Raw genomic sequence first — 72089 nt, 5'->3', positions numbered from 1 at the left:
CAACACCTCAAACCTCATACATGCACTGTCAAAAATGTCTGAAACACATTACCTTTATAGTCTAAACACCTTTAGACTTTAAAAGTTAACGTATTCTGGCTGACTGTATTCAGATTTATGTCTAACAAGCCTTACAAATATCACATTTTATCAGTTATAGCACATCATGTTTTGTATTATTTGTAAATTCTGTTGTTGTAACAGGCTAAAAGACCTTGTAGATTATGATCTGCAAAACTCGAATTAATGGCTGACCCAGGTGTATAACTGATTGTACTGCATCTTGTTACAAGTCAGCTTGGGGCAACTGAAATTAGCCAAAATCAGTAGCCAAACAAAAGAATAATCAGAGATGCTCTTTCAGAGGTAATTAATCAAATTCTTGTAAGTGAACTCTGGTTTGTGAGTCTTGCAGAATAGTAAATGAAGCCCCTGCTGGAACCTGCTGAGTCTCTTCAAGGATGAGCTTTCATTTGCAGCATTAGTGAGAACCAGTGCAGTGCTAATACTGGGGCAGGGTCTCCCTTTGCTCTCAAACAGCCACAGCGCTTTATGATTTGGATTCTTCAAGATTTTTCATTAATTCCTTTGAGATTCTGCTGATATGATCAGATGACATCAGATAATTGTCAGCTATGTATTCCTGCTATAAATTTCCTGTTGCCAGAGAAGTTCTGTTTTATTTAAACGGCAGAGACCACTGAAGTCCACTGAGCTCACTATTAGGCTCATATTTCAGACAACTTCTGTTTTCTGACATGCTGCGTTATCAAACTTCAATTATTCATTCGAGTCTTTAAACAAAGACTGACTGACAATAAGTGGGCCAAGAAAACGATCCCCACCCTATCATGCCTTAGCCTCAGATGTGCTGCATATACTGTTAAGCAGACATTACTACACACAGAATGCTGCTGTTGAAAGAGAGAAATGCACCACTTCACACTTCCAGCATAAAAGAGTAACATAGGCTATAGTAGTCAGTGAGTACCAAATGCCCTTAACCTTCTTTATATTGGTTGAGATAAAAGTAAAATTAGAGTAATGAAAAGGGTAAAAGGTATCAAAGCACCAAACAATCTTGTTATCAGTTAGTTTTCTTGAAGCTTAAACTAACTATCTTTTAGCTAACATAACTGTAGTAACTTGTTAAACGTTAAACAATGTTAAACTGACTTTTTCTCCTAACACAATGTTCATTTTATGTTGTTTTACCTCTTCCTTTACAAAAGCAAATACTTTAACAAGGACAAAAACACACCCAATACGTGAGCCTTTCTCACAGACAGTAAATTTAGTAACTGATGATACTTCGACTGTTTCACTCCTGTTGATCTCTCTGAGCTAACGTCAGCATTTGTTTTATCCAAACCATAGATATCTCCATTAGACACAATCCCTACAGGGCTGTTAAAAAAAAATCCTACCTTTGATTTTAATTATTATCAGCTCATCATTATTAGTAGGCTACAAACCACAGGCTTTTAAGGCTGCTGTATTCAAACCATTACACAAAAAGCCCTTACTTTACCCAACTGTCTTAGCTAATTATAGACTAATGTCCAACATTTCATCATCTGAAGAGTTTCAGTCAACATTCAATTCAATTTTATTTATATAGCACCAAATCAACAGTTGCATCAAGGTACATATGGTAAGGTATGACCCTACAATAAAGAGAGAGAGAAAACAGAAAAGTCAGATGATCCCTTATGAGCAAGGACTTTGGTGACAGTGGGAAGAAAAAACTCCCTTTTAACAGAAAGAAACCTCTGGCAGAACCAGGCTCAGGCTCGTTTCTGTTATGTGAGGAATATTGCTGGGCTTTTGCAATGCCCTATCACTAGGCTCTCCCCAAAGCTCCCTGAAAAGCCTTCATTTGCTACAAAATACAGCAGTGAGAGTACATGAGATCATGTTTCTTCCCATATTGGCTTCTCTTCTTTGACTCCTTGTTATTATGCCAATAATGCACTTCACTCTCAAACTGCTGCTTACTGGTGCTTCCTAGAGTCTCCAAAAGTAGAATAGGAGGCAGAGCCTTTGGATATTAAGCTCCTCTTCTGTAAAACCAGCAGCATGGGTTTGGGAAACAGACACTGTCTCTACTTTAAAAATGAGGCTTCAGACTTTTCTTTTTGAAAACGTTTATAGGCAGGGCTGGATCAGGTCACCCCAAACCATGATGGAATGAGTATTTCTCTTCCACTTGCTTCTGTTTACTCAACATGCAATTGTCATTAATGTCTGTCTCTCTCTTTCACACTTTGGCATTTGACCCAATTTGTTGTCGATTTTCTTTATGCTCTCCTTTTCTCTCTTTACTTTCCCTTTACCTCCAACCTGATCCTGATTCTGTCACGTTTCTTTCTTTTAAACGGGAGACCTTCCTTCGCAGTGTCACCAGGTTCTTGGAAGTTGTTGTGAAATCGTGTTATATAAATAAAATTGAGGTGAACAGCATACTCAATGTTTGTATGGCTGTTGTTACAGAATCAGAAGCTTATTATTCATACAATAAATAAAAGGGTGCACTTTACACCATTAGTGTATTTATAAAATAGACAGCTGTGACAGACAATTTGATTTATTTTACTGTGGACAATTCTTACTTGTATTAAATGCAAAAGAACTCAGACACACTAACAGACCTGTGTAATAGAATTACGCTTGAAACACACCCTGAGACAGACAGAAAGATGTATAAGGAATAAGAGGAGAAATGAAGGCATGCACTGCTGGCAGACTGAGCATAAGAACTATCTCAGAAAGAGAAAACTCATAAGAATCTGAAGACAACAACAATAAAAAAATAATAATCCCCAAACAGCCAAAGACTGCAGACTCAAAGTCTGCTTCCAGACTCAGCCTCCTGTCTAACCCACTGTAGTCAGCATAAAGATGTATGAATTCAGTTCTCTATGGATGTCTGCTTTGTTTCTGGAAGGAGAGAAGAAAGTGGAGAGACTCCAAATTTTGCCTCAGGACACATCTGGACTGTGGAGTTCAATGTAACGCTAATTGGCCTTATTTTTTCCTCTTCTATATGACACAAATTTTGGAACTCACCACGCTCAAAGGGGGAGCTGTTGCTTAAAGCTCAGCATATGCTGACTTCCTGATCAGCAGATCATCATGCAGCAGTGTAGGCCAGTTATAGTCTGCTGAGAGACAGCTTGTCACATCACAGCTCATGGGAGCTAAAAGACCTCATTTGCAACCAGTCTGTCAGGAGTTCAAGCACTTAACCTGATGGAGACGGTTCAGCAGCTTGACTTTCCTAACCTCTTTTTCTGTCACCTATTCAAAGCTGCAGGCCTGGCAATTTCATTTGTAGCTGTCTCTTACAATAATAGTAATTGTTTTAATCTCAAGGGCTCACTGTTTCGTCTAGTGATTGTCATTTGCACGGTAATAAAGCAGACCAGCATTCAGCTAAATTATTCAGTTTTTTCTCAAATGATTGTTAGTATCATATTGAAGGTTCAGGAGGGTCATTATAATGTAGAACATGAGATCCACGTCATCGGTAAACCCACATGAGATTTTGAATATAAATGCAAGACCATTACTTCCACAATTGCTAACCTAATCCTTAGACAACTGCAGCATTGTTCAGATTTTTGAAAAAATGTATTAAATGAAGTAAAGGAAAATGTATCGGTAAGTGGAGGGTAAGACATAGAAAAGATCATTCAGGCACAGTGGCTAGAGCTGAAGTGATGGTGCCTCTAAAATAATGAATAAAATGCGGTCACGGAAAATGTGATATTAGTCACTGAACCGTCATAATTAGCAACAATAAAAACTACGACACATTAAGAGTTCCATCCATGTATAAATATTGTGACAGTATGAAAATGATAAGTGGATCTTGATAAGAATCTGTGCATGAGCTGTAATGCTTTAATATGTCCCACACCCCCCATCACCACCACTTGTGCACATGCATGGACATGTGTATACGTGTGCATGATCCTCTGTACAAGGCACTATTGACAGTGCATGTGAAAGGTGTCAGTGGAAACAGGTGGTAAGGTCCTCACAGGATGTCATAATGGACCTCGGATGAAAGCTGTGGGCCAGTATGGGTAATAGGTGCTAAAACAATATTGTCTTTAAAGGTTTGACATCAAAAACATCCTCCCTTGTCAACTATTGCATCACCTCTGTAGCAAATGTTGACGAGGAGATTGCAATAACAGCTGTTTGGTCTTTTGTGTTATAAAGGTTTGAAAAGCCATGGGAAATATAGCAGGTCAGTATGGAGTTGGTGAGGTGTTAAAAATGGGTTTGTTGACGGTGCCTGTAAGGTGAGATGTTAAAGGAAAGGCCTTTAACCTATAATAAAATAATAATAACAAATATTAAAATACAAACTATTTTAATATTTAACTTTCTCTTTGAAACAAACATGTTTGTTCTAAAGATGAATCACATGCATACTTACAGTGGGCTATGCTTAAATTAGCCAAAACCAGCTTATTTTTAATTAAACTATTTTTGCAACTCATCTCCCCCCAGATGAAAGTTGTAGGAAAAAGTAGCTGAGCAGTATGGTTGATGAGGTCTTAAAAAAAGTCTCAAAAAGATGACATCAGAAACACCCCCACCTTCTAACTATTGTTTTACCTCTATAACAAATGTTGATGAGGAGATTGCACCAACAGTTGTTTAGTCTCATCAGTGTTTCATCCAGCTCACCAAAAAACAAGAGCCAAATGACAAATACTTATTTTTATGGTTTTGAGACCAGATTTCAGAATGGTAAGATTAATTTTGTGCGTGCAATGGATTTGGAGGGGAACAAGTTTTCCTTCAACAGGTTAAAATGTGCGAGTATATTTGTGCATCACTACAGGCATCCGAAATTTCACGGGTACACATACATCGCTAACCATTACGTGTTTTGACCAGAGATGGATAGATTCATTCAGCTTTTTGCCCAAGGATGTTGCCAAAGCGGCTGTTGCACTTGGCTTTGACGACACAGAGAACGGGCTAATGAATATTATGTAGGTTCGTATCCAGACCTGCACTTTTATGACTATGATAGAATGAGCGGTTGGTCACACGGGTATCGTTTGAGCTTAATAAGGTTTTTGAGAGGCTACAAAATAGTTTGTAACTATGAAGTATGGCACTTTCCCAACAAGAAACACACACTGTTTGAAAATTACGTCAAAAGGTTTTTACAGTGTAAGCAGGAGGAATCAGGTTATCCAGAAAATGTGAAACCTCCTGAGGACCAGCAGAAGTAAATTGATGAGTATAATGAGAATGCGGGCATAAGACTAGACCCTGCAAAGATGTATGTGAATACAGCGGTCTGGAGTTATAACAGACTACTGGTCACTGTGGGGGTGGGTCAGCATGAGAACCAACAGGCCCTCATGTGAGATGACTGACTCATTGACTCAGCCAGATTCACACAGCTAATGTTTAGCGACGAGTATGATGTGAGACTGTTTTGTTTCATTCAGTGCATTAAACTCCAAATCGGTTAACCACGATTAGCAGACAGAGTAAGTACACTCACTTGTAGCCAGTGTTGGGTGGTTACTTTAAATTAGTAACTTAGTTACATTACTAGTTACTTCTATCAAAAGTAACTCAGTTACTTCAAGTTACTCGTTACTTTCAAAGTAACTAATTACTAGAGAAAGTAACTTTGGTTTTACTCAGAATTCTCTTGTTAATGTGTTGCTTCCCTAACTGGATACCCAGCCAGACTGCCAGTCTTCTAGCTTGCTTACTTGCCACAAGTGCACTGTGCCACCTACCAACAGAAAGGAAAAAATAATGTGCACATTTCCACGAGAGAAATCCCACGCCTGGACCATCGTCGACTGCCGCCTTGATTCTAGCCTACGTCACAGCATCACGTGCGCTTTTTACATCCAACACGAAAACTGCAGTCGTGGTGCTTTCGATTGTACTCAGAACTCGGAAATTCTGCCTTCCGAGTAGGAAGATGTAGGTAACTCCAGACTGCAGATGAGCTGCATACAGGGCTGGACTGTAGGAAAAACCATAAAGCCTTTGAATGAAAACGCTGTTGTGACAGTGATGTACACTGTCTTGTTGGTATATATATGTATCAATCTATCAATTGTTTGTTGTAAGATTCAGATAATTATTTAATAAAAGCTAGACATTTTAAATGAGAATAAGAAAGAAAAGTATTTCTTTGTGACCCCCTTTCCCTGTTAATGCCCTGCCTGGCCCCCTGGCAACACTTTGCTAGACCCGCCCCTGCACAGTTACCAGCTGTCAGCTACTTAGAAAAGGATCCTGGTGTTATTTGTCTCTCAGAAACAGTTCATAACTTCCCTTCAACTCATTCATGTCACCTAAAAGGTAAAGCTGTTTCTCCATCACCTGTTCAGCTCTGATGATTCAGTAAGGACATCTCCTGGTTTCATCTTCATGTTTCCCTCTCACCACATATCCAAACGGATATCATGACCAGCAGCTTTTACAGCTGTGGCTCCTGCAAACATCATCTGATACTAGAAATTAAAATTAAAGAAATTCTAACAACAGCTGCTCAAGCTTAAACGTGCTGCTGTTGTTTAGCGCGACATCTGCTGGTTTCCTCTTTCTGGCACAAAGTGGAAGATAAACAAACAAGAGAGAAAAGCCGATCAGCTGATCATTGATCAGTTTCATGATTGAAGTAGCAACAGGAGAGGGAGGGGGAGAGAATGAGAGAAGAAGAAACAGCTGTGCAGCGTAAAGACGCAGAATAACTCCAGCTTTGTGTCTTTTTCCATTCTAGCTGAAGTACGGGACAAACTGTGTTCCTTTTTACCTCAATATGAAACGCATAATATTTTCTCTGAATGCGGGACGATTCTGTTTTTTACGGGACGGTTGGCAACTCTACTAACTAACCTTATGAATAAAATAAAGTTCACTATCAGTAACATCATAGCACCCACCTAGCTGTATAGAAACTCCGTCATGCTAGCTAGCACGCAGTACGAGTTATTGTAACTGACTGTAAAAAGTCAGCACAACGAAAATAAACTACACCTAAACTTGGTTTATATCTGACCCAGATAGACTGCAGGTCATAACTTCTTACCTGAAATTCAGTTCACCTGACACTCGGACCGGCGGCTGCCTCGGGTCTCTCCTCCTCCTGCCTCCCCTTTCCCTCATCCACCTGCTGCCCTTCACCACTTGCTAATGTTACTGAATCTGTGGAAGCTCCCCGATAGCCACCACACGAAGTAACGAATAACGAGCCTATCTAAATCCCAGTAACAATTAACGCGTTCCTGATTTTGGCATAATAACTAGTTACCGTGCTCGTTACCACAATAATAACGTAGTTACTGTAACGCGTTACTTAATAACGCTTTAGTCCCTACACTGCTTGTAGCCAACCAGAAAACAGACACACATGTGGTTGCTGTATCTGATACCATCTAGCATGATAGTGCAGTAGTTAGCGGGCCTAGTAATTGTGGAAAGACACAATATTCATAACACTGCTTACATCCACCCCTCCTGGGAGGCTTTATATAATCAGCTTCTTTAGTTAAGAGATATCAACTTTGTAAATGGTATACCTGAATCTCTGTGTGACGACATTATTCTACCTCCAGACAAGAACAATTTGCACATTATAGATGATTAAATGAATGATGCTGCCAATAATAATAGAAGTATGAAATGTTTTCACTAAATATGCACATCACTGGAATTTAAATTGTATTTATTTAGCTTGATAATTGTTTATTTAGGAGAAAAACAGTTGAACACTATCTAATTTTGTTTAATAACCCAGCGATAAATATAAAATCTAACTTTTAAGGAAGACAAATGCAAATAGTTTATAGAAGCATTGATTCACGATGTAAGCACCCCTCACTGTGTGACATTTTAAGAGTTGTAGTGTGGCATGTATTTCTAAAACCCCTTGCAGATTTAAATGTACCTTTGTCTGCCCTCCCTAACGCACAGGTAGATACAGCCAGTTCTTATCCAGTTAAGGGTTGAGGGGGGCTGGAGCCTATCCCAGCTGTCTAGGGGGAGAGGCAGGGTGCCCTGGACAGGCTGCATGTCTGTCGCAGGGCTAACACATAGAGACAGACAACCATTCGCACTCACATTCACACCTATGGGCATTTAAGATTCGCAAATTAACTTAACCCTACTAACTGCCTGTCTTTGGACTATGGGAAGAAGCAGGAGTACCCGGAAAGAACCCTCGCAAACACAGGGAGAACATGCAAACTCCTTACAGAAAGTCCCTGGCCTGATGGTGGAATTGAACTCAGGACCTTGCTGTGAAGCTAACCAGTGCACCACCCAGCTGCCCAATTCATTATCTCAACACAGTTGTCTTTGTAGAAAAACTCAAGAATCACAAACACACAGCTGTGTTGCAGTTGGCTTGGATAATTGACTTCACAGCCATAACAGATCACTTTATGATACTTCGTCAAAGCCTCCACCAGCAGGTGGAGAGTGACCAGTTTAATGTTGTTTATCATTTCTTCACACAGATCCAGTAGATCTGATGCATCCTGTGAGTCACAGGGGGGTGGTGGAGATGGAGAAGGAGACTATCAGACTATCAGTCTAGGGGAGACTCTGGGGCTCCCTCAATGCAAAGTGTGTTGTATGTAAAAAGAAAAAAAGAAAAGAAAAAAAGACCACTGTATTGTTATTGTCTTATCCCCACACCAGCTACCTAACACTCATTTTTATTTTTTATTTTTTATTTTTCGTAGACAGATTATGTGGTGACTTTCAGCCTACACACGTCAGAAGGGAGACCAATCGAATCAGACATGAAATCATCAAAAACAAGACGTTTTCTAATGCTTTCATAAGCAGCGTTGAACCTGTTTTTCTTGATGGCAACCTCACTAGACAGGCGTTGCAGTGATCTCCATTCGCCCACTGTATAAAAAACAATGCTTCAAGGGTGAGGAGTTACAGGTTTAACCTCCAGTTTTCAGCATCACTTGTCGCATTAAACGTTCCCTGTCTTTGCATAGGCTGAGAAAAATAAAGTATCAGTCTCTCCCATGTTGCTTTTTGTGCGGTGGTCCGCAGAGGTTTGCATCTGTAGACATACTTCAGCGTCAGCAGTGGTGGTGAAGTTGTGGAAGGTGGTCATGGCTGGCAATGGTGTCCACTGTAAGTGTGGTTAGAAATGGTGTTCCAGCACAACAGTAAAACATTGCTCGTATATATATACCCATCACGAAAAACCCTGCCCACTAGGAGGAGTTGTTAACCCTCAGAAGGTGGTACCATATATGCACCAGCAAAGGTGCCTTGTACAGAGGATCATGCACATGTACACAGACGTCCATGCACGTGCACAGTTGGTGGGGAGGGGTGGAAAAGTGCTTAGTATCTACTACTCACTGGGAGCAAGAATAAATTATCGAGGCAGTGCTCACATACAGCGCATTATTCAGTCTGAAGCTAATGAGTGAACCAAAATCTGTCTGTTAATTAATTTTTCAAACACAGGGAAACACTGCAGTCCTTCCTGATGTGTACACATGTACGCTCAATGTACCATGGACTTTAAATGTCTTTGTTTTGTTTTTAACAGAAAAAACACTTCCTGCTGCTCGATAGATGATTCTATTTGTTTGCACAAATTGAGAAGTACGTCTACACAATTACAATAAAAAATTAAATTGTATATTTAAAAAACCAGAACACTAAATATAAAGGTGCAGGCTTTAATCTTAATTTAAACATATTGCAGTATTCCCGATCACAACCTTTCATTATAAATGACATATCACTGCTGGGCATCACTTACAGTCTAATTTCTTGGCACTATCACACATATGCTGGACAATATGCAGTTTTTTATTTATTCATTTATTTTTGGACTGAGTTTCCAATTTGTGGCTAACAGATTACATAGTCCTTCCTCCTGCAGCTCTTCCATTTATTTATTTATTTTTTTCAGTTTTTCATAGCAACTTTGACTCCAAACTTTTTTAAAATCTTGAACCTTAGTGAGTGTCACAGTGAAAACAGTATTCAGCACCCCCTCTGCAGCCTGATTGCCACTTTTTATTTATTCACTTATTTTTAAACGAAACTCTTATGGAAATACTTCGGAAAGCTGCCTCTTTTTTGGCATCCTAGTCAGATCTCAGACAGATTATTATAGGTTCACCAGTTGGACCAGTTGAAACTTCTCTCTCTCTCTCCACTTCACATCCTGGTAAATATATTTCCTTATATAACTGAAGGTGTAGCTGTGTATCGATGGTTTACGGGCATGAATCCATGGATTTAGAATTAGATTTACAGAAATACAAGGTAGTAAGAACAAAGTTTGCTGTTTCTTATAATACAACTTTTAATTAGTACTAGTATTCATTTTAAAGACTTGTGTTTAAATATTACAAGACAGCAAGGCCTTAATGTATTCTTATGGATGGCCAGAGGGACTTCTAAATGTATTCATGAAGTTTGAAAATATTGATAAATCACTGATTTGTGCATGAAATATTCCGCTGCAAGATTTAGGTACAGATATGTGCACAGGCACTATTAATGAATGAGGGACCTTGTCATGTCATTGTCAGGGTTGGAGTTTCTGGAATGCAACATTCTCATTAATTTACTGCATTGATTTCAATGTAGTTCTGTCATGTAATGCTGTGTGGCAGGCATAGTTAAGACCCAAACACAAGACTTAGACACAAAATGGATAAACTAAAGGAGGCAGCTTTATTAGCCGTAACACTCTTTACCACAATACAAGAATACAAAAACTAAGAAACTGGAAACTAGGAGATAACTAGGAGGGAAACGAGGAGTACAAGGAAATACAGAAAACAGGGACGACGCAACGAGTAGAGGAAGAGAGAGGACTTGAATATGCACAGGATATGGAGAGGATGGGAAACAGGAGGGAACACAGCTGGAACAATACAGACTAATGTGAAAGGGAAAGCAAAACTGACAATAAGAGACTGTCAAAATAAAACAGGAAGTACGATAAGGCAAAGACTAAGACACATGGACTTGACACTTGGACTGTGGGAGAAACAGACATGGAAACAAGACAGAAAGGGAACACCGAACACCAAGACAAGAGTTAAACAAACCTGAAGACAAGGCTGAAGACCAGAAGCACAAAGCAAGCAATCTATCTTTTGTTATTTTCTGATGGGGTTTCTTACATCCTTATTTTTGTTCCTGAAGCTTGAGGCCTTTAGTTGTTATTATTTTGAAGTCTTAGTTTTACAGTCTAGTATTTGTAGACTTTGTTATTTCAGTTCCTTGAGTTGTTCTTTTCGTTGTGTTTTGGTGTTTTATTTTAATTTCCCTTGTGTCGTTTCTTCTGGGGGTTTTCTGCTCTCGATGTTAGTGAGTCTTTCATTGTTCAGCTTGTGTGTTTCCTTGTGTTTTATTTTTGCATTTTAGCAAAACTTTTAGATGTTTTTAGCCTAAGTTAGAATTTCAGTTTAGGTTTCTGTTATTTTTCTTTTTTGCATCGATTAATTTAGATTTGCTTTTTGGTATTAAGTTTTTGTCTAGTGTATGCGGTCGCAATCCTTTTCCGTCTGTATCATTCTCCAGTAACTTCTCTCCTGTTCATTCATTCATGGTCCTGCATTTCTGTGTTTCAGGTAGAGTTGGATGTCTCGAGACCGGTCTTGGTCTCGAGACCGGTCTCGAGACCACTTTTACGTGGTCTTGGTCTCGTCTTGGTCTCGACGGACTTTTGTCTTGTCTCGGTCTTGGTCTCGCTGTTTCGATCTTCCGTTCTCAAATCGACATAGTGTTCCGGAGATTTGGAGTCAACCATTAGCGGAGCGGGGGGGTGGCTTACTGGGCTTAAGCCCGGGCCATTTTTTCAGAAGCATGGGGCACCGTTGTAAATTCCCCCTAATTTTGGTATGATCCGAGCTCAGGTACTAGGCGACTGAGCACAGCACGCAAGTGAGCGAGGGGGGAGAAGCTGCTGCCTGCGAGTTTGCTGCAGTGTTGCCAACTTAGCGACTTTGTCGCTATATTTAGCGAGTTTTCAGACCCCCTAGCGACTTTTTTTCTTAAAAAAGTCGCTAAAAAAGACGTGAAAGCGCGTATCGCTTTTACTCTCAACAAGCAGCGGGTGCTGTAACACAGTCAGTTCTTCTTTTACTCTTTTACTCTTATGCTGTTTTGTGGATCACAAGGTTTAAAACTACTTATAAACACACACACACAAAGTAACTCCACCAGAGTGCCTATTTCGATCACTTTTGCCGGTCCAAGCCCGGGTAAAGGAGCAGGGTTGGAATTGTGACATTAAAAAAACAATAATTGCTAAAAGAAATTTAATTTGTAGTTCTAAATAAACTCTAAATGCATTTAGGACGTTTTACTCACTTTATGTCTCTTCCACGATGTTATTTCTCTCTCCAACAACATAGGTTACAATTATATTAGCATGACCAATTATGCAAATTAGGTGATGACGTCATTTAGCGACTTCTAGCGACTTTTAGGACAACCAATAGCGATTTTCCTTACTGAGGAGTTGGCAACACTGGTTTGCTGCAGACAGAGGAGAGCTTAAGTTTGACCAGGTACCAAAGCAAATCATTCGTACTGAACTAATAATGTAAATATGACGGTGTATCACAAAAGATTGATATCAAACTGATCAGTTGGTTATGTTACTTGCTCTTCGAGTGAATCAACAAATGGATAAATAAAAGCCGAACAACAATGCTGATTTTTAGAGAGTCTTAGCCTACATTTCATATTTTCAGTTGTTACCCTCCACGGCTAAACAAACTCTCTAAATCGGTTTCAATTGTGTACTGATGAACACAACAATGGACATAAGAAGCTTCTTTCAAAGAAAAACTCAGGTAGATGTTATTTTATATATTATGCTTTGTATGTTGTTCAGTATATCTATGCAAAACGAGAAATTTCAATACACAGCAGTATATTCACAGATGAAACAAGATATTTACATACACTTTAGGTAGAAAACATAAAAACTATTTTTACTGTTAAACATTAATTTAGAGTAAACTTTTGTTTTAGATAAATAAATGTTGAAATATCTTTGAATTAGTTTAATGACAGAATAAAGAGAGACAGAGCTGTCTATTTTATCCCTTTCATCAAATTTAGGAGAACATATACACTAAGTTTATTGTTAATTAATAAGAAAAACTCCAGACATTCCATTCTGAGCTTAAGAAGCTTCTGATAGGTTAGTAGAGTCCATGTGAGTAAATTGGTGGCACAGCTGTGGATGCATATAAGGCAAAACACAGAGCCTGTTTCTGTGACATGTGAAAATCAAGAGATGTCAACCAAAACACCAGGAACAGAATTGTGGAGCTCCATAAGTGTGGCTCAATTTTGAATACAATTTGGTGCCATTTGCAATTAAGAAATACATATAGTTTTCTCTTTACTCTTAAAGTTAACAAATATGTTTTTATATTTATCAATCTAAAAAATAAACATTTAGTCTGATTTGATGTTACAATTAAAAAGTGTTTGTGTTTTTATCTGAAGAGTATGTAAATATCTGGTTTCAACTGTATATTTGATGATGTTGGTGTTTGGCTTGATTGTCAGCACAAAGAGGGAGAGAGAGAACAGAGAGGGAGAGAGAGGAGCAGAGAGGAGATGGAGAATGAGGACAGAACAGAGATCGAACAAGAGCAGGTGAGACACACATGTTAGTCAAATGGTTGTTTGCCAAAACTCATCAGAACATGTATCTAGTACCTGTTTCTTTTTAGATACCATTTGTTACTTTTCAAATTCTATATTTATTAAGTTATGCAGGCTTGTTTGCACAACAAGGCTAAATAATTATATAAACTTTTCAGAATCTAAATAGTGTACTTTGGTAGAATTAAAAAAAAATAAGTGTAGTGCAGGTCTGTGATGATTTTCAGTGCTACTATCATCTAGTTCTGATTCTGGTTCCGTCTTGGTTAAGTCCTAAGTAGTCCTGATTTTGAACTGTTGTAGTCCTGTTTTAATTCGGATCAGTTCTGGGTCTGGTTGAATTGGGATTTAGTCCCTGTGTCTTGATACAGGCCCGACTTTGTTCTGCCTTGCTGCTTAATTAAAAACTAGTTTAAGGTGTCCTGCATATGTGATATTTATTTTTTTTCCTATATGAAGTCATTCTTTTTTGAACAAAACTCAAAACAGAGCCTAATAATCTTTCAGTCATTTCTACCCTCACTTAATTTCCTTTCGCTGCTCAGCTCTCACACAGTGGCTCAGTTATGCTCCAATCCCTCCATATTGTTGCCAATCACATGCGAGGATATAGGATAATATCATTATGTGAAAAACAGAGAGGGTGAGAGACACGACAGTCAAGTGGAGCGTGCGTCTGTCCTCTCAGTAAGTGAGTGAGACAGTAGACAGCGGTGAGGAGGGCTGTGCGAAAGCAAAAACACATAAATATGCCTGACGCCTGTAAACGAAGCAGCATCTGGCTGCAGTTTAAAGACTTTTTTTGTCTCGGTCTTGGTTTTGGTCTTGGTCTCGTCTCGACTCGGTCTCGGTCTTGGTCTCGTCTCTACTTGGTCTTGGTCTTGGTCTTGTCTTGGTCTCGATACCCTCTGGTCTTGGTTTTGGTCTTGGTCTCGTCTCGACTCGGTCTCGGTCTTGGTCTCGTCTCAACTTGGTCTTGGTCTTGGTCTTTGTCTTGGTCTCGATACCCTCTGGTCTTGGTCTTGTCTTGGTCTCGGATTAGGCGGTCTTGACTACAAGTCTAGTTTCAGGTATGACATTGTTCTTTCTGTTTTTATTGTAATAGTTGTGGTCAAGGACACTCCTGGGTCATGTACTATGAAGTGAGTTCAACATACCCAGGGCATTTACCCTAACACTGGTGATCAGGTTAAGCAGTCACATGAAGCTTATGAACTCGCTAAGTTAACCCGGGATTTTCACATGAAAGCGGTGGCACTGGAAACAACTATTGTACCGGCAGCTGAGCGGCTCATTTTACAAAAGAAGATAAAAGCATAATATTATAAAAATATGAAAAGGTTACACACATAACACAGAATGAAAATAACACAGCAGCTGCAGATAAGTCAGTGGTGTGAAAGGAAAAGCTCTGTACAACAGTTTAGTGTAAATGTGTGTGCTTTAAAAACATTTTAGTCAGTGAGGATAGAAAAGGACTACTATATTAATTATATTAAACTCTAGCCTATTTGAACACAGGAACGAAAAGCAGTAAAAATGCCAATTGTGTAAGTTAACACACTTATCAATATAACAACGCTATCACTTAGACACTTAGAAACATCTCATGAATTATAATTATGTATTCCATTAAATTAATGTTAAAATTTGCATAAGACAATTTTAGTTTTTATTCTTTCAGCTTCAGCCTCAATTGTGTTTAATGGTCCGAGAGCAAGTAAAGGATAAATGCAAAAACAGAATTCAAATGTTTGCTTGTTCTACTTGTGATTGATACAAAGTCCACAAGTACAGTGCAATGGTCCTATTTTAGGATCATTAGTTCTCATAGAACAATTAAATTGCTTTAAAAATGTTGTCAGAGAACTGAAAAAAAATTACTTCTAAGATTAATTATTATTATTACTGATGCTCATCAGGGAAACATAAAGACATTAGACACTACTGAAAAACTTGAGGCTCTTCTTCTCTCTGCGTATAGAGGTGCATAGGATCTTGCAGGAATAGTGACACTGTAGCCAGTAGGCAGAGATTTCATGCCTGTTGATCTTTAATCTAGAACAGGTTCAAGGTATAAAGTGATGTACTGCAGTAAGAAGTGAAGCACCTTCAAAAAACCAGAATTAACCCTGAAGTTAGCTGTGTAAGAAGAAACAATGCTTTGTTATACAGGCCTCTGTTTTTCAGGTGTGAACCCACTTTCTCTTTGTCTCCTTGATGAGCTGTGAGTGTATGGGTTGAATAACTCTGAAGAGAGTGTGGCTGTCATGACTTTAGATGATGAACCTCATTACACTTAAGAGCAACAGGTAACCCACTCACTGACGGCTGGTTGAACTATTCAATTGGTAGTTTGCTCAGGCCACTTGGTGTCTTGTGTTTTGTTTAACTTCATGTTGCGTCATGTCTTCATTGCCACCTGTTTCTTGATACGCCGCTGTTTCCACTCCCCTACCTGGTTAAATCCCTCACCATGTTCACTAACTTAGTATAGTATATGTGTTGAAAACAGCTGTTCTGTCGAAAAGTTACACCAACTACACATTTGTAAATTGATTTTATGCTACAATTTCTATACAAATGAGAAATTATTCTGATGTAGAGAATATTTACATACTGGAATAACGTTAAGTACACTGGCATTATGTCAAGACAAGCAAGGTGAAAGTACTCATGAAATATACAAAGGTAAATCTATTTTTCTCTCATCTCAGACAGCACTGTCATAAAGCGCCTCGCCTGTTTTCAACCATTCTTTATTGTGAGAATTTGTCTCCCTTCAGAAGATAACCTGAAGCTGAATGTCCTTAAAACAAAAGAACTCATAATGGACTTCAGGAAGCAGAGACAGGTCACTCCTTTCTCATTAGAATGGGTGGAATCTGTCTCCACTTTCAGGTTTCTGGGCACTCACATCTCCGCCCCCTCACCTGGACCCACAACACCAACACCCTGAATAAGAAGGCCCAGCATAACCTGGACCTGCTAGTCCAGCTATTGCTGGCCTTCAACCGCTCCTCAGTGGAGATCGTGCCTGGGTGTTTGGTACGCAGAGGCCCTCAGTGTTTTTCTGGTGGTTTGCGCATGCACATTGCACATGTGGATGGCAGCTCTGATCATCTCAAATAAAACAGACAAGCTGAACAGATGCAGGCTCAGCAGCTTTCAACTTTAGTAATATTTTTATATATAGCTAATTATAATTATTTTCACTTTTGAAACTTGCACAATTTCCTAATAATACAATGTTAACAGGGTGTTTTAATGGTGTTTTATGTTTGTGTGTATGTTGGTATTCTTTAAAAGTCACCACACCACCGTTTCGATATGAGTTCAGTAATGCAACAACATGTATTGCAGCTTTTACTTTTGACACTGAAAAGAATTTTAAAGTGTTTAAATGGTAGAATGAAAATTAAACTAGTTAAGAGAAGTGAGACTGCACCAAAAGTGAGCCAATGATGAGACAGTTTTTTCTGCAAAAGTCCTGTTTCAACAGGCAGTGACATTCACATTTAACAATGTATGCAGAGACACCAGAGACCCTGCTGCCTAACAAAATCACCCAGGAACAGATCTACTGTGACATGCAAATGAATATGTAAATGGAAAATTTTCGAGCCTCTCATCCACTCAGCTGAATTAAATATCTAGTCCCAGAGAATGATGAGTGACTTTTCTGACACGGACCCAGGACCTTCTCTGAAGAAATGCAACAGCGAAAAAAGCTTTGTTCCTGAAGAATTATATGCTTTGTTTGCTTAAGGTTTAATACATCAAATCTCGTCATTAATCAAGGTTTTGTTGGGGTGGGAGATGCTTAATGAAATATTAATAGCTGAAATAGCATGAACACAGTTAAACTTGCAGGATGTCATCATGAAGTGTTTGAACAGGAGGCTGTCAAAATCCAGGGAACTGATTATCAATATAAATTCATGTTATGGTATGTTTGCCATTTCATTGACATAACAGAGGGTGTGAAACTTAAAGGCCCGTAAGATATCTCATTCCTGCAGCTCATGTAAACATTATTGGGCTGCTCCATGGTGAGACTTTAGTTATTATGTAACTTTATGTACTGTAACAGACAAAAAGTCCTGTCACATGGAATACCTGAGCTGACTCAGAAATGTCTTTTTATTTGTTTAAAGATGCCACAAGACACCACCTGCACTTCAGGATTCAGTGGTTTCTTGTGAGGCAGTCAGTAATCACTAAAACAGATTGCACTTTTCTTTTACAGCACAAAAGGACAGAAAGGACAAGAGACAAAGGATCTTCCAATCTCAGTCACATTGTCCTTCTGAGTCATAGCCTGACTCTAGTCAGAGTAGAACTGCGGTAACAACAGGAACAGTCTACAGCTTTATATTAAGAAAAGAAACAAAATGTTGAGACACATTTCCATCATACTGCTTTTGCAGTAAAGGAAGTATATATGGATTTAAATAGACTTGTTGTAAAACCTCAGAAAAGATGAAACGTATTTGCAACAAGGATGAGTAAAATACTTACATGTGTGAAGGATAACAATCATATTACTATTTGGTTCACTTTGACAAAGCACCCTAGCACCTAGCATTCTCTAGATTAAATCCTTTTATGGTGAAGTGAGGTAGCAAGATGGTTCCAATGGTTAGCCTTCACCAAAACCAAGGTGCTGAGCCCTACTTCTGAAAAACAACCCATGCCATACCGCCTCTTCAATGAAACTTGGTACAGTGCAGTCAGAGAAGTACCATTCTCCTGGCAACCACCAGACCCAGACTCGTCCATTGGATTGTGAGATGGAGACAGAAGTAGGACAATACTCAGTGATTTTACATGGCCTACCACTTTGTGGCTTAGTTGCTGTCATTCCCAATTGCTTCGACTTTGTTATAATACCAGCTAACGGTTGACTGAGGAATATTTAGTACCGAGGAAATTTTACAACTCGATTTGTTGCACAGGTGGCAAGCTATCGTGGTACCAGATGGGTGAGGAAATGCATTTGACATATTTGTCACACTTAAACCATTCATTCTCCATACATTCTCACATGAGAAATAAAGTTATTCTTTCAGAGTCCAGTTTATGAGTCTGGAAAGGCTTCAGGAAACTGAGTGAAAATAATTATCCACATATGAAGAAAACTTGGGAGAGTAGTGAACCTTCCCAGGAATGGTTGGCCTACCAGAATTCCACCAAGAGTGCATTGAACCCTGAACAACATTGAAAAAACCACAGGCTTCAATCGTCTCAGTTAAGGCCAGAGTTCATGATCCAACAATAAGAAAGATTTTGTAAAAATGGCATCCATGAGAGTGTTCCAAGGCAAAAACCATTGCTGACCAAAAAGAACACAAAAGTTTATCTCACTTTTCCCCAAAAAACATCTTCATGATCCTGGGAAAAGATTCTGTGGGCTGACGAGACAAAAGTTTAACTTTTTGGAAATTTTGAGTCCCATTACATCTGGCATAAAACTAACACTGCGTTTCATAAAAAGACAATCATACCAACAGTCAAACATGGTGGTGGTAGTGTGATGGTCTGGAGCTGCTTCAGGATCTGGATGACTTGGCATAACTGATGGAACCATGAATTCTGCTCTCCAACACAAAATCCTGAAGGAGAATATCAGGCCATCAATTTCTGCCCTGAAGCTCAAACGCAATGAATGGAAACACACCAGCAAATCTAACTCTGAGTGATTAAAATGGCATACTTTACCATGACGTTTGTTGGGTGGGTTGACATACAGTCACAGCTGTACAGGGCATACAGTGGGGGGCTGAGAACGCAGCTCTGCGGGCATCTGGCGCTGAGTGACAGTCTTTGATCCAGAAGCAGGTGACAGGGGGGATCTGAAGGTGGTCCAGTTTGGTAGTGAGGATGTCTGGAATTATAATGTTGAACGCTGAGCTGTAGTCCACAAAGAGCATCATCACATAGCTCTTCCTGTCCTCCAGATGGCTCAGCACTCTGTGAAGGGTGACAGTGATGGAAATCCTCGGTGGACCGATTTGCTCTGTAAGCAAACTGATAGCCGTCGAGATTCTCTGCTGAGAAACTATCCACTCAAAACACTTACTGATTACAGACGTGAGGGCTACGGGTCTATAGTCAGTGAGGCTGTCTATTCCAGTCTATTTGGGGATAGGAATGACGGTGGAGGCCTTCAGACAGGTGGGAACAGTGGCATGAGTAAGGGAGACGTTGAACAGCACTGGTGAGGATTCCTGCCAGTTGGTCTGCGCAGGCTTTGACCACAACCCCTGGGATGCCGTTGGGAGGTGTGGTCAACACATTTTTTTTTTTTAAATTAAAGTTTTGGTGTGGCCTAGTCAAAGTCCGAAGATAAATTGGATTGAGACGCTTTGACATGACCTTAAACAGACCATCATGCCTCCAAACCCTCCAATGTGACTAAATTAAAACAATTCTGGAAAGTGGGCCAAAAATCCTCCAGAGCAATGTAAAACACTGATAGCCAGATACAGTATATTATTGTAAGGACTCATATTCAAAAGCAGTGTTTCGCTACAGGTTTCAGGTTGACTTAGATATTTCAGAAGAATGATGTGCAACCACAAGACACTGAGATAGATTTACTCTTGATTAGTGGAAGCTACCAATCAGGAGTAATATGCAAAGAAAAAAAAAATATCAGTGTTTGGGTTATATTATAGCATGTTGCGTCTATCTGTGTGTGTGCGTGTGTGTGCATACACCTTTCCACACCTATCTCTCCTTATGTTCCTGCACTAATTTTATGGCTTGTAATGCTAACTATAGTGTATTGTGTGTGAATGTAATTTTGAGTAGCTATGGTGTCTGTATTGGGGAAATTAAATCTGTCTCTCATAATCCATCTACAAAAGTTGTAAATGAAAGAATCTCACGAATGTCATGCCATGCATGGAAATGATGATATGAGTGGTCACAATTTGTATTTCAACTGAGGTACGACAGTGCAGTGGACCTGCATTGTGAATTGGATCAGCTTTCACTGGTATCATTTACAGACTTTGCAAATTTACACAATCTATATATGCAGGTGATAAAGATGAAAAATGTGTCTGTGTTAGACCTACACTGGTGTGTCTACCGCATGCCCTGTGAATCTGATAGCATAGTAACCATATATATATATATATGCTCCTCTTTACATCACCACAGTCAAAACAATCAATACGTCCTTGAAATGCAGACTTACATCTCTGATTCAAGGGATTTACTAAAATAAACTATTGCATTAATCATTTAGGAATTATAGGCATTTTTGCACGTACTATAGTCCTCCATTTCCAGAGCCTCAAAAGTAATTGTACTGAAAAGTACAATTGAGTATATAAACTGACAAATAATAAATTAAGCAGATAAAAGTTCTGGGGTCAATTCCAAATGTTAAACTTGCATTTGGTAGCTTCTCACTGAAAGTTTCAACTTAAGGTCCAAGGATATGTCAGTGCAAGTGAAGGAGGCGATCGTTAGGCTGATAAATACAAATCAACTCAAAATAAAGTGAGATAGCAAATACAGAACAAAGAGGGATAGCAAATATAAAATAAAGAGAGACAGCAAAAACTTTATGAGTTGCCAAATATACAATTTTGAATATGCTTAAAAAGAAGGAATGCATTGGCCAACTCAGCAACCCCAAAAAGGCCAGGCGAAGAAAAGTAAAGTTAACAACTGCAAAATCTTTTCTTGGTTGAAGAAAAAAACAAACAAAAAAAGAACCTCCCCAAACAAACAAGCTCCTTTACAGAACCCAAGTCACATCAAGAAAACTCAAAAGGAGAAATATGTATCTTTGTCAGAATCTGCAATCAGATGATGCTTTCATGAATTTAAAATCGGAGGGTTTTTGTAGTTGTGCTCAAAAACAAAAAGGTCAGTTGATCTAACTGGAAAACATCTAAAAGAGTGTGGCCAGTCCAGGAAAAAAAATCTTTGGATACATGAAAGAGAAATGTACTGTAAAGAGAAGGAAAGAAACCACTCGTGATCAGATACCACATGTCAAAAAACATGGTGATGGAAATACTATCACATAAGTGTTTATGTATTCCAGTGGAACCAGACCATTAAAGTATGCTTTGAGTCCTTGTAAGTTTGCACTGTGTCTCAGTTTTGTGGCATTTAGCTGAAGCTGTACACTTCAAAATTCCTGCTTCTACTTCTATCCGCCATCACATCAATAAATCTAAAGCATCCCAAGAGTTTCTAAGGCAAAAAAGAGAGATTCTTCATTGGTCAAGTTAGTCATCTGATCTCACCTCAGTAAAGTATCCTTTTCAGTTACTGAAGAGAAAAATGAAGGCAGAAAGATCCACAGAAAGGCATCTGCAGTAAAGAGTGTGCAGAGCATTTGAAAGGAGGAAACACTGCTTTTGATGATGTCTATGGGTTCTACACTTCAGGCAGAATATATGGCAAAAAAAAATCAGTTATTATATTTATAAATATATATTTTTGTCCAAATATTCATGAGCAACTGAAAATATATGTACTTTATATAAAAAACAAAACAAAGAGTAGTAATATCTAAGCAGTTAATACCATCATTTAGTTAAACCTCTTGATTTAAAGCTTAAAGTCTGCACTTCAATTCCATATTGGTTGTTGGATTTTAAACCTTTTCTGGTTGTGCACAGAGACAAAATTACAAAACAAGTTTTAATTGTCCAAAAACGTACAAACTTAAGTGTACCTGCACTGCTGCACTCCCATCTCCTCGCCTAACTTTTCTGACATACATATATCTGCATAAGACATTTCAGTCTCCTGAATGTTCTTTTTGCACGAGTAAATGTGGTCTCATAAGATTTCCACAACAGATGCCTCTCACATTTAATTTCTACAATCTGGCTTCAGTTCATCATCTTACCATCTGCATCATCAATTCCCCCAGTCTCCATAATGTTCACATGCATGGGTCAGAATGTCAGTACAGGTGAGCACATTCTGACATTTAAAAAGAAGATCCCAATCTTTTTCTTCAAGTTTACATGTACCTCTTTATTGTTACAGTTTATGGTTATGTAGTTAATAATAAATGCCTCATTTATAACATATAGTTATAAACTAGGCCTTTAGGGGTTGCTGGTTAGGTTTTGTTCTTAACTGTGTGTATAGTTTAGTGGTAAAAAGGTTTTGGCTGTTATTTTGAATACCAGGCGATACAAAATAACAGTTAAAGTGTTTTATCGCTGAACATTTTGAATAAGAAAAACTGAGTGATTAAATTTAGGAATAAAAAATTGTCCATGATGGCAAGAGCAACATATTCAAAATTAAAATAACCATTAAAATCAACAGAGAAACTGCACAGTTGCTATTGTGCTGATGAAATCTGCCTACAAATATCCACACAGAAAAGAGGAGACCTACTAAAATAATAAAAACCACATGCGTGACTGCTCTACTACAGAATGTATCCACATGTTATTTTGCTTATTCACATGTTAAATGACAAACTGAGAACAATACAGGCCAGCTATCATGACTAGTGAACATGAAAGAGAGACATGACATCATGGGATCATGACTTGCTAATCGCTAAGCTGAATAAGCTGTGGAACAGTTCAGCCTCAGTTCTCACTTTACTCTCCATTAGCTGAGCATGCATTTGCTTGCAAGCCGATTACATTGATGTATTCTACTTGGAACCCATCATGACACTTCCTACATTTTATATCATTAAATGTTGTTGAAACCTTTTCACATAACCGGTTATGTTAAACCTAAATACACATTTCACTAAAAGCCCTGCCAGGGAACAGGACTGAAGCAGGCTGTGTGCCACTGTGAGTTTCTGAATATACACACACTTGGACCTACTTCTCATGTTATGCTCACTTTGGAGGATGGAAGGTCCCCAGACTAGGACACAAGGTTTTCCAGCACCTGGGTGTGTCACTCTGCCTGGGCTTGCAGTGCCTCCAGCTGCCTCAGATTAACCACCACCTGCCATCAGCCATGCACTAGCATGGCTGATGGCTAACATAACCACATGGCCTGACTAAGGCAAGGGAGCACCACCGCGCACATCCCCTTGCATACATGGCCAATAGAATTGGATCATAATTTGGTCCAGAGTGTTATCAAATCTCAATTGGCCAGTCATTGGATAGAATGAGGCACCTCTGTGCAGCTTTTTCAGCACCAACAATTGGGTGTTTTCCTCTTCCATGCAATGTCACAACTCACTGAATAAAGTCTGTCTCATTGCAAAACAGGGGTATCATTACCCGGCATTAGGGTGTCATCACTACTCCAGTAGAAAATCTTCCATGGAGAGTATTACAGGTTCCCCCTACTCAGCAGCAATGTCAGACAGCCTTGTATGTCCCTGTCATGAACACACCGCCAAACACTGTCCCACCAGTTTATTAAATTCTGGAGAATCTGTCCCCAGAATAAGAAAGTGTGCAGGACAGGGGCTAACCACAGGCTTGACCATATGTGTTTTACCCTTGTGTTTAATTTCCCCTGGCACTCTGTGATATTTATGAATGTCACAATGTACACACTTATTTGTTCACCAGTGATTCCCAAATTGTGGGCTGGGGCCCTCTGGTGGGCTGACTGCACTGAGGTGGGCTGCAGTACTTAAATATGTAAGTGCAGTCACATATTCATATAAATGTATTTATCGGTATTAAGGGTGAATTAAAACTGGCAATAGCAGGTGGTTAGTTTGGGACATTACTCAATACTCCAGAATTTTCTGCTCTTTTTTAAAGGTGGGCCACAGCACTCTTGACTTTGACAATGGCTGTTATACCCACTGTTTCCAACAATGCTCTGGGACAAACAGATTCTGGACTGGGGTCTGCATACAGCCCAAGTCAACCATAGCCTGGTGTCTACCCCTTTGGAACTTGGAACTGGGACACAATACATTACACAATACACAATACAATAAAGAAGAAACCCAAGTGAATCAGTACGGATCCCCTGGTAGGCTGAGCACTGCTTTTTGGGCTTCTCCAGACATGATTGGAAGCAGACAGCCCAAACATGTCTAGAAATTACTGTGGATCTTCCCCATCTCCCCCATCTTATGCAGCGTGATGAACCCCAGACACGGCCACAAGGTTTTCCATCACCTTAGTATGCCACTCAGCCTGGACTGGCAGTGCTTCCAGCTGCAACCACCACACGCTCTTGGTGCATGGCATCCAGTTCTGCCTCAGTCTGTTTCAGGACTTGCACTGGCTGTAGATGCAAAGAACACAACATGACTTTTCTGGGGGGAGTTGAGTGCCAGTGTAGCAGGTTGTCTGCCACTGTAAGTTCCCCAGCACTCACACTTAGACACAGCTCATGTGTACTTATTTTTCTTCTTGTGTTCACACCCATTGTCTTTTTAGACGATTGCCCAGTTGGCAGTCCAGACAACCCCAAAGAAACTAGAAGTAGATGCAGAAAAGTGTATCAAATTGACCGACATGTTAGCAGAAGCACCATCAACGCTAGCACCAGCAACAACTAATAAGCCCTCGCAGTTACAGTAAACTGCTGCTGCTGGCATTAGCTGTGAATGAGTGCAGAGGAGGGTCAGCAGTCTCAGCAACAGAGCAATAAATAAACAGCTTCAAAGTGTAAGCAACATGGGAAGAAGAATGATGTAGAAACATTAGTAGAAAGGGAGAGATCAACGTAAAATAAATAGCTACTTTGATTATGACCACTCCTTATAGCTCAAGTGTAGCTTTTAATTATCACATGCTACACTGCAATAAAACTAAGATGTTCGAAGTACACGGCTCCGGTCAGGGCTAGGTTAAAAACAAATAAGTGCTTATAGCTCTCCAATGGTTGGTTCTTCAGTGATAGCTTTCAAGAGGTTCGGTCATCTTTACATTCAAAGTTTATTCACTTTGTGTCCTTCAACATGATTGTCAAGAGATGTAACAGCAGCCATATATTGTATAAAGACCCTGATGCAGACTGGATGCTGTGGCCCAGCACTACCAGTACATTTTAGAATTCATTTTAAAATCTTAGTAGTGACTTTTAAAGCTTTGAATCATGACGCTCCTGTCTATATTTCTGATCTTTTAGAACCTCACACTCCCTCTCGCAGCCTGAGATCATCTAATCAAAGGCTGTTGGTAGTTCCCCGAACACGTTTTAAAACCAGAGGTGATAGATGTTTTAGAGCGGTGGCCCCCAGGTTGTGGAATTCTCTCCCTCCATCTTTACGTTGCCTGGATTGTATTTATTCTTTTAAACATCATCTCAAGACTCATTTATTTAAACTAGCTTTTAATTAGATTTGTGCTGTATGTTTTATGTTTATCTGTTTTATATTATTGTGAAGCACTTTGTGGTTTTTGTCCTGTGAAGAGTGCTATATAAATCAATAAAGTAAAGTACCTGACTTGTGCAACACAGACTTCTTTGAAATAAAATAAGACTTACATTTGACCCAACATGATTACAAGTTTGTTAACTAAAAACTAAATATTTTAAACAGTTTGTTTTCCAGACAGGAATAGACATTGCTATTTATTTGCACACCCTCCAACATATTCTGTAGGTCCAGGTTTCATTTGCATTTTACCATGCATTTTCCCCCCTCTTCTCCCTATTTATTATATTCAAAAACTATTACTACTATAACTAATGTGAAGTTTGTGGCAGGCTGCTGCTGTCCTCATTTTCTCTGGCATTTCCTGCATATGTTTATCTGGATGTAGCAGAGCTTGTTTTGCTCCATTACCTGCCATTTATTTGTGTACAGTCTGAACAGTAACAAAAACAAGTTCCACTGGAGTGAAATAATCCACCACGGCAAACCCCGAGCCTAAATTTAGGTTCGACACTGTTGGTGTGTGTTATGTTATTGTGCTCAAGCGTTTCTACATTAGTGCACGCATTACATTACGCTCTACTTCCTGTCAATCACCTGATTCCACAGGAGAAAATAGAAGTCTTTGCAGGCATGTGACCATAATATACTTTAATAAGAAGAATTTCTCATTTTCTTAACTGGGACACCACATCAGTTGTAGCAGCAGTTAATTTTAAACTAGGTTCAATAATACGTTTGTGGCTTGAATTGTGCATGACTGACAAAGTGTTAAAATAGGAATCAAATAAAACATCTACATCTACTTCTATATTATCCATACCAATGTAATTAAAAAAAAAGAGTACTCTCTTCTGCTTTACTCCCACAATGAGCAAATTCATCAGCATCATAAATAAATACTCATTCTAATAAACTCTCTGTTTTAACACATCAAGACCACCCACATTTTACCACACAATGAACCCCTGTTACAACACCTTACAGTTCATTAGGCTGCAAATGAACGCAAGTAAGGGAAGAAATGCCACAGCTGGACCCCTCGGGGTATCAGCCGCGACAAAAATGGGGAAACTCAATAATAGTTAATAAGTGAAAGTTAACATTTACAAATGAGCCCCGAGTTACACTGATTGAGTCTGCTTTTGTTATTTCTCCAAAGCCTGCAGCTGCTCTACTGAAAACGAAGGGCAGGCCTACATTCGGGGAACAGAAGGTTTATTTGAGGTTTGCGCTCGAATGGGCATTACTTCCTGTGCCGTGTTCCCTCAGTGCACACAGTGGTGACGCAGTGATGTCTACTGCCCATTGTTTTACTCGTCAGCTGTGTGAAAGGGCCAGGTGGTCCTTTAGTATGTAATACAGGTGTTTTATAAATGTATATGCAAAATGTGACCCTGTCTCTTATGTTGAGGCAATAGAAATGCCATTGCATAAAAAATACATATATTTTACATATATAAAAACATATGTATATAGCCAATTAATGTTATTTAACTATTAAAATTTGTGCTTTTCAATAAAATTCAATCTAATTCAATTCAATTTTATTTATATAGCACCAAATCACAACAGCAGTTGCTTGAATGTGCTTTTTATTGTAAGGTAAAGACCATAAAGTAATGCAAAGAAAACAGAGAAAATAACAACAATCATATAGTCCCCTATGAGCAGGTGCTTTAGTGACAGTGGGAAGGAAAAAAGTCCCTTTTAACAGGAAGAAACCTCCAGCTTTCAGCAGGCATGAAAGCTCTGCCTCCCATTCTACTTTAAACACCCTAGGAACCACAAGTAAGCCTGCAGCCTGAGAGAATATATACAACATAACAGTATACCCAGAAATCATCACACAAGCAGGAGTCAGAGCACCTTTGCTTCTAAAACAAACGAATAACATAATATAAAATTATATTGTCTATCAATTTCTTAAATGTGAATAGTAGGTTAGGTGTCAAACTGAAAAAAGAGGATAATTTTGCTGATGGTAGTACATGGAAGTTTACTGTTAACCAAAGTTGGCAAAAGTACAGTACTTAAGTAGAAGTACAAATACTAATATTAAAAAAGTACTGATTCAACGTCTTTACTCAAGTAAAAGCAAAAAAGTACAGGCTCTGAAATGTCTGACCATGAAACCACAGCCACTGTGCACCAGCCACACACTGTTCTTTAAGCACACCTGCACTTCCGGCTTTTTGGCAAAAATAAAAACAAAACAAACAAAAAAAAAAAAACACCATCCAATTTTTAACCCCTGACTTTGGCACACGTCATCTCTTTTTATGCGACATCCTCTGATGATTAATACATGAACAGGACTGCCTTACATGTGTTACTGTTTAGGCTCAAGTCAGTTTGATGTAGTGATGGGATTTCCGGCTCTTTTTAGAGAACCGACTCTTTCGGCTCGGCTCACTAAAAAGAGCCGGCTCTTTCGGCTCCAAACCGACTCTTCAGGTTGTTTTGTTGCTTTAATTAATTTATTATTAACAATAATATAAAATTATGCACAAAAGGAATTACTAATGTAAAAAAAAAAGTGGTTTTATTTATATATGTGTATATATAAATATATGCGGCGGCCCCTAGAGACAAAGCACATACAAACTCCAAAACACATTTCTAGCATTAACTGAACTTCCCAAACAGAGCTACCTAGATCACTTAAATTACACAATTAAAAGCATATGTGTATTGTTTGTGTATTTATACACAAGCACATATATATATTCAAATAATGGTCATTTACCTGTTACTACCACACACCAAATCCGGTCATTGGTACTTCCTGGCTTGTGTAGCCACTAGGTAACAAAAGCTCAACACTGCGCCTAGCATCCTGGAGCACTTCTGTTGTCTTTTGTACGTGTTTTGGAGTTTGTACGTGCTTCTGAGTTTGTACGTGCTTCTGAGTTTGTACGTATTTCGGAGTTTATACATGCTTTGTCTCTAGGGGCCACTGTAAATATACTTTTATTTATTCACTCCACATAAAATGTAATAAATAAGTCATATAATACAAAAACCAACTATTCACATTTCAACTTTTAACTATTTAAATTTTCAGCTTTTTCCTTTTAAACAAATTCAAAGTGAAACAACACAAAACACAAAAACATATGAAAACAAAAACAACATGCATATTGTCAAATGGGCCTGCGTGAATAAACTTTCTGAATCCTTTATCATCCGCAACTGAAAATAGTTGTGGATGATTACTATATCTTTCTAATGTGACGTTGTTGTCCCTGGCTCTCTTTCTCTCTCCCTCCCTCCCGGTCTGTTCTTGTGCTACTGAGTGTAACTACCGCCCCTCCCCCCTCTTCCCAGCGCAAAGCACAAGGCTCGCCTGCGGAGTGAAGCGGAAAAAACTGCGAGAGAGAGGGTGAGAGAAAGAAAGAAAGAAAAAAAACCCGGACCCGGCTCGCGTCGTTCACGTCAAAGATCCGGCTCTAGGAGCCATTTCGTTCGCGACCGACCCATCACTAGTTTGATGCTTGTAGGCTTGAAGCGACGAAATAAAAAGTCGACCCAAATGCGTTAAACCAAAAGTAACTAAATGGACTGATTCTTATATAGCGCTTTTCTACTCTCCCGGAGTACTCAAAGCGCTCTATACAACATGCCACATTCACCCAATCACACCCATTCTCACAAGCACTTTATCTGTAATTAGTGCTTTTTCTAAACTGCATTCATACTCCGATGGATGCATCGGAGAGCAACTTGGGGTTAGTATCTTGCCCAAGGATACTTGGCATGCAGACTAGAGGAGCCAGGGAATCGAACCACCAACCTTCCGATCAGTAGGTGACCTGCTCTACCTCCTGAGCTACAGCCACCCTAGCCTGTTTTGAACATGTAAGGAGTAGAAAGTACAAATGTTTGTTCAAAAAATGTAGGGAGTAAAAGTAAAAAGTAGTCAGAAAAAAAACCAAGCCAAGTAAAGTAGCCTTAAGATACCTGAAAATTATACTTAAGTACAGTAACGAAACATTTGTACTTTGTTACTTCTCTACTGTTTACATTGTAAAGCCTGAATCTTGAAGTAATTGCCAGAAAATTCTATTTTTCCCCCAAACTAGAGTATTTATTGGATCTTCTGACAAATAAAATGCCATTTTTACATATAGGAATTTTAATGATCATTTTATCATTATTGTATAATTTTTGCTGCATCTAGCATTTTTGTGTAATGTATTGCTTAAATATGTATTGTGCAGTTTATTGATTTAAAAACAAAATTACACCGATGATGTAGCTCAAAAACTCACAAAGACTCATGCATTGAATATGATACACGTGACGTTACAGGGTTACATGGTTAAGTACAATATTACATTTTTCGTGAAAGCACTACTTCCCTTGGACATCAATGACCGGTAATGAAACCAGGGCGTGCTCATGAATGGTTTGCTTAAGGCATGCCTGCATTCAAAACTGGAAGAGAGAGGGCTGATCAATGTAAGAGCTATCTAGCTCAAATTTAATACATCGCTGTAGATGGAGGGGAAGCAAGGAATTTGCCTGATGCCTCAGGAAGAAAGACAGAGAGAGAGAGATGGTCAGAATGTAAGAGAGGGCCTGAGAAAGCAGAGTAGACATGGAGCCAGAGGAAACCAATTAGGACAGTGATGGGCACTTAAATCAGGCTGTTATTCAATACTGCACAGTCTGTGTGGGAGTATTACAATTCCCTGAAGCTGGATGGAGTATTTCTTGTCTGTAGTTGACAACGGCTTAAAAGGGGGATAATACTGATTTTTAGCTTTGTGTGTTGCTCTTGTGCTTCAGGAAAACTGTCTGTATTAGTGAACATTTTCTGAAGCTTCTTATAGCCAGAAAGAAGAACAAAGCACGCCCAGCATTTTAAGCTGTGCTGTAGCACCTTTCGATTACATCCCCTCTGTGCAACACACATTTTTTTATTTTAAAGATTAGCTGTACAACAAAACCTTTCTTCAGTTATAAATGGCTTCTGTTTAGCATTATTTACCCATAAAACACAATGCTGGTCATTTTGTGAGAATGTGAGCACAAATTGCTTTTTTGTCATATTTATCCCAGAAACATTTTTTTTTTTTAACCAGCTCTCCAGTATTTAAAAGAGCATTAGGTCTTTTGTTCCAATTTGGAATAATGGAATAAGCTAAAAAAATAAATACGTCTGACGTATTATTATCCTTTAGATGTATTATCTCCCCAAACAACTCCCCATTTACTCACCCAGCACACAAATCAATGGCGTTTGGGGGCTGAAACCAAAATAATGAACTGGAACTAGTTTTTGTAACACTGGTGGGAAAAGCAGACTCCAAGCTCCAAACTGCAAGTCCCCATTGAAAACACTCTTCTACGTGTACATAGTCGTTTGGTCTGCTGTTAAAATTGGAAAAAAAAATCCATTACTATAGATTTAAAATAATCAATTGACTGGGATTTCTATATTTAGGTACTATTCAGGGATTTCAGTCATTCTATTTATTTAACAGCTCAACCAAACTGTCAAGCTTATTTTGAGGTACCTAAACTACAGTTCTGTGCAATAACTATAAGAAAATTAGTGACTGCTTTAACCCTTAGATGCATGAGTGACTGAACCCCACACTTGTCGATAAGTGGGTCAAAAATGATCCGTGCTAAAATCATTGTTAAAATTAGGCGTACAGTAAGTTCCAACCATTTGGTTCGTTGTACATACACTTCCTTTGTGATCAGCTGTTTTTTCCCCTTTCTGGCATTTTCATCCACCATTTGGTTGTGATACATCGAGCTCAGGAGTACAACAGCCATTCTTTTCTTGCTGACATAGCTGACCATGGTAAGGCAGAGGAAGGATGTCTGCTTTTTGCTTATTGTGGAACCCCCACAATAGTGTCTCCAGGAGTCTCTGCGCTAATTGAGCACTGGAGAAAAAGTGATCTGTGGTGATGTTGTGTCTTGTGTTTCTGAATCTTGTGCATAACTGCTGGACAATATTTTCCCTCACTTCTTCCCCTGTTTGTCTCCCTGTGGAAACCATTCCAAATATAGGGGATGCATGCATCACAAACCCAGAAGAGCTTTAATCCATACTTGATGGGCCTGTTTGGCATCTACTGGGGAAATTTGAACCTACATCTACAGTGACTGGGGATGAACGTCTCTCTAAATGCTGAATGTGGGCTGTCTGTTAGTCCTTGCTGTGTCTTTTTAAGGGGTGACACTCTTAAATGAAATCTTAACAACTTTTCTAAATTAGATATTGCAAGAAAGCAACCTCACCAGGTCATTTTTGACCCACTTATGCACCTAAGGGGTAAAGTGGTGCTTGGAGTCAGTGCAATAAGCTGTTACCGTTTCACTGACATGATTACTTTTTTGGGCTATGTTTAATTCATATAAAGAATTATTTCTAGCTTCTATTTTTATCTTCTTCTTTGGTGTGCTCTTCATTATGCTAACATGTCTCCTTGTGCTTCACTTAAATTGTTTCCTTGTCTTGGTGTGTGTGTGTGTGTGTGTGTGTGTGTGTGTGTGTGTGTGTGTGTGTGTGTGTGTGTGTGTGTGTGTGTGTGTGTGAGAATGAGGCAGGGAGAGAGAGAGAGAGACGACGTGACAAAGAGGCACAATGGGACAATGATGGAGGAGCCAAAGCTGCCAAATGAGAAATTGGTGCCACAGAGTCAGTCTTTAGTAGTGTCTGTTGGTTATGATCTCCTGCAAGCAGGAAAACCTGGCAACCTGACAGGTACAAATGTGCAGAGAACGTATAATCCTGTAGGCCTTTAGAATAATGTATATTAATTTTTTTAGACAAAAACAAACAAACAGTATTCCTGTTGTTGATTTTCTACAACTTCACAGCAGTATATAGTTAGTTTCTTTTGCAGTAAAGGGGGATTTCTTTTGCCAGCAAGAAGAGAGAACATGTAATGAACAAAGAGTAGATTAATTTAGCTTGTTATAGCGACCTTTATTTTCTGTTAGATTCAGATATAATTTTGTATTCATTCAGATGAAAAAAAATATCGATCCCTGTGGGAAAATTGCCTCATACTGTAATATTTGAAAAATAATGGCAGCCTCACACACCAAGAACCAAAAACTACAGATAATTTCATAATAATATATTAGGTCCCAGTGCACATTGTCCATTTATTATACGATGTCAGTGAAGGACTTTAAAGCTGTAGTCTTAAACTTTCCTGTTTTCCTTTCTTATCTTAAGGAGAGCCTTTGTCCATGCTTGCAAAACTTAATGAGACTCTGTGATCTGAGAGAGATTGATTCATTTACAGCCCCATTTTCCAATAAAAGTTTCAAACGTGTGTAAAATATAAATAAAAACAGAATGAAACGATTTGCAAATAATTTAAAGCCTTTGTTTTCAGATAGTACGAAGGCATATCAAATGTTAAAGATGAGAATGAGAAACTGTCAGTGATATTCTTTCAATGCTGTTATTTACTCTGACAAAAGCTAATCTTAATTTATGGGACTCTTTGCCCACACAGTCTTTCATAGACTGGCGAAACCACAGCCCTCTTTCTTGAATTGGCTCCTGTTGATCAAATTGATAATAAACCAATATGTTGAAAGGTTTTCTCTGGTTTAGCATATGATACGTTGTATTTTACTTTTAAAGATTGCCTAAAAGGTGTCTTACAAAAGTCACATATATGGTATAAAATTAATGAGATAGGAGACAAATAGTAAAATGCTATACGACCTGCCAGCTGTAAAATTCTCTCAGCTTACAAAATAATCATGTATTGATATGATGATGTGTTCCAGCTGTAATTACCCCCAAAACTGATTTTACTATTGATTACCACGATGCATCTTGTCATTATAGGTCTAATCCAACTTCAAACTGATGTCAGCTTTAATAGTTACTGCCATTAAAACTGATACCCTTAATCAAACATGTGCAGCTTTCAGTCCTTTGTTTAACTAGTGGACTTAAATCCCTTCACAAACACACACATGCAGCACACACAAAAGCCTCCTTTCTTCCTGCCGGTAGGATCTAATAGAATTACTGAGTGTAAATAACAAGGCATAAAGAAGAAAGGCTTTATATCCCATCACCTAAAATCTGTGAGGGAGTGTGCTATTAAGTGAACAAATATCAGGGATGGAAACACGGGCAGCATCAGTTTTATGCTTAAATGACTTGCGTTTGCGGCCCCACCTCACGCATGACCTGTCAGATTGATCCGTTAGGGGAGTCTGCATAGAAGAAGCAGGGACTCATTGCCCTATTTCAAAAAGACATCTTCATTTGTATTGATTTGACCTGAGTGTGTGCCAGGAGTTCTTTGTATCACCAGTCATGCGTCCTCAGTCTTGTTCTCCACAGACCTGTGTTTGAACACTTGGCACTTTATTGCATGCTAAGTGTACGCTTCCAATCAGCAGTTAGGAAATGGCAGAAGCCAAAGCAGACATTTTATCCAGTTTGCCAAGCGATGAGAAGTAGTAAATTTATTGCCTGTTTCTATGTGTCAGAGACACACACGTGTACTGTACACACACATGAAAATCCTCAGCTGCAGGTTCCATGATCCAAATAAAATATAAACCATTAGTCAAGTAGCTCAAACTAGATAAAGCATGAACACATTAAGCATAAAGTGGTAATGTCGAGCTAAATGCAAATAACATTCAGTGTTGTTCGCTCCGAAAGGCCAAACCTGCTGTTGTTGTTCAAATGGAAGGCTGTAACGATGGCTATAACCATAAAGTTAATGATTAGAACTAACTGGATTAACACAACCATTTATTAAATGAATCTTTATTTATCCGTTATTACAAAAAAAAAAATACAGAAATGCATATTCCTTTACAGCCACTACATATTTATCAGCATTTATTAAAATCATGTTGCTGGAATTCAACTTTTTTTTGTTAAATAAAATGAGGAAATTGTATCGACTGTGAAGATGCTTACACTAACAGCTATTGGTCACAGACAAGTGAGCTGACCCAGTTAAGATGAACTGTTATTAATTACATAGTGAATAAAAATATTGCAGTGAGTCAAATATGGCTGCCATGCAGACAAACCAGCTTGTCACTACAATCAGTAGCAATTCTGTGCATCGCATTGGGCTGTAATGTGGGTTCAGATATTCCCTTGTGTCTTACCTTTGTTGAAACTTAATATCACACTCTGTAAACTATGTTTACGAGGTAATCAATCACAGGTTGTGCTTGTGTTATGATCACACTGTAATAGAGTTTGTGATGCCAGCCACTTGTGACTGCAACATTGGTGCATAGACAAATCAGACAGGGTAATCCCAGTGGGCAAAGTCATCTTTTTTTTTCTATTTTAATAGGCATTATTGTCATTGTCAAGGTTACAGCTGCCTCTATGCTTGCTGACATTTTGTGTTTGCGAGGTTTAGATGATGCATATTCTTCCTTCGCTGCACATGGTTATTGGATTCCCCCACCATATTTATGTTTTTAATCCACTTTGACAAAAGCCACCAGAGGGAACATGCACAAATAACCAGTCATATCTGCTACTAACAATCAGGTCCAGTGAGAATCTCTATCATTATAGTCTCAAAATATATGAAGCATTACAGCTTGAGGTCCTGAGACTTATTATTATTTGTCCATAGCCCTGTGTACTTTTTGCATCAGAAAAAAATGGATCGATGTAAAAAATAAAAAACACTCAAAAAACCCACTGCTACTGTGTTTAAATGTTAATATTTTTTAATTATCTTTGTTGTTCCAGAAATCAGAAATGTAATGTTACCCTTTAGTGTTTCACTTGTTACTTACCTGTACTTACTTACCTGCTCTTTGTCTTGATGTGTCCTAAAAATGTTAAAGAAAAAAAAGCTAATATTCGAAGCACTTTGTTTTAACTTCCTGAGCACAAGTTCTGATTGTTGAGCTGATGACTTGCAGTTTTTATAGTGTGGTTTGGGAAGCACATCCATCTGCATCATTAATTTGTAACCATGTGTTCATAAACTCAGGTGAGCAGTAATTTAGATTTTTACATCTTCAACACATCGTGCTTATACGATGGATTTTTTTGTTTCAAGATATGAATACTTTTCCAAGAAGGGCTTATAAAGCAGAAGGTCATGAGTTATTGACTGGTGGATTAATGATGTGGCAGCCTGCCCCTCTAACAATCTGTTAGGATATATAGAGATATGTTATGGATAATCCATCACTGATTTCATGAGTCATCAAGTTTATTGAATCAACACATTTGAGTGACACTACACTAACACCTTCAGATCATTGTTCATATGCACTTGTATACTGCCCTAAGAAAAGTTTCTTTTCAAAGCATCATTTTTTTTTGTCCTAACTGCAGTCTTTGCTGTACGGTATGTAGAGTCATGCTGTCATATGTTGAGGTTTTAATAGTGTATCTGTGGCTTTCAGCCAGTGGGCATCTGGCAGCAAAAGGAGTTGTGTAGTTGATGAGGTCGATGCGGGGACAAAACAGATGGCAAATGAAGCACCATAATTCAAACCAGCAAAATTTTAAACGTATGTGATAAAGATTCTTATTAAAAAGAGCATATGTCATTTCCTACTGGGAATACAAATGCCAGGGAAATTCAGATTTTTCTTAAGGTATTTAAAATGCAAGATAAGTAAAGCCCATCTAAGCGTATAAATTTAGCGTCTGCACTCGTTAAAGGCAAAAACAGATGTTTTTCCATTTACTGTCCAGCAGGTCAGTAATGGCTGTAATAACCTCTGACGCCTGATTAAAGGTGCACACAATCGATACAATAACTTCACTTAGTATGTTGCCAAAAATGCTGCTTCTTGTGTCTTTCTGCAATTCTCCTTGCACTTGTTTAATTCCACAAGCAAAAAAAGCACAACCCTTCCGTAGTGCTATATTGAACTCTGCTAGAAAAAATGAAAGTAAAGCTACTTTCTTTGATCTAAATGTTGAGCCCTGTGATCTTACGTGGACTAATTATTAACATTCACAGCCTTTCAGTCATCATTCTGGCAGGTTTATTTAGAGCCAAACCACATTTGCAGGCTAATGATCAGCGGCTCTCTAGATGTTGCTTGACAGTGCAGGTCCAGTTTCTCTCCTTTTCTTTCATTCTCACTGTACCTTCTCAGCAGCAAACCTATAATTCTTTCAGTTACTTGCTTGCTTTGCCTTGCATTGTGATGACTGTTAAAGCTCAACTGAATGTCCCGATGTTGTGCACGTTCTAGAAAACTGATTACACTTCCGTCAGAATAAATATTTGTCATCCTTGCAAGCTCCCATGCCTAGTTTTCTGAAAGAGATTTTGGAGAAAAAGGCAGGGCAGCTGATGTTGCCTGGGTGAACGAGACCTAGTTTTGATGTGTCTCTACTGTCAGATCTGCTGGGTACGGAGATGGACTCTTACCCAGCAGAAGTGGCATCCTGCAGGGGTGACGAGGTGGAGTGGATAGCAGACTGACAGCTGTCATCAATCACTTGCCCTGCTAGCCAGATGCAGGTTGACAGAAAGTGGCACATTTGCTAGAATGGCGATTTGTACACAGTTTACCGGTGATGTCTTTTTGCCAGGCAGTCTCTGGTGGAATGCTGTCTGTCATTAAACCATCCGACCACATATCAATCAATTACTTTTCCAGGGTCAGGCCTGTATGCGACATGCTCCATTTCCCTGAGGTGGTACGGAGCTCTGCTTCTGTTTCTTTGATATTTTCTCATCCAATCGGCTGTTTTTCCCCACAGGAAAAAAAGCTACTACGCTGACAAACATCACATTAGTTTTCTTCCAAAACCAAGCATAATCACAGCTTACCAGACAATGCGACAAATGGAGAAAAAGTTGAGGGAAAAGTTTTGTTTTTTCAAACTATTTCTGCCTCACAGATTTAAAGACAAGGCAGGAGAAATGTGAAAGAATATAATACTAAAGGCTAGAGTTGAGACAGTATAGACCAAGATGACCAGAAGCTAAATAATGCCAGTCAGGGGTAGTTAGATAGACAGCAGAGAGATACTGCTTTGTCTCTGAGGACTTTCCATTGGTTGAAGCTCACTGATGCTGAACACTCCAGACAGCTTGAGCTAACGCTGAGCAAATCTCGTTTTTGCAGCCCCCTATATTGATTTTCCCCAGACAACATGTTCATGTATACTGTAGAGTCTGGCAATGAGAACAATGAAATGAATGCATCCAGTGCATGAAAATGTTATGTGTGCAGGCTTGTGGAGTGCACCGTAATACAAAGATGCTCAACGATTTTGAAATCACCAACCAGTCTTTAATAATTAATCATATAGTCGAGGACCAAATTAACAGCATGCATACCACATCAAAGCCTAGCTCCCTTGTGGACTGTGTCTCTACTCTTGTTTTTTTTAACTTACACAATAAACAAGTTGTTATCTTATGGCGGTCAGACTAACCAGCATGGTCACAAGCAAACTTTGGACTGGAAAACTTTTGAGCATGTCTGGGAGAGCAGCTGTAATGTCATCACCAAAAAATCTGCTAATACTGTGGCCTACATTAGTTTTCCTGCTATCGGAAGCAGACCCCCTGCCATTTGCGCTTGGCTTGTGAGATTTTTAATGAACAGAAATTTAAGCTGTTTGAAATCTTTGTCTGCATATTGCTTGTTTCAGACAGATTAATACCAAAGCTTTTATTGCACTTACAGTTCTGAAATGAGTCGTTGCCAACTTTAGAAGCCCAACATTATGTCCACTTCACCTTTCAGTCATCTGCTTTAGCCGTTTTGTGAGACCACAAGAAGTGTATAAAGGAAATGGGCATTTGCATTTTAAAGCTCTCTGCTTATGTTCGGACTGTAATATCATATTCCATCTCAAAACTGTATCCATTAAAAGCAAACATTTCAGTTGTTTTGTGTTCTTCTTTGGGTGTCTCAGGCGCTTACAACAGAAGTCTGCATTGGCAGTCTGACCCTGGGGAAGAATTCACGGCTCACAGCATGCTATTGATCGTGCTTCTCACCTGAAAGGTGCCTTCGGGCTTGAACTCTGCAGATTTCTTCACTGAAAGCCTGTTGTTTGGTGTCTGAGTCATAGCCAGAGACCCGGCCCTATGATCCTCTTCATGAAAGTTGGCTCATGCTGACACTGAAGTTGTTTGGTTGTGCACAAGTCTGAGGTTAGCGTGAAACAGATACAGCAGCCACATGAAAGTCATGAGAACAGGACTTCCATTGAGGCATTAAAACATATAGTAGCACTAGCACACTCAGTTTCACAAAGAGAGGACCTTTGAGGTCATAGTCGCCATATTCTAAAAAAATATATTTTAATATTATTGGGCAAGTCAAAAAACCTTTGATTAAACTGATAATTCATTGAATTGTTTTCAATGAATCCACCTGCACAGATGACTTATAGGAAAAATATGATTTCCATATTATTTCAAAAATATTAGTTTTCTTATTTTATTGGAATCAGAGTGTGATTAGAGACTTGGAGGCTTGACCGTGTGAAACTAGTTAGTCCTTGAATGACAGCAAGAATTGCCCCCCCACTGACTTTGGGACAGAAAAAACTTTTATTTGCTTATATTGAGTGATTCCTCCTATTTAGAGTTTGTGTGAAGTCAGGAAGTGCAAAACAAATTGAATGGACCTTACTCACCCTCTGAAAGCTGTGAATGTGCGTACTATTAGGCAAAGGTTTTGTATTTCGTGTGTGGAGTGAAACTGTGGAACAATTTGAGTGTGGAGTTGAAGCAGCGTCCAAAGATAAAGCAGTTCAAAAAGAGTTGTAAATATATGACCTTCATGAGATATAAAGAAAGGCAAAATTATGAATTTCAGTGAATGTCTCTGTTTAGAAAGTTGTTTTTTCGTGCTTATTTGGATTGTACAATTGTAACGTTTCAAAGCTGGAGGTAGTGGCCTTGTTGTGTGGAGGCAAGTTATGGAGTTACAAAAACAAAATGATATGATAAGAATTTGTACTTTATGTGGTGTATATATTATGTTAGAAATATGTTCATTGTAATTACTGCACTTTATATGGTTAAGGAAGCTAAATAAATATTAACTGGTAACTCATGGGGAAGGGGTGGGTTTAATAAGTGTGCACTTCTTCCCACTCCCTTTTGATATGTAACTGAATCAGAACAGGTGAAGCTATACTGAAATGTATTTTGCTTTATTTTACATAGCAATTTTTCTTTTCTTTGCTAAACTCCTTAATATTGTTTCGATAACTTAAATAAATTGAAGAAAAACAAATAAACCAATATTAAGGTTATATTTACTTCACCAAGCAAGGTTGTGGGGTTTTTGTTCAGTGGGTTAGAGGTATAATGCGTGGCATTAACAGGCAATCCATGATGCTGGCATAAAACATCTCATTCAAAGGGCACTAGAGCCTGCTTTTAACCAAAGGAGAACGAGGTCAGCGTCCATTTTACAAGTCGGGGAATGTATATATTGGGTTTAAGTGTCACAAAACACTGAGGTGACAAGCTCTTTGGGATGTGATCAAGTGTGAATATGATTGGAGTGCAGCAGAGCAGTGACAGTGCTGCCTCTGGGGTGGGCTTTGATTATGCCGGTAGCTGGCTGCTAAATCAATAGAGCCTGGCGCTATTGGAGACTGCACAACAAACACCCAAGCTTTAATGTACCTGTCTTGTCTGAAAGCAGGGGCCTAAACTGACTTACAGTTCTTAGAAAATGAAATGTCTAGATATTTGTCACATCAAATTTTCTCTTTTTCACGAGTTTGGATTCACGTTGGACAATCAGCCAGAGCCTTTCACCAAGTAGATTTCATCTTAAATATTGGATCTACTCAAGTGGAGGATGCACAAATGAAGAAAGCGCACCTTTAATGTAATGTGGTTCTTCACAGGCATTCAGCCATGACCAGGTTCATCAATTGCCCTGGAGTGTTGAGCAAAATTTTAATAACACACTCTGTTCGCCGCTGAAAGATGACTTCAAAAGCCTTTGGGCCTACCAGTGCACAACACAGAATGATAACACAACGCAGATCTTTATTATTTTGTCCCAGGGGTACAAAACTGTGCTTTTAGAAGACAAAGACATAGGGCAACCTGAAGTAATCTGGAAAAAGTCATGAAAAGGTGTTGTGCAGAAATGTTTAGTGTGATTTCTTCACAGAAAATAATATATTTTAGCACCCTGGTGAATAAATGTATGACATTTATTAGTACTACATTTAGCTTATTCTTTGGTTTAAATGGTCATTTCATCTGGTAAAAGTAACGGTCAGCATTGCCTAAAATAGTAAATTGTAAGCAGATTGCAAAAGACTGGTACTTATATAGCACTTTTCTGCTCAATTTCAGCCTCATTCACAAATTCACATGCACTCTCCAATAGATGGGATTTACTTTGATATGTAGACCAGGGAAGCCGGGGATCGAACCCCCACCTTTGTGATTAGCAGACAACCCTCTCTTCCTCCTGAGCCTGTGGCTAAAAGCTTGTCTGTGATAAATGAGACAATTACTGCAGCACCAATGGATACAGGTATATAGGGTGTATCAAAAAGAAACATTCAACCAGTCAAAAGGCGATATATTTTAAAGTATTGGACATAGAAGCTTGCAGTAAATTTTAAAATGCCTGGTTAAATATAGAGTTTTTAATACAAAATTTACAGTGATCACAAGTGAGATATGCTGTGCCCCCCCAGGGTGAGTCATATGTCCATACAATAGTCAAACCTGTCCCATATTTTTGCAAGCATGGCTGGAGCCACTGCAACCTCTGCTGTTGCTATGCTACCTACCAGCAACCATGTGAAACTCACGAATCTGCTCTTTCTAACATTACGTGTTTCGATCAATACTGAATGGCAACAGAATTAAAGCACTTCAGCTCAATGTATAACAAGTTACTGGTTTAATTATTCCAATAAAAATACATAATAAATAATATAAATAATAGTAAGATTTTAATACATAATAATATAATAACAATACAAAACAGCAGTATATGAGTTTCTGACATGTATACTTGTCTCAGTATAACAGTTTTGCTCTGCAGACATCTTACACAGACACAGATCAGTGCTGCAGTAGAGGAAGTGGTTGTTATCTCCCAGTAGGTGAAAAAACAAAATAAGCAGAAATCAATTAAAAGAAAAAACAAGGAGAAGAGAAATTTCAGTGTTTCTGAGTCTGGTGTTGCTGTTTTCTCTTTCCACCTTCTCTGTTCGTCTTTCACTGACAAATGGAGTTCAGCAATTCAATTTTACCTTCAGTCTCTTCAATTTCAGCTGTGCTTCCTCTGTATTAAATGTAGCGTGCATATTTGTGTGTGAGTGTGTGTGTCTGTGTTAGATTTCTGCAGTATACCTAGTGCTTCCTGAGATCCTGTTACAGTCCACAGAGCACAAAGATTAACCGTAGTAGCAAACATTTTAACCTGATACTCCTGGATATCCCAGTTGCCTTTAGAGTTGGGAGATTTTGAGAAAGCTGCGTTGCTTGTTCACACAGTTGAATCCTGTGAAAGCACTGCATAGTGTTGCAGGGTAAACTAGGGCTGGAGTTTTATGTTATTTTTTCAAATCTTAATTCAGCCCACCTACTGAATCAGAGTCCTTTCAGATCTTTAACTGATGCACAGATAATTTGTCCATTAAAAAAGGCAAAAAAACTACCATATAACTTTATTCCCTGACGTATATTTGATTTGGTCACTTTAATTGTGAGTTATAGACCAATTACCATGGTCTACCAATCTTTCGCAAGTTAAAAAAACATATTTTAAAGAGTTGAAAATTTCTTTTACTTGCTTATGCCTGCTGTTAAACAGAAAAAGAAGCAGAAACGGCATATGCCAGGTTCAGCCTGCACAGCAGCAGCCCGATTATGGCTTTAAAATGGCCATGCTCATGTCAGCTGACAACTTCTTCTCACATGATGCACCATAAAGCTGGCACCATAAACCAAAGCTGCTTCTGCATGAGCTGATTCTCCTGTGAGGCTGACCCTCCTGCTCTTAGTCATAAAAACGGCCCTTCGGACACAGGATTGTAATGGACAGAATATTGGGTAGCTTGAGCCTCCAATTAATAATAAAAAAAAATAACACGATAAAAAATAAAAAGGGGATTTGGTCTTCAATGACCCCCAAAATATAAGAATATTACATTAGAGCAATAAAGGAATCCACCTCTAGCTGAAAGTTACTCCTCATCTTCAGCCGACGTATGTCATGGTGATGTTTTCATAAATTTTCTAGGAGCAGCTACGGTGCCGGCCTCATACCCGTGGTAGTGGTGATGAATGTCTGACTGTCTACTTAGTTGATTTTAGGCTACATCTGCTGTGTGTAGGTATTTGTGGGTAGATTCATCATCGTGCTCAGTTGTGGAACTCTTAGTCATAAAACTGCAGGCACAGTGTCTGAGAACTTTGAATAACGAGTTGTCACTTCTACGCTTTTTACCGGCAATATCTCCTCTCCTTCATGGCGCTGTTTTATAGAACGAGTGGCTCCACTGTGTTTAACGCATCATTTCCCTCCTTATTGTGAGCGGGGAGGGAAGAGCAGAATGATGGGTGAGAGGTGGTAGCGGTGGTGGTGGGAAGGGGCTCAGTGTCCTTGCATTTTATTGCCCTGCTTGTCCTTCCAGCATGGCTGGTCAGAGTGGTGCCCTGGGTATTACAAATAAGCAAATGTCCTTTTCGTACTAACACTCTACTGGAATGAGTTTTTTTTTCCCCCCTATGCAACCGAGTGATAGACAGCGATCCACTTCGTTTAGAGGGATTTTAATATTTCATCATGAAGAAATGGCTTCGAGGAATAAGCAGTCAGTGATTCTTGAGAAACAAGAATTTGTGAAATTAAGAGTGCAGGATTAGATGTAGTTACTAGAGAGCTTTAAAGGAATTAAACACAGCTTCATGCTTTTTAGAGAGAAAATCATGAAGCTGCTTGGCCAGGTCTGCAACAAGATTACAGCAAATCATTTTCACTTAGCCTGATCAAAAACCGGTGTCCTCTCCGGTGCCTATATTTAACATTTAAACACTAGCATCTCTGCTGAACTCCTGAACGCTCCTTGAGCTAAGGTTTCATGTGGGTTTCTTGCTTTTAATGAGCCGTAACTAACTGATTTTACATTTCACTTTAATTATACATCGCTAATACACAACCGCCTGAAATTGTTCATAGCTGGGTAATTTTAATTTTGCCTTCCTAAATTGATTTATTTAAGCTTAATGAAAGTGTTATCTTTTAAATGCACCATCATCACTATGGCATCTAATTATGGCAACGCAGTGCTGGGTGGTAAATATACTTAGTAATGAGGAAGACCAGCATGTGCTGAAAAATACTGGAGAAAAAAAAAACATCAGATGTTCACATGTTTAGATTAGAACACTGTAAACATAAGCTTTGCCCATTAATTTGATCACAAATCAATTCTTAACTACATCATTAATTACGCGACGAACAAACATAAGATTAAACGTTCTTTGCAAAGGTGAAGATTAATGCGCCAGTTTAATTGCACAAAGTTCTATTAAGTCATGTGATTTTAATCTACTGACGCCGATAAAAATAAGCCTCTCTTTGCATTACCTCCTTTGCTTTTTCAATTAGTGATAAAATGGCGTGTATTTTATATTTGCACGAATATCCTCAAAAACAGAGCACTGATTAAACCCCATGTCATAACGCTACATATGCAGTACAGTGAAATCTTCTGTAGTTTTAAAGTCCATATCAAATGATTTCTTGTTATGAGCTATTGTACTGCACAGACGGTGAAAAGTATTTGATAACAATGGGTCCAGAACAACTATATTTGTCACACAGTGTGAAAGAATTGCAGACATTGTCTGCCTTAGTCTCGTCTTTCTTTAAAAAAATGACAGTGCTGAAGTGGAGGCCGGGCCTCTACGTCTTAATCTGAGTTAATCAATGCCACTTCATCATGGCGCAGACAGCTAAGTCATCTCGAACACTCCCATCAGCTTTTCATTTCCCTTCTCCCTCTCTGTCTCCTATATGACGGACAACTGTGACCTAGTACATAAGGCACTTTAATGGTCTTCAGTGAGATTAGACTGAACGACACAGGCCATATGTTTTGGGTTTTTTTTAATGTAAGACAAGAGCTCTTAAGCATAAACTTGACTGAAGGACTTTCTGTGTATTTGTAGGATGTGTACACACCTGTGTAGTTTACACATGGATCACATAAAGAATGCATGATTCATTAAATCCAAACTCAAGGTTAATCCTTACCACTTTTAAACATATTACCAACTGATGTTTTTTAATTAAAGAAATTGATTTAGTTTTGTGCGATTTTGTTTCCCTAATAGTTAGTTTTTTTTACACGGAGAATGCTTTTTCAAGTAAAATAACCGAAAGCAAAACACATCTTTTGCTGTTGTTAATATTAATATCAGTTAAGAATATGCTGATTAAATCAGACCAAGTGCATTAAAACAACTCTTTGATGCATTTGCCTATAATAAAAATCACAGATCCTTTTGGGGCCTGTTAAACTGTAAATGTTAGGTAAAAATACCTTGTCTAACAAGTCCTTTGGAAAATACCGTCATTAGGAATCCAAGGGCTTTTGTCAAGCGCTGAATTGACACATTTAAAACAGGACAGCTCAGCCTTGTTGACATCATCGTGGAACTGCTTTTAGTGGATCTGAGATTTTGAAGGCTATGTCATACTGAGATGTTTTTCCTTTCCCTTCGGTCTCATCTTCTCTGACAGTATACACAGTGACAACGACAGGCCAACGGAGAGACAGATGTGCAGAGCAAAGATAGGAGGGTGCAGTTCGCGGCTAGGAAGTAATAACATTCTTCTGCAGGAGGATACATCAAAATATCCTCAACTTAAATGAATTCTGACAGTCTGCGTGCAGCCCATCAGTACCCACCACTGCCATTATATCAATATCCCAAAAAGAACTGTGCATGATACCTGCTCATAAAGCCGTGGTCCCATGACAACGGATTGTGAAACGGATGAGAAAGCAGGTGACGGATGCACAAATCCTGAAACAAATTGAGCAGATTCTCTAATTAAAGGGAAGCCTTTTAAGAATCGTGCTGCAAACAGGGCATCTTTTAGATGGACAGACAGCGAGGCAGACAAAAATGGTATGATTGCCACAGTTGTACCAATTAAAAGATTACACAGTAAACATCTAAAAAATCTGACAGACTCGACTGTGCTTAAGGACTTCACTGCCCTTATCATCCAGTCCCTGCACCACAAATTCAAATGTTGAGATGACAGAAAATAACTTTGAACTTTGAAGACTTAATTCTTAAGACAACAGAAAAACTGTTTTCATAGTGTTTCGTTAATCATTGTTGGATGAGTTTATCTCTAAAAGATGTCATCGCCAAGGTTTCATTTTATAATTGATGAAGTTTTGCCAACTAATAAAACGGTCTACATAATAAACAAATGACAAATTAAGCCATGGTTTCACTGTAGCATTGCCATCCTCTTAAAACTTTAGGAGAACTCAGAGTTGTGCCCTTGTGCAGAGAGGAGGGGCACATGGCAGAATCAGTCACACAGACAGCCTATGCAGGTCCAAGTCTGTAATGTAGATCTATGATGCTGGACAGGGTCAGTGGAGGCAGTGGAGTGTGTTTTAGTGCACCATAACCCTAGACAAATGGGCAAAATGGGGTGGTGTGAGAGAGAGAGCTGTATATGACTCTCCATTGGAGATGAGTATTCTTGCTAAAGTGGAAGGATTTTTAGTTGCCGCTGTCAATTTCACGTAAAACCTGAATTTTCTATGAAATTATATATTTTTTAGAAACTATCAGTAACAATATTATCACTTGTAGGTCAGAATACTTACACAGGTTCTAACTGTTTGCATGTTGTCTCTCAGTTTTATTTTCTTGTACTGTGTCCATTCAGTGTAATTTGGTTTGCAGCTTATCATGTAGACTTCTTGCAGCGAAAGGGAGAATTTAAACTCTCCAATATCCAACTCTCCAATAAAGGCCTCATGCCTGCAAGCGTATCATTTAGATTGACAACAGGGGCAGAAGCAATTGAAGTGAACTTAAGTCTACCCCCTGCCCTATAAATAATATTTAATCCCTCTTTGGAATGGAGAATTGGTAATGATTCCCGGAGCTTTTTTGATTCATCACATTGCCTTCAGCTACCGCTGACACCAATAGGATATAAACCAGACAGTTTTCTGTGGCCTACAATGGTGAGATGGGAAAGTCTTTTTAAGATCAGATCAATCAAATAATGTCAGGTTGAATCAGGATGTTGAGGAGCACAGATCTGAAAGAATGTGAAGAAAGGGAAACTACAAAGCAAGTGAATTTGATGCAAAGCAAGTGAAGCACAATGATGTTCAATCCATTTTAGCCATTTGTAGAGTCAATGTTTTTATGCCTGTTTATATTATTCAACTTTATGCTATTACAGACACAATTCTGCCTGTCGGGTAAGTTTTTTCATTAGGTTTTAGTAATAGATAACATTGTTCATATTAGGTGAAATCATTTTGTATGAGTGCAGATATTTTCCTGTGGGTAGGTAAATACTTTTTCTGACATAAAAATGTAAAAACTCTTTATAACACATGCCAGCTGTCCATATGTTAGGAATATGGTGCATTAGTATGTACAAGACGAAAATCAGTAATGTGCACTGTGTCAAATTGTTCGTTGTTTTTAACATTTCAGTCAATTTTTTTAATCATCTAACCTCCAGGTTTGTGCAAGCCAATCTCTTCAGTCCACTAACATGCTTATTTGTTATCCAGCTATTAAAGCATGTTGCTGCATTTCTTACCCTATCCTGCTGCTTCACACTGATACAAAGTGCATGTGACATTCCCTACTGTAAATGGTGAGTAAATAGATTTGATTGCGAATAATGATAGTGAGCAGTTTGATCCAATAAAGAAAGATGAATGGATCTTATAAAGGGTACTTATGCCTGGTCAGCAGGAAAATAGAGAAATAGCTACGGGACCTGCCCCGAACAGGGGCTTTGTGCTATTGTGACCTACATTGAATTTTACCTGGATGTCAGCAGGTAAACTTCATCTGAGCTGTCATTAACTCAGCTCAGAGCAATATTGAATGCAAGTTAATTTACAAGCAAAAAACTGGGAATTTTCAGTGTTGTAAAATTTTTAAAAAAAAGTTAAAATAACCAATAACCGCCTCCATCAATTTAAATTGATCATTAAGGAAAAAGACCCATGAAAATGCAATCATTCGATTCTCATGTGATTCACTTGACCATATCTGGTACCTAAGAACATGTGCTATGATGCTAAAAGGGAAAAAACATAGTTGAGGATTTTTGATATGAAGGATTACAAAACAAAAACAAAAAAGGAAGTTTTGTTGTTTTGTATGCAGGATTATAGCAATATAAATGTAAGCATTGGTGTATTACAATAATTCATGTTACACAAACCTAGACTAACCTGAATAATTATAATTGCAGATTGAATTCACAGGTTTAGATGAAGGAAGAATTGGTTGACTGCATTCCTTAGTTATTATACTTGTTACCAACCTACAGATCCCAACTATGTAGTGAGCTGTGACAGTAAATCTTTTTCTTAGTATTTCTGCTGCTTTCACTGCATATTTATTACCACTAATTGTTCAAAAAATTTGCATGACTTACAATATATTAGAAAATAGAGGACTGTAAATTACATTTTTGGTTCAAACTCTATGTCCCTTTATTTTGTTTTTGCTGTTTTGCTACTTTTACTTTACACATACACTTTGAAGAACTTTTTCTACACATTTGACAATCAATTCTTCTGAGGCTAATTTGAGTACTTACAACACTGGGTCCTGCAAAAGAAAAAGTTGCATATACCATGAAATATATAAATAAATATACCGTGTTAATATCCAGTGAACTAGAATGCAAAGAAGCCACAAGAGACATTACATTTTGTGCAAGGCTTTCACCCAAGTGCCAAAGCATTTGCTCTCTTGCTTTTTTTCCCCAATGCAATTGCTATCAGCCTTTCTTTATCCACCTACATGCGTAGCTCACTGCTGAATTCAATATGTTCCTGCCTGTTCTCTGGGGATTTCCAAGCCGTTCTGAGCAATGTGGGAAATCGCTTACTGAAGTAGAAGTGGAACAGGGAGGTTGAGGGAAAATGCATGCAACAAAGAAAGTAAATGATACCATTTCCTGTGGATATAACACCTGGAACACTTTGAACGTCCAAGTCTGATGTGTAATAATGGAACTGTACCTGAAGGCAGATGTTTCTTGAAAATGCTTTTCCCAGAAGAGGCTCAGTGTTGGAGATGGGTGTCTATCTTGTTCTACTTTTTTATAAGTGTATCTCCAGTTTAAACACAGTCTGGAGAATTGACTGCTACATTAATAAAGTCACATCTCCATATGATAGATTGACTGCTATATTAGATCTATTCTGTGTTTTCCTATTAGGTAGGTACATTGTTCAGAAGAATTCCCTGCCATGTCTCTCATGCTTTAGATCTCACTAGTGATGTTAACCTCTGAAACACAAACTGTCTTCTGTTTTGTAAAGAGCAGGGGTGTTTAGTTTTTCAGTTGCCAGGAAATTCACGCTGTGAAGGAATTTAGTCTGGCTATATGCAAATTCACATGAGGGAAAAAAAAGACAGTTTAGTCAGAATGCCTCTCTCATCTAAACAGCGTGTTGTGGGTGGCAGGAAATGGTAGTGGTTCTTTGAGTTTAGTTGGCAAGCTCCTGTGATGCCTGCCAGCAGACATGCAGAGTGTCCAGGTGCACAGTGTGCAGACACCCCTCTGAGAAATCAGACCTTCATTATTTATTAGGCTACAAAGTGAAGCTGCGAGAAGGGGTCAGTCAGCCGTGAAGCTGGCAGGAGGGGATGTTGCCTCCTTGTTTGCCAGGGACGCAGGTTGGAGCATTGGGCATTTGCTGCTAGTAGCTGCACGAGCGGAAGATGAGAGAGATGTGGGATTCAATTCCACCTACTGTGTGTGGCCAGCCAAATATAGACCATCAGATGGAGTTGTTAATTTCAAGATGGCACGCCATTCTTTATCCCCACCTCCCCAGAATCGACCGTTTCAGGTCCCAGATAATCTTTAACTGTGCCCACTCATTTTCTCGCCCTACATTCTTTCTCTTCCCTCTCCCTGTACACTATTGTAATGGCTTAGAGCTTGATCCAGCCTTTATTTTTTTCTTCTATTCAAGGCATTTTCTTTGCTTTTATGGACAATTTTCCATTATCCCTGGCCCTGCCATAAATGCCATTTGACTTCCTTTCCTTTGAATAGTGAAAAATGGGGAAAATAGTAAGCTGTCTTCAATAATCCTGCCAATATGAGGATTCAGTTCATTCTCATCCTGTTATACTTGTAGTGAAATTGCCCCCCAAACTCTTAACTATCCATCTAGTAATGAAAACCAGTAAATACTCAGTATGTAACTAGGGACTTTAATACGAATGCTGTATCAGTACTTAATCTGTGTCTCCATAAGGTCATTAGGATATATAACACCTATAACAACATAGCAGACATTTCATTCTAAAGCGCTGTAAACAATTATGTCCCAATCCTTTGGAGCTAAGGTGTCGTCTTACTTTCTTGTCTCGCAAGGAAAAAGTCAGTCTCAGCATTTTTTTTTTTTTTTTTTGCTGATGCCAGTGTACACAGAAGCCATTTTTTTAGTTAAAATATCATCAAACTTCCATGAGGTTCACAAGTTTTGAAAGTTTATTTTGTGTATGTTTCTGCTTTTAGTTGGTAGATTAAGTAAAACAATGGAAAGAAGGTACTGCTTAATACCCACACACTTAGCCAATAGGTCACTCCATTCATGAGGTTATTTAATAACATGTTAGATGAAACTTTGTTTCTGAAATAGTCAGACCACGGGGTGAAATTTAAAGGGATATAATCTATAATAATATCTGATGCTACATAATACAGTAGATCACAACTCCTACTCTGGGCCCAGGCTCAATTCAGATGGAAATGCATTGATGGAGGATGGAAATTTAAAAATTCTTATGTGAATCACTGTCACATCCTCCAGATTAAAGCTGCACAGTTCATAAGCCAATGTGGTTCAGACTTTGCTGAATGTGTGATGAACTACCATTGTGGAAGCTGTCTAAACATGATCCTAAATGTAATGACATTTTTTCTAACTTTATGCATCCATTAGGTAATTGAACTGGATGAACAGAAAACTGAATAGCAATGTGAAAAGTGGAAAGAAAAGGACGAGCATTTTTTGTGGTGCAAAGATATACCTCTTTCATCAGCTTATAAAAAAAAAAAAAAAACAGTCTATTTTACACAGTTGGATGTATTGTCAAAAAGTTGAAGAGTGAAATGCTTATGTATGTGAACAGAAGGCACACAGAAATACCCAGACACATTAGCAGCAGATTGGACTGCATAATTGAGAGTAAAAGCAAAGAAGCTGGGCAAGAAAAAAACTTCACAGATAGCTTCAAAAACTGCTGAAAATCACCAGACGCACGTCAGTTTGCCGAGTATTTAAAACAGGTCAAACAAGTGTGGGTACAGGGGAAGAGCAATAAGGCAAAACAATTTAGAAGCTCAAAAATAAATAATATATAAAGAATTAATTTGGCAAAAGAACCTGTAGTGAAAGAAAGCAGCTTTGTGTTATTTTTGGATGTGCTCAAATTCAGCCTGCTCGAATTTGTTTTTAAAAACATGTGTGTGAAGTCCCAAGGGAAGAATTTTAACCAGGCTGGGTATGGCAAATCACACAGGTGGAAAATTTGGAAGCAGTTTTTTGAAGTGTTGCAGCTGAACTGCAACATTTTTTGGCTTCATTGTGGTCTGCATTGGAACGCACATTTATAACCAACTAACAAAATGCTAATAAAAAAAAGATGAATAAAGAATAGACCACAGCACTGTTCTTGAAAAAGGAACTAATAATGTCATCATGCAAAACTATATGAACACCAATCAAACCAGGATTATGGAATAATCTTGTTTACAAATTTTAAGCTGTGCACAAACTGAACAAAGAGAGAGGGAGAGACGGAGGTGGAGTGGATTCATTTTATGCTGGTGACGTCATAGGTCTCAGCAGGAAAGAAATTAGTCAACTCACAGGTGATAAAAGGAAGATTTATCTTTAAAGTGAAGAAGCGATTGCATGATTTGTATATCCAGTTTGTGAAGACAATGATTATGGATGTGGAATGATTTTGCAGACTGAAAGCCCACTCCCTCTTCAGCTCATCCGCAATTCCCTAATAAAATAATCCCAAACTAACCGGAATTTCGAACAGTATCAGAACAAAAACTTTTGCTGTGCATGAAGCTCTTTTGTTATAGCATAACTTTTATTTCCGGTCAGTATCATATAAATCAGTGGTAAATTCAATTCCACTGAAAAAATGTATAATAATTGGGGTTGTATAGTGTTGAGAAAAAGTGTGTACCCTTACTGATTTTTTTACCTGATTTTTTTTACATTTGTCACACGTTTCCAATCATCAAACAAATTCTTAATATTGTATAGAGATAACCCGAGTAAATATATATATATATATGAAATATGAAAAACTATATGAAAAATTACTTGCCCACCTTGTTAATACAAGAATTAACTGTGTTTAAACACATTTTTTAGCAAGGTGAGTTTAATTTCATGAGCTACACTCATTCCTGATTACTGCTACATCTGTTGAATCAAGACATCACTTAAATAGAGCCTGTCTAACAAAGTAAAGTAGGCTAAAAGATCTCAAAAAGCAACACGTTGTGCCATGATCTAAAAAAAACCCCTCAAGAACAGATGAGAAACAAACTAATTTACATCAGTCTGGAAATGATTAAAAAGTCATTCTAAGGCTTTGGGACTGCAGTGATCCACAGTGAGAGCCATTATCCACAAATGACCTCACTTGCCTGAGTTAAGGTTACTGTGTGTATGATTCAACAATATGATAGAGACTGGGCAAAAATGGCCTCGATGGGAGAGATCCAAGATAAAAACCACTCCTGACCAAAAAGAGCATAAAGCCTCATCTCACATTTGCCAAAACCATCTTGATGATCCCCAAGAGTTTTGGGAAAATGTTTTGTGGACTGACGAGACAAAAATTGAACTTTTTTGTCCCGTTACATCTGGCGTAAAAGTAACACAGCATGTCATAAAAATAACTTTGTACCAACAGTTAAACATGGTGGTGGTAGTGTGATGGTCTGGAGCTGCTTTTCTGCTTCAGGACCTGGATCACTTGCTGTAACTGATGGAACCATGAATTCTGCTTTCCACAGAAAATCCTGAAGGAAATTGTGCGACTGTGGCTTCATACCCTGAAGTTACCTTTTCCAGCCAGTCAGTCTCAGTCATTTCATGGATTAAATGGATTCCACTTACATACTTCAAGCTAAACATCAGAAACCGTCCCTGTTTATAAACACACATTCCTTTCTCACACACAGATCATATTAATCTTAAACTTGATAAGGTGTCATTCATACATCAGGCTGCAACACATTCCTTTTAGCATCATTTCTCAACACTGATAGACGCACAGGTATTCATGATGACCAAGAATGCATAATGTGGAAACACAGGAAATGACAGACAAGATTGTTGCATATAAGAGAAACTTGACTTTCAAGAAGTGTTTAATATTTTAAATGCATTTTAACTTAAAATGTTTTTCACTTAACCTAACCGTTTAGTTTTGATTGCCTGATAGTTACTCAGGAATAGAAAAGTGTTGTGTAAGTTGGAGTCTATTTACCATTTAGCAGTTGTGGTGCTTAACAAAAACCAAATGGCTGTTGTAATGAATGTGAATCAAAGAGAGACTAACAGTGATCAAGCTAGTTAAAGGGTGAAAAACAATAATTTCAGACTGTTACATTGTAAAATATCCCCACTTCCTTACAAGAAGGTGCTGCATTGCGAAAATTTGTGAACAACCTAACCAAGAATACGCTTTATCCTGTCCAGTGTAACAGCGACTGTGAGCCCATCAGACACACAGACAACCCTGACACAGAGAGCAGAGAAGACAGATGGAGATGGATTTACTTAACCTTTGCGAGCCTTTAGTCTACAGTGAAAATGCAGACAAATAAAGGTCTGTTTCTTGAGGGGAAAAAAATAAATCACATGACTAAAAGTTTGTTGTACTTTGGACGGAAATTCACCAAAGGTCATCTGTTGGTCTTTAAGAAGAACATGCTCGTTTCTGAAAGTCTTAGAAGTTCAAGCTGGAAAGACCATTAAATAGCACCGGAAAAACCCAGCAGCCTCTAAGTGTAACAGCATTCTTAGTGATGGTCTGGCCTGCTGTTAGAGCACCATCGTGGCAGTACTTCTGGGTTTTTACAGAAGCTGAAGTTGACCTGCCAAACTCTCATGTGCTCACGTCCTTACCTTTTCAGTGTCTATGTCCTGATGTTCACTTTTCTCACTCTCCCACACATGCTGATGCAGTCGCCTGCCTGTATGCTTCCCCTGATCCTCCCTCACAGCCACTGACTTCATTTCTCACCTCCCTCTCATGCTCTCATCCCGTTTCTATCTCATTCAGTCTCTTCTTCTCTCTCTCTCTCTCTCTTTTCAGTCATCAGTGTGGGAGTAAAACGGATTAGTTGTACCGAGAGAGAGCAAAGCACTAAATGATGGTATTGAATTCTGGCAAAATAAATTTGAGCTTCTCACGCCAAGTGAGTAGTTAAGTAGCAGACAGCGCTGTTTCTAGCACATCTAACATGATAACAGTGCATAATGAACTCATTTCAGAATGACATTTACATTATCAAAAGCCTGTGTGGACTTAAACATTCAATCAAAACAAAACTGGGGATAAAAACCTAGACTCTGTCCAGTATGAGAATCATTTATGTTCTAATATTACATCATTACATTGTTGCTTGTTGCTCGTCCACTTTGCTGTATTTCAGATGTACACAATAGTGTGGGTATGAACATTATTTAAGTAACAGCTATTAAAGGAAGATAAAGCTTGAAAATACACATTTCCCCTCAAAGAATTCAGATTTGAAATATAATCCCAATTTTTTTTAAAGTCATTTAAATTATTTGTTAATTTAATTGCATTCACCAACTTGGCAAAACACTTGGCTTAAAAGGGAAAGGAAAAGCTGTCTTTTTGAGTTAAAATGTGCACAGAACAAATGTACATGCACTGCATGTCAACTCTGGCTGAAACACACAAACACACATACACACTCACAATCTTAGTGAGGACATCTAATTGACATAACGCTGTGCCCTGGCAGCGTATCCTAACTCTGACCATCAAAATGAATGCCTATCCCAAACCTCACCATGACCTAACTGTAACCATGAGACTAAAACCACATTTCAAGCCTCAAAAATCCCTTCAAACCCATTGGGACGGGCATTTTTTCCCCACAGAGAGACTGTTGGTTCCCACAAGTATAGTGACATACAGTCACTGTACTTGTGGGACAGAATGTTTTGACGATATATATACCATATACTGTACCAACCAAATTTTCAGGTACAGCCGCACTTTTGTAAAAACCATAAATAGCTGACCATATTAAGCCCCAAAAGAAACATCCTTGGACATCTGGTGCTTGGTGGATTTTTTAGCCAGTTTAAAATGTGGAAAACGTCTCTGTGAATTCCCTCAAAAATAAAGTCTGCCTGCAGAATATAGAGGTAAGCGGCCAGATCCAAATAAATCTTGGATAAACACAGCATCAACAGAACCTTATTGAACTGGCTTCAACATCCTTCACAGTTACTTTGAATTTGGCAGTTGAGGCCACCTCTCTCAGTAATATTGGTGTGTTGGGGTGAATGACAGTAAAGAGCCTGAATTCAGAGCTGTCGGTCTGTGTGAGGTTGTGTGCCTATAGGCGTCCACTCAAATTCTACCTTTTTTTTCTTATACGTTCTTATAGCATTGCATTCTAGGTCTATGACAGTCCAATGTCTATTGACAGCTTTGCTGCCACTATGGTAATAAAACTATGGATAGTTATGTTCAAGTATTGATCTAACTTTCTGTAACTGAACAGAGTGCAAGAATACATTTCTAATGAATGAAAAAAATGTTTTCTTATTTAAAATCTTTGCAGTCTTGTTCTAATCAAAGTTATTTGCATAAAGCATCTTAAGACACTTGCATGTATAGGTTTGATCTTTATGACACTACAAAAATATTTTTTTGTTAGTTTTTTTTTTTTTTTTTTTTTTTTAATGGGGACAGGAGAAAGGAGGATTAACCTGCACCATCATGTAACCAGCTTTCAACTTCATATTCTTTGCTTGTTGACAAAATCCATACCTCTGCAGTCATTTTTAACCTTTATTTTAATGGGAAAGAAAAGGCAGGATACTCTCCTAAACGATGGTCTGATTAAAATACATATTCTAAAAAAAGACACACATAACAGAAAATAATATATGAATACAACAAAACAATCAAAGCAAATGCAATAAAAAAGGCTTTGATGTAAGAAATAAAGTAAATCCAAATGAAACAAGCACACCCACACAGCGCAGTGCCTTCTACAATACACAACACAATACAATACAAGAACACTTCTGTGGATTTTTTCACTTGTATAGGCTAAAGGAAATGAAAGCAATTAATATGATGATTTCCTCATATGGTCTGAAGTACACCTATAAGTGGAAATACAATACTATACATAACCATGAAGTTTGCTAATCTTCAACCACTTGATGAATAAAGGTCGAATATTCACTCTCTTTTTAACCGTGTTTTTCATCTTCACCTCCTTAGAGAAAATAAGAAGTATCTTTAGCTGCTAAATGCTGCCCTACATTCACCAGCTAATTGATGATATTGTCTGCTTTTCCCATCTGGGAATGCAGTGTGCAGTGTATTTCTGAAATACTAGCAATTATGATTTAGGATTACATTGGAATTGTAACCCCCCCACCCCCAAACAAAAAACAAAAAACAAAACAACGAAAACCAAATTTCCATGAGCCAAATGGAATACGCGTGTAATATCACTTAGGATTTCCTACAAACTGTGGAACACTTAACTTGTTTTACAAAGGATATCGCCTTAGCAAAAATAGCCTCATTCTGAATCAGTGTCGGCCTCCGTGGAATGGCAGATGGTGGACCCGCTGAAGGAGCTCTCTCCAAACAGCTGGAACCCATTCAACAAAACGTAAAAGTGGAGGAGGCAAACTAACTGAAAGAAGCAGTGACAGTTTAAGTGACCTCCAGAGCAATTACTGCAGGCAGTAGTGTATAATACTTTGTTCTTTCCCTAAAATGTACATCAGTGGGTTTTTTTTGCATGTCTTATCAAGTTAACAGATACCAGTCTGAGCCAGCCAGTCTGCACTTTGTCCACTGTGGGTCTTATTCTGCCTTTTTACTTGTGAGATGTTTACTGACTCACTCAACAGAGAAATCACTTACTGCCTAACATTCTGAATTTACTTTATCGTGTTTTTTCGTCTCTGGCACCTCCACAGTTTTGGCTTCACCTATGACAGAATATTCAAAGTTGATATGTATTTAAAGTAAATTAACTCAGATGTAAATTTGTTGAAAATAACATGTAAAGAGGGTTTTCATTAGCTTTATTCCAGGGAAATTCAAAAGACCTCTGAGATGCTCCCTCGATGCTTCAACTCTCCCATCTGCAGTGCGCTCATGGCAACGTTAGAAACAGCTCTCGATATGCTGCATGTCAAATTCAGCCTTAATGAGTTTTGGCCTTATGTCAGACCCCCCGATTTAAAGTCATACAGTATGTTCCTCTAAAGACATCATTTACAAACAATTAAAAGAAAACATCCTGTGGGATGGAGCAGATGGGTTACATAACCCAGAGTTTGCAAGGGCAAGCTTTTTAGTAGTCTCTGTTTAGTTCCACCATTTATGATCAATGGCATCTTTTTAAATGGTAATTTAAGGCCCTCAATAATACTGGCGTGCAAAAAAGTATTTCACGCAACGCGTTCAGCCCGTAAGAACTGAACTCAAACCACGGCGAGACTGAAGCATTTAGACTGTGAGCTGTTCATTGTCGTGACTATTTAAATATTTATAGCCATCTGAGTGTCTTGTAAGATTCCCAGGCCACACAAACCAAAATGTGCTTCCATGTATGTTTCTGTTTTTGTTAAACTGACTCATTTAACACGCCTCACTGTGTGACTGTACTGCAGGGGACGCTATAGAAACTCGTGCCACATGGCCCACACGGTTGTGCCAGAAACAAGAGTAAAGGTGCAAACCTTGTGAAAGCTTTCGGGGATGAGGTGTGGGGCGTGAGCGAGGGTGGATCCTGAGTGTTATGGTCATGGGAAGTATAAGTGCAGGCAGAACTGGTTCCCCTCAGGTTCCCCTCATTGCCAGAAAAATGCAAAGTTAAGCAGCAGCCTGCTGATCTTCCTTATAACTTATTGATCATCACATTTTTACTTGAAGTTGAAAAATTGCAATTACCTTTTTTTTATCATCCAGCTTTAATAACTTTAATTATTCTGTGTACGCTATTCCCCAAGTGTTAATGTGTTGCGCAGTGCTGTTGCACTATATGGCAGATGTTATTGAATCAATGGGGAGTGATTTGTTTTCACCTTAAAGACACATTGGATTTAATGATATTTATTAAGGACACGGATGACAAGGAAGGCTCTCCTTTGTCTCCTTATTACGGCATTACAGAGACTTTCCTGCATTTACTGCTGCAGCGTGTGGCTTTGTGTATATGCCCTTATGCTTCTCTGTGTGCCTACAATTACCTCTTGCTCGTTAATGCTCTGTGTGATATCTGACTAATGACATGCCTTGCACTCTTGCGTCTCTCTCATACTGTCAGCTCTCCGAGATTAGATCTCATATTGACAGAAAACCTGCTATTCAGCTTCAGCATCTGAGGAAGAAGGAAAACAACACATGGAAATAGCACAGGCAGTGTCAACATGTCTGCCTGGCTGCCTCTGTAGATGTATTGTTTTCATTATACCGCTGCGGCTTAAAATGCAATCTGGAATTTATTTGGCTATTTAAGCTGTAGCTGTATTCAAATTTGACTTTGGCTGAATAATAGGCTTGTATGGATTTTTATTTAAAACCATAATAGGATGGCACCAGAAAATGTCAGCAAGCTGTAAAACACCTAACACTTGTCCTATCAGTCCTGTTTATGTGTTACGCGGCTATAGAAGTGAAAAAGTTAGACTCCACATTTAGCCATGTGAAACCGACCTTTAAAACCATTTGTTGAAAAGCACTGCAGATGAAGTAATATATACACAAATCTACTGCAATAAATCACTGGGACACTTGCAAAATCAAACTAATTTTGTAGAATAACAAAATGTTGTGTTTGAAAATGTTAGCTATATGGATGAAATATGAGAATGAATGAATGCCTATACTGTATTTACTATTTTATGTCATGTTATATCCTATATATACTATAATGTCCTATTATAGGACTCAAATCAGAACTTGCAATGCAAATGAGAGGATGAGGTGGAAGTTCAAGTCCTAAAAAGAGAGGAAAAACATATACAAGCAAAGACCTCTACTCTGTGACCGAAGAGAGTGAAATGCAACTATATGTTACCGTATGTTGGATAACTGCCATTTGTCAACACTGTTTAGAACACAGCTCAGTGCAGACAACCGGGCAACAAAAGACGTTTGCAGACTGTTGTTAAAACATGAGTAGATACTACACAGTGATTAATGTGTCTTCGGCCAAGTTTTTTTTTAAGCTGCTCTTCTGCTGTCAAAAATATTTTTTTTAAAACAGTACATTTTTCCACTTTAAACATCTGTTTGTTTGTTCTATGTTCTACTGTCAATCGAATATGAGGCAATGAGATTTGCACATCATGGCATGTTTTTATTTAGATTTTACCAGTGTCACTTTTTTTTCTTTTGGAATTCGGATTGCATAATTTACATTTTATGTTTTTTTCATATTAATTGCTTAAGAATTTGTGTATAAATATCATATTTAGCACATTTTGGTTACACCCCATTCTGTTCTATATAGGCGTATTTATAGCACCGGGCTTTCAGGTGTGTGTCTGTGTGGCAGTGGCAAATCCCCTCAGCAGGGTTTCGCTTAGGGCCCCAAGGAGGTCGTGACTTGCTCTTGGTCAAACATGTCATTTTGTGAAATTAATAGGCGTTTAAATTTAATTACCATACTGAAAGTGTTCCCAGCCATTTATTCAGTTTTCCTGTGACAAATATTTTGGAACAAATGATATGACTTCAAAATTCAAAATTATTCAAAATCATCACCACCATCCTTAAAAGACAGTATGCCCTTCGATAACTAAGGCTACGTTCACACTGCACGTGAAAGTGCATCAAATCCGACTTTTTTGACCCTATGCGACCCATATCCGATCATGGTATGACAGTGTGAACAGCACAAATCCGATATTTTCAAATCCGACCTAGGTCACTTTCATATGTGGTACTGAATCCGATAGATATCTGATGTTTTGGAAAGCGACTGCTGTTTGAATGGTCATGTCGCATCAAATCCGTCTTTTACGTCACTGACACAAGACAGACGCAAATTATCAGCGCCGGAGAAGACAAACGAGAAAGGAGGTAGCAGCCACTGCTCCAAACAAGGCCATTGTTAAAGCGCAGGCTCTCTTTTTTCTCAGTGTCCTTCTTTCTCTAATTAATTTGTCAAAATTCTGTTGGTTACGACTGTGCAGAAATTGATAGACTGCTGCAACAACACCTACTAGCTCTGTAGCCGCCATTTTTACTTCCGTAAACAGAGCGCGTTGTGTGTGACGTCTTCTTTTGCGCATGCGAGCCGCTTTGAGGGCCGTGAACCGTTCACACTAGAGCGTGTTTGCTGTCACATTTTATTTGTAGTGTGAACAACCAGACAAAAAAAGTCGGATTTGATCAAAAAATCGGAATTGAGCATTGAGACCTGCAGTGTGAACGTAGCCTAAGAGGACTGTCATTGGGTGGCAGTCAATAAACAGGCCCCACCTGATCTTACAGACCTCACAGTACAGTATCACCCTAATAGCGCACTTCACTCTCAGACTGCGGACTTACTTGTGGTTTGAAAGATATAAAAGTAGAATAGGAGGCAGAGCATTCAGCTTCCAGGCCACTCTTCTGCGGAACCAGCTCCCAGTTTGGATTCAGGTGACAGATGCCCTCTCTACTTAAAAATCTTGAGAAAAAACTTAGTTAGGACTGGATCAGGTGACCCTTAATCCTCCCTGCAATTGCTGCAGTAGGCTTAGGCTGCTGGTGGGGCCTTCCCATAATGCACATAGTGTTTCTTCTTTAGTCACCTTTTTCACTCATTATATGTTTATACACCACTCTGCATTGAATCATTAGTTATCATTAATCTCTGGCTGTCTTCAGTTTTGTCTTGCTCTCTTCACAGGCAACCGGTCGCCAACAGCTCGTTCAAAGGGGGTCGATTTATTGTTGGGGTTTTCTCTCTATCATTGTTGGATCTTTATCTTACAATATAAAGAGCACTGAGTCACTTCAATGCTGTTATAATGAGCCCAAATAAATTAAACTTAATTGAGTATATTGTTATGAGTTTAGTGCCTCCCCACTTTTGTTGTAATGCCATGATCTGGTTGCCAATACTGATTTTTTATGAACAAATAAAAGGTTCTAAATTTCTTGCACTTGTTAACCTATGAAGATGGTGACACCCCTCATAGTTATTAACTAAAAATCAGCATGTCATTTCAAGCAATTTAGCATTCTTACAGTGTGTAGCTCAAAGCACTGCTGTGCCTAAGTATAATCTCACAGCTTAATTGGAAAAGAGACAGCACACAGATATTTCAAAACACGGCCAAATGAAACTAAACCAAACCTGCATGGCTTGCTAACACCAGAGGTGAGTTAGAAACCGAGACAGTTTTACTGTGTAATTTGTGGGAATTAGAGGCCAGTTTGTCAGCCCCGCTGTCTCTGTTGCGCTACTCAGAACCACAAAGTAACGATTGGGATTGAGACTATTAAAACCATAAACATCTTGCAAATGTTTTACCCGCTGAGAGATTAGGCTTCCTAACATGGTAAACCATCTGCCTTTCCAAATAGAACTTGTTGTGCAGTATCTTCCTTAAATCAGCTGCAGATTTGACAGTGAACACCCAGACAGTGTGTGAACAGAATGAAAGCACACAAGTGGGCAGCAAGACCGACAGATGAAAAACAAACAAACAAAATTACATCTGCAGAGAATGTGCACTACCTCTGGCTATCACCAGGGGGCCACATTGCGCTTCAGGATGCCCCCCCACCCCCCCAACTCCCCCCGGTTTCCCTCCCCTTCCCATAAGTCAGATAAACACACCATGAAAACAAGGCTCACCTCCCATCGACTGCTCTGTAAATGTATAGCTTTGTAAGTGGCGCTGAGAGCGTGTGATGAGAAGTGTGTGGGGTGGAATAGATTTGGATGTAAAGAGGAGTCTCAGATTTAGCTGGCCTCTTTGCAGATGGAGAGACACACGCCTCTGCTGTCTCAAAACACTCTTTTCTCCAACGTGGCATCTCTGGTAATGGGAGATTAGTGTAGAGAAAGGGAAACAGAAAGAGCGAGGAGGCGAATGACAGGAGGAGTGAGTGGAAGAGTGGAAGACAGATGGAAACAAGCAGCTGGAGGTTATGGGGGGGTTGATAGTAGAAGAAATCAAAAGGCAGGATACTGATAGGTTCAAGGGACTCAGTTATGACCTGCTATTGTAGTTTAATTACAGCAGGTGTCATGTGGTCAAAAGTATATTTTTGCTTTTGTTCTGGGGCTGTCAAAGGACAAGGCATTTAATAGTGACACGAGGGCCAAAAATCATGATCACGGTGCACCATGACATCTCAGAAGCATGGTAAAATGTTATTAATATGCTGATTTTTGCAAACAAATGAGAGAGTGAGAGGTGAGGAGGACGGGGGCACTCTGAGTATTCAGGCATTGCGGTGCACCAGAGAAGTGCACAGTTATCTGATTCCACTTAGCTTGGTGCTCCCCGTGCCAGTCAAATGCCAACAAATGCCAGCCCTTGCTCCCCTCCCTCTAACCTTCTCTTCCCCTCCTCCTCTCTGCCTTTGCCCTGATGCCGCAGGGATGCAAAATCTTTGGGACATCTTGTCTGTGATGAGACGAGTGTTGGAAGAGAAAGGTGGGAAAGGAAAATGCACGCAGAAAGGGGAATAAGACAAAATGAAGCGGGAGTTAGCTGTGGTTAAAAAAAAGAGAGGAATGGATGGAGGAGAGGAAAAGAGAGGAGGAAAACATTTTTTTTCCTAGCCTCTGTGGTAATGAGACATTGCAAAAGGCAGACAGAATGACAGACAGTGCAAGAGAGCAAAAGAGGACAGCTGCTGGGAGAGAAACAAGAATGACAAAGGCTGAGAGAAAGCGACGGAAAGACAATAGCAGACAGAAAGATCTACAGGAGCGAGACAGCTGTTGTTCAACACCACAGAATGAAAAAAAAATGCACAAGCACTGAAAAGCAGGTCGGCTGCACAGCTCCAGCAGAACTTCTGTTTATACAAATAAAGCCTGGAGGGCTGTTTGAATGTCTGCGCCTATGTGTGTTTTGGTGCGTACATGCTTCTGCATACATTTTTGTTGTGCGGAAGCACACGAGCGTACTTTTTGCTTGTGTTTGCATGTGCGTTTGCATGTGTGTGCACGGCGAACATTAGAATAATTGTCAAATGCATATAGCTAAGGGTGGGTGGGTTGTGTTAGGGGGAGCAGCTGTGCATCTGGAAGCTGACCCCTGTTGTTGCAATCATGAAAGCCAGACGACTGTATTTAAGTGCTTCTTTCGAGGCCTAAGGCAAGGAAATGTGGAGCTCAGCAGATCAGCGTCAGCTCGTGTGTCTGTATTTGCACATCACGCACAAAGCGAGTGTTTGTGTGATTCGAGGGGATACTGCTGCTCTTTTCTGGATGCATCAGAGCTGTGGTTAAGCATTGCTTCCTCTTGTGCATGCCATGGGCAATGTTTTGTCCATGGAAAAGAATCCCAGCCAACTTTGCTGATGCAAGGTCAAACATGCAGGCACGAGCCCCGGGTTGCTTTGTAACAGATGTTACCCCCACACACTGCCAGCCTGCCCCCTTCTGCCTTACACCCAAACTCCACGCTAATCTCCTGCTATTATGACAGCATGCATCGCTTTTGGTCTGATCAAATTCAGATGACAGACTACACCGATTTCACTCCCTGACCAGAGAGCATGCCTTCGGGTATAAAACAATCCTCTGCATTTTAAAACACGACAGACATCAGTCCCTCACATGCTCTCCTTTCATCCATCAGAGTAAGTATAAACAAGTATTGACATTTTTTGTTTTAACTGTTTTTTTTTTAATGTCTGAACAGGAGAACAATCTTATTCTCTTTCTTGTGTTAGTTCTGCATGCAAGGGAAACTTTTTAAGTTTGTGTTCCAACATGTCAGGCTAGATGAATGAAAATCCAACAAAGGAGAGCTGTGCACATAAAGGTTTGTAATGAGGACAAATATATAAAAAATGAAATTTCTTTCAAGACATTGTGCTGCTCATCAAAATCAGAACAAAGACCAAGGACGCATTAAACAGCACTCCCAATTAAGTGGTGCAACTAACAAGACTAGTTGAGGGCTGATTTGGTTTGCACGTTTTTTTTACCTGCTTTTTGTTTCCTGGCTGAATTCAGCTTTGAGTGCATTATGAGGTTTTAGTCGTCACAGATTTTTTATTTACTTCTGCAGTCAGTCATTTTAAAGATAATACACATTGAATTTGACTTGAGTAGATGAAATGCACTTATAGCAAGTGACTAAATCTATATGTGCAGGTATGTTATGTCATTGTTTTTGTAAAAGTTTTGTATTCGCTCAGTCAATACTGCAGTTGTCTTTCATGGTCCTTCAGCCACAGAACATGCAGGTCCAGAGCTCAAGTATTCAATTGCCACAGCAGCACAGTGCCCATTTAATGTGCCTGTGTTAATATACCTGTGTATTTCTTTCTGTAAGACATTAACCTTGTACTCCCATGATCATTACAGGAGCAAGATTGTTTTTTTTTTCTTTTCTTTTTCTTCAACAAATCTACAAATACAAACTATACACTATTTCCCAAAACCTGATTGTCAACACAATTTTCTTCCATTTCACCTTCTTTTTCTTTAATGCGAATGATTTCAGTGATCGTCTGGAAAATGCAGTAGCTGAGACATACAACATTTACCAGTTTTTCCTGTAACATGTTCTTACTGGTCAACATTGGGCAGTAAGAAGAGTAGTTTGCCAACAACTTTGGCAAACTACTCAGGCAAGAAATGCCAGATTTTAATTAGAGAAATTCAGCTCGCTGCATGTCTGCTCCCTGTTGGATAAAAATGGCACCTTTGCCACTGAATTGAATTTACATTTCAACCTCTGCAGCCAACATTAAGTCATAAAATATAAGAAATACAAGAGTTAGAATTCTAGGCCATCCTCTCAACTTACCAAAACCCTTCATTTCATCACTCTTAAAATCAATACTTCAAGATCAATATAGGGTGAAGTGAATGAGGGTGGAAGAGAGCTGGGCTTTGAGAGTCAAAAATGAAATGAGGTTCTGTTTCAGTCCCATAACGAAAATAAAAATTGATGGATAAAATCGCCACCAAAAGTCAGACATTCCAACCAAATTCATTACAGTCTAATCACCAGCTGCCATTTGCTGATTATGATTATGAATGAAGGCTCTCCAGATGGAAAAAATAGGAGAAAAGAATAGTTAACAGCTGCATATTTATACACATTTCTACACCCCCATGTTAAAACTAACTTTCTTCTCAAGACAGCATTGATTTACTTTTCAAGTCATGAAGAGAGTGAAGTTTATCTGCTGTTCAACCAAATGTTAGCATAGTTAAGACATTTGATCTAAGTCACACTGAAGGTGGTTTTGTCACGGCCAGGATGGCCGGTGTGTTTGAGGAGCGGACCCAAAAGCAGGAAACACGAGGGAGAGAACTGAAGTTAAACAAAAAGCGACCCTTTTATTCTGGCTGTTAAAAAAAGGTAGAAACAAAATGGCAATGGTGAAAACTAAATTATAACCTAAACTGGGAAAACTAAAGCTAGACATGGAAAACTCTACATACAAACGTTAAACATAAACATGAATCTGAGAAAACCGAGACTTGAAATGACATGAATTTCAGGAACATGAGCTGAGCTAAACAGATGACCTGACAATGAACAGAAGGAGACAGAGGACTTAAATACACAGAAGGGTAATGAGAGAACTGGAAACACCTGGGAACACAGCTGACTCAAATGAACATGACGCCACAGGGGAAGCAAAACTAAACACACTGAACATGGAACATGAGACTCTTCAAAATAAAACAGGAAACATAATGGGACGTAGACATGAATACACAAGCTTGACAACATGGAACACACTGAACCAAAAGTTAGGTGTGTTCCATGTTTGGTTAACATAACCAAAAGTTAAACACAGAGGACAAGACAGAAAACACGGAGAACAATTCAATTCAATTCAATTCAATTCAATTTTATTTATATAGCGCCAAATCACAACAAAAGTCGCCTCAAGGCGCTTTATATTGTACAGTAGATAGCACAATAATAAATACAGAGAAAAACCCAACAATCATATGACCCCTATGAGCAAGCACTTTGGCGACAGTGGGAAGGAAAAACTCCCTTTAACAGGAAGAAACCTCCGGCAGAACCAGGCTCAGGGAGGCGGCCATCTGCTGCGACCGGTTGGGGTGAAAGAAGGAAAACAGGATGAAAGACATGCTGTGGAAGAGAGACAGAGATTAATAACAGATATGATTCGATGCAGAGAGGTCTATTAGCACATAGTGAGTGAGAAAGGTGACTGGAAGGAAAAACTCAATGCATCATGGGAATCCCCGGCAGCCTCGTCTATTGCAGCATAACTAAGGGAGGATTCAGGGTCACCTGGTCCAGCCCTAACTATATGCTTTAGCAAAAGGAAAGTTTTAAGCCTAATCTTGAAAGTAGAGATAGTGTCTGTCTCCCGAATCCAAACTGGAAGTTGGTTCCACAGAAGAGGGGCCTGAAAACTGAAGGCTCTGCCTCCCATTCTACTTTTAAATACTCTAGGAACAACAAGTAGGCCTGCAGTGCAAGAGCGAAGTGCTCTAATAGGGTGATATGGTACTACAAGGTCATTAAGATAAGATGGGGCCTGATTATTTAAGACCTTGTATGTGAGGAGCAGGATTTTGAATTCAATTCTGGATTTAACAGGAAGCCAATGAAGGAAGCCAAAACAGGAGAAATATGCTCTCTTTTCTAGTCCCTGTCAGTACTCTTGCTGCAGCATTTTGGATTAGCTGAAGGCTTTTCAGCGAGTTTTAGGACTTCCTGATAATAGTGAATTACAGTAGTCCAGCCTGGAAGTAATAAATGCATGAACTAGTTTTTCAGCATCACTCTGAGACAGGATATTTCTAATTTTAGAGATGTTGCGCAAATGGAAGAAAGCAGTCTTACATATTTGTTTAATATGTGCGTTGAAGGACATGTCCTGGTCAAAAATGACTCAAGGTTTCTCACAGTGTTACTGGAGGCCAAGGTAATGCCATCCAGAGTAAGAATCTGCTTAGATACCATATTTCTAAGATTTTCAGGGCCGAGTACAATAACCTCAGTTTTATCTGAATTAAGAAGCAGAAAGTTAGCGGCCATCCAGGTCTTTATGTCTTTAAGACATTCCTGCAGTTTAACTAATTGGTGTGTGTTACCTGGCTTCATGGATAGATAGAGCTGCGTGTCATCTGCATAGCAGTGAAAATTTATGCTATGTCTTCTAATGATGCTGCCTAGGGAAGCATGTATAATGTAAATAGAATTGGTCCTAGCACTGAACCCTGTGGAACACCATAATTGACCTTAGTGTCTGAAGAGGACTCTCCATTTACATGTACAAATTGGAGTCTATTAGATAGATATGATACAAACCACTGCAGTGCAGTACCTGTAATACCTACAGCATGTTCTAATCGCTCTAATAGGATATGATGGTCAACAGTATCGAACGCAGCACTGAGGTCTAGCAGGACAAGCACAGAGATGAGTCCACTGTCAGAGGCCATAAGAAGATCATTTGTAACCTTCACTAAAGCTGTTTCTGTGCTGTGATGAGCTCTGAAACCTGACTGAAACTCTTCAAATAAGCCATTCCTCTGCAGATGATCTGTTAGCTATTTGACAACTACTCTTTCAAGGATTTTTGATATGAAAGGAAGGTTGGAGATTGGCCTATAATTAGCTAAGACAGCTGGGTCTAGAGATGGCTTTTTAAGTAAAGGTTTAACTACAGCCACCTTGAAGGCCTGTGGTACATAGCCGATTATTAGAGATAGGTTGATCATATTTAAGATCGAAGAATTAATTAATGGCAGGACTTCTTTGAGCAGTTTTGTAGGAATGGGGTCTAAAAGACACGTTGATGGTTTGGAGGAATTAATTATTGAAGTTAACTCAGAAAGATCAATTGGAGAAAAGAGAGTCTAACTTAACATCGATGGTACTAAAAGTAGCTGTAGATAATATTACATCTGTGGGATGATTATTGGTAATTTTTTCTCTAATGATAAAAATTTTATTTGTGAAGAAGTTCATGAAGTCATTACTAGTTAATGTTAAAGGGATTGTTGGCTCAAAAGAGCTCTGACTTTTGTCAGCCTGGCTACAGTGCTGAAGAGAAACCTAGGGTTGTTCTTATTTTCTTCAATCAGTGACGAATAGTAAGATGTTCTGGCTTTATGGAGGGCTTTCTTATAAAGCAGCAAACTATTTCTCCAGGCTAAATGATGATCCTCTAAATTTGTGACACGCCATTTCCTCTCCAGCTTACGAGTTATCTGCTTTAGGCTACGTGTTTGAGAATTATACCACGGAGTCAGGGACTTTGGATTTGAGGCCTTAGTTTTCACAGGAGCTACAGTATCCAGAGTCGCATGCGTAGTGAGGAGGTAAAATTATTAACAAGATAATCAACCTCTGTTGGAGTAGCGTTCAGGTAGCTGCTCTGCTCTATGTTGGTACAGGGCACTGAAGATGATAACAGTGGGTGGATTATATTCTTAAACTTAGTTACAGCGCTTTCAGAAAGACATCTACTTTGATAAAGTCTACTCTCCACTGCTGTGTAATCAATTATTGTAAATAGACAAAGACTCAAAACTAAAGGGACCTTGATCATAAGATAGACTATACTAAATCTTAATTAAAAATAACACAAGAACTATATATTGAATTATAACCTAAGAAATCAAAAATACAAAATAAACTCAAAATGCTGTATCACAGACCCAGCACCCTGACAAATTTGATCGCTGGTGCCAGAAACTTTTGGCACCTTCATCAACAATCAGCCAGCCTCTGGGTGCTTACATGCAAAGTCTTTAGTGATTTTTTAGAATGACCAAAGGTGTGCAATATTACTGGCCCAAGATCTCTTCAACACCTGACTGAATGTAAGCCCCAGAAAACTGAGAAGGATGTAAAACCATAAATGGGCTCTTCCATGTGACTAATTATCTGGGCCTATAGCTTCTGAAAGCTCTTAGATATATTGATGAGAAAGTACAAGAACATTCACTGAGATAACTGTGTAATTTGGTACAACTTACCGGGTAAAGAAAGACAGTATTCAGAGGTTAGATTTACAATTAACTCCAGTTATTATTTGGCAAAGCCCAGAGTATTTTTTCTGTGCACTGAGGAATTTTTAGATGTTCAGCTGTACGTAAATGTTCCCACAAGTAACATCCTATTTTACCAAATATGAAAGTGTCCAGTGTCCAGCAGGTATATTGTGAAACTGTGTAGCAAAGGAGCAGGTATAAAGGTCGTTGATCTTGCCCTCCTGTATAGAGTTAGGGATACCCAGAAGGCAGAGAGGATTTGAAGGTATAGCACACACCCTGTGTTCAGAGTACCAGCTGCTGCCCTCAGGAAGGAGGCATTGTTTGGCTTGTTGTAGAACAAATAGATTTAAATTCTCATTCATTCCTGCCGCTACTACCTTCTTGAATTCTATTATGTGATTCTGTGTTCTTCGGTGTATGTGTTTTGTAGGTTATCTTGCTGCGAGCTGCAAGCAAACTGCCCCCTCGGGAATAATATCTCGATCTTGATCTCTCGATCCTGATCTCCATTATATTTCTTTTTCATTTTTTGTGTTAATAACAACTTTTAAATGATTCTGAGTTCTGCTCATAATGTATTTTTTGTATTCCTCAGATCAAATTCAAGTGGGAAGTGTTTGCCTTGCCAAGTTGCTAAGTACACAATTCTCAGAATGGCTTTAACTTGAATTTAAACATATCTGTGCCAGTTTTTTTTTTATCTCTAAGATTACTGCAGTTTTTATGAAATATTCCCCCAATTGTGCTATATCCTGTGAACCATTCCTTGGCTCTTTCTTACAAAGTCAAGTAAATTGGTACTGTGACAGTAGTCACAGAACACTGTCTCCTCTTCCCATATAATTAGTATGAAACAGCACAGTCCTTTCCAGGAAGTTTCCTGGGAAATTATGCTAAAATTAGAGGACAGATTAAATCAAACACACAAGTGAACCAAATGTATAACCATAGATGGTATTTTGACTGTGAAACAACTTTTCTTTTTCCAAAACAAAACTCAAAACCAGGATTATAGCGGAGACCCAGTTAAATACACTATCAGTTTTGTTCTTAAATGAAGCACTGTTATCTATCATAATGTTTGAATAAAAAAAGACAAATCAAAGGATGAAAGAAAGGGTGAGAGTTTGAAGAAAAAAAAGAACAAATGAATCAAACTTTGATTATTTCCAGGAGGGCTTCTCCTATTTCTCCTATATGCTACAGCGCTGTGTTCTGTTCTCTTGAAAAGAAAACAGCTTTTGTAGTCACTGAACCGCACTCCACCTCATAAACGAACGGGAAGAGTGAAATAGAGGCACATTTGTAAAGACTCTTGAGTCATTGTGCTTTATTAGTTCTAAGTTAGAAAAGGCAAGGAAATGTGTAAAATTGAGACCTGACTTCAAGATGAATAGAGCCCATTGAAATCTTGGCTGAGGTTGGAGTTTCTCAAGTACATATCTTGCCTTATAAATAAAGCAAGTGAAATTTCTCATCATCCCGAGACTACACGTTTTCCTGTGACATTTCTCTGGCTGAAACTAAATGTGCTTCTGTTTGTCTTTTTTGTTGTTTGTCAGACAGTTAAATCACATAAAGTCTGAATTCAAATGAGGAGCCACTTCTGTTTTTTTAATGTCACAGTTATAGCATTTTTTTGCCTTTATATACACCTGGCTACTGTGTTCTGTTTAATCCTACAGTACATCATTGCAAAGCAAACTGCCATGAGAACAAAAGTAACAGATTAGTGCAGAAACTGTAGCGCGCTTAGTTTAAAGATCATATTAGTTATAAATCACTTACAACCTGCAAAATCACTGAAAACATTAAAAAATAAGTGCATGGTAGTAAATACAGTTTAATTAGTCATCATTAGCCATGATATTGTGATGTGTTAATTACATAAACTCTGTTTAAATGTTTAACTATAAAGTTTTTTCATGGTCGTTGTAAGAATGCACAGTGAACCATGCACAGCAGCGGGATTGCCTCTAAGCGAAATGCAGCCATCATAAATGCACTTGTGCTTTCCCTGCTGTGACAAGCAGGATACGAAATTAACACTCACCAAGCACTAAATGATTTTCTATTTAGCGCCTAAATCTCAGAAAACCATCTGAGAGTTACCTGATTTACCAAAACAGCCCTGTAATAAAAGCCTATGCTGACTGTCTGCACTGTAATCATTAGCCCTTATGTATTTCAGTCTGTGTCTGTCTTCCATTGTTTGTGATGGAGCGTAGCACAAATACACATGAAATCCTTTCATAACATTAAATAATATTAAATTCTGGCCCTCAAGTTGTTTTTTTCCTTAATAAAATTTTCATCAATAATAATAATAATAATAATAATAATAATAATAATAATAATAAAACAAACAAACCTATGT

The sequence above is a fragment of the Oreochromis aureus genome, linkage group 7 (assembly GCF_013358895.1).
Source record: "Oreochromis aureus strain Israel breed Guangdong linkage group 7, ZZ_aureus, whole genome shotgun sequence".
Taxonomy (NCBI): Eukaryota; Metazoa; Chordata; class Actinopteri; order Cichliformes; family Cichlidae; genus Oreochromis; species Oreochromis aureus.
This window is presented reverse-complemented; position numbering follows the sequence as displayed.